Raw genomic sequence first — 72089 nt, forward strand, 5'->3', positions numbered from 1 at the left:
CTGGAAAATAGAGAGCCGCACAGAGGAAAAACTCCAGAGATTGGCAGAAGTACTTGGGTACTAATAGTACTGATCAGTACCCATGACCATGGAAAATCTTTGAATATAGAATTAGATTGAAGAGTACCTCACTTACAATGGGCCACTACTAGTGTCAGCTTCTACTAGCAAGAAGGAAAGAGCTTTAAGTCCACAGATCACAGGGCCAGTCCCAGAAAGGTCTTGCCTCAGTGATATTGTGTAGTTACACCCAGACAAAAATCACATCATCTTCCTGTCTGAAAGGCTCAACATACGAGCTCTAAAAGTGTTAACCTTTTTTTACATAACTGTGCCCCGGAACAAAGTTCCTGTTTTAGGTTTCATAGGAATTAAAAAAATAATCAGCATCCAACAAGGTAAAATTCACCACCTATGGAATTCAATAAAATATTTCTAAGCATGCAAAGAATAAAACTATGAGACTTAATGAGGAAAAAATCAGTCAGCACTGCCACAGATGTTATAATTAACCGAGAGGACATTAAAGCAATTATAACTCTATTCCATATGTTCTCTACTTGGAAGAAACATTGAATATGTTAAATAGAGATGTGGAAGATATTGGAGACAGACAAATTCTTAGAGATAAAACTGCACTGCCTGTTATGAAAAATACACTGGGTTGAATTAAAAGAATAATAACAGAATAGATATCACAGAAAGTAAGATTAAAAACTTGAGGAATTAGCAGCAGAAAGAGTCCTAAATGAAACAGAAAATGGCAACAAACACAGTATCCGTGACTTACAAGGTGATCTCATGCATCCTAATGTATCTAATTGAGTTTCTGATGAAAGGTGGGGAGCAGATTGAAGCCACTGTTAAATATTTAAAATCGATTAAAATTACAGACACACAGATCCAAGAATCACTGTGGTTCTTTTCTTCTTATGATTTTTTCTTCTTTTTTATTTTTATATATTTTATTTGGTAAACAGACTTTATGCATTTCATATACACAAATTTAGAAACAGTGATTCTTCCCCCTTATCCTCCCTCCTGCCCATAGTCCAACCCTTCTTCCTCTTCCATCTCCTATTCCCACTCACGATTTTTACAAAGGTCAATTTTCAGCTTACTTTATACTCATAAGAGTAACCCTATTGTAAGTAAAAATTAGGCAAATAGTGTGAGCAGAAAAAAAAAAACAAAACTGTGACTCAACAGCAGAGACAAGGGCTATTCTTAGTTAATTTTATGATTATAAAATAAATGGAAAGTGTGAAGAGACAACCAACAGAATGGGAAAATATATTTGCAAACTATGCAACTGATAAAGGGTTGATAACCAGAATCTACAAAGAAATCAAGAAACTCCAGAAAAACAAAACAAACAACCCACTTAAGAGATGGGCCAAGGACCTCAATAGATATTTTTCAAAAGAGGAAATCCAAATGGCCAACAGACACATGAAAAAATGTTCAAGATCACTAGCAATCAGGGAAATGCAAATCAAAACCACAATGAGGTTTCACCTCACCCTTTAGAATGGCTCACATTCAGAAATCTACCAACAATAGATGCTGGAGAGGATGTGGGGAAAAAGGGACACTAACCCACTGTTGGTGGGAATACAAACTGGTTAAGCCACTATGGAAGTCAGTCTGGAGATTCCTCAGAAACCTGAATATAGCCCTACCGTTTGACCCAGCCATCCCACTCCTTGGAATTTACCCAAAGGAAATGAAATTGGCAAACAAAAAAGCTGTCTGCACATTAATGTTTATTGTAGCTCAATTCACAATAGCTAAGAACTGGAACCAACCCAAATGCCCATCAACAGTAGACTGGATAAAGAAATTATGGGACATGTACTATATCGAATACTATACAGCAGTCAAAAACAACGAAACCTGGTCAATTGCAACAAGATGGAGGAATTTGGAAAACATCATGCTGAGTGAATTAAGCCAGTCCCAAAGGGACAAATATCATATGTTCTCCTTGATTGGCGACTACTAACTGATCACCAAAGGAGAAACTTGTTGAAGTGAAATGGACACTATGAGAAACAGTGACTTGATCAGCTCTTGTCCTGACGGTTGATGTACAATGTAATACTTTATCCATTTTAGTATTTTTTTGTTCTACTTAATACTATTGGTTGAACTCTGTAATTAACACACAATTATTCTTAGGTTTTTAAATTTTAACTGAAAAGTGATCCCTGTTAGGAATTTGGAAAACATTATGCTGAGTGAAATAAGCCAATCCCAAAGGGACAAATACCACTTGTTCTCCTTGATAGGTGACAACTAACTGAGAACCAAAAAGGAAACCTGTTAAAGTGAAATGAACACTATGAGAAATGGTGACTTGATCAGCCCTCACCCTGACTGTTGATGAGCAGCTTAATATGTTATCCCTCTTAGTATTTTTTTTGTTTGTTCTACTTAATACTTTTGGTTGAATACTGTAATCAATACACAATTCTTAAGTGCTGAAACTTAACTGAAAAGTGATCGCTGTTAAGAGTGGGAATAAGAGAGGGAAGAGATGTGCAATTCGGGACATGCTCAAGCTGACTTACCTCAAACGGTAGAGTTAGAAATATACCAGGGGATTCCAATTCAATCCCATCAAGGTGGCATGTACCAATGACATCACACTAGTCCCAGTGATCAATTTCTGTTCACAATTGATCATAATAATAGGACTAAGAACCAAAGGGATCACATAAGCAAGAATAGTGTCTGCAAATACTAACTGATAGAATCAAAAAGGGAGAGAATGATCCAACATGGGAAGTGAGATACACAGCAGACCCATAGAATGGCAGATGTCCTAAACAGCACTCTGGCCTCAGAATCAGCACTTAAGGCATGCAGATCTGGCTGAAATGCCCATGAGAGTATTTCAGGCATGGAAAGCCAAGACACTCTGGAAAAAAAAAAAAAAACCCTACATGAAGATCTCCACGAGTGAGATTCCAGTGGAAAGAATGGGTCATCAAAGAAGGAGGTACCTTTCTCTGACGGGAGGAGAGAACTTCAACTTTGACCATGGCCTTGTCTAAAAATGATCAGAGTCAGTGAACTCAGGGGGCTTCCATAGCCTTGGCAGCTCATGACAAGAGCCTAGGGTGATTACTGATGCCATAAACCAGAGTGTCAATTTGTGAAGTCAACAACAGGAGTCACTGTGCACTTACTCCTCATGTAGGATCTTTGTCCTTAGTGTGCTGTACATTGAGATTTAATGCTATAACTAGTACTCAAACAGTATTTTTCACTTTATGTTTCTGTGTGGGAGCAAACTGTTGAAATCTTTATTTAATGGATGCTAAACTGATCTTCTGTATATAAAGAGAATCGAAAATGAATCTTGATGTGAATGGAAGGGGAGAGGGAGTGGGAAAGGGGAGGGTTGCGGGTGGGAGGGACGATCTGTTGGGGGGGAAGTCATTGTAATCCATAAGCTGTACTTTGGAAATTTATATTCATTAAATAAAAGCTAAAAAAATTAAAAAGAAAGAATGAGAAAGGAAGGAGGAGAGAGAGCGGGAGCATGACTGGGAGGGAATGTAAGGTGGGTAGTATCACTATGCTCCTAAATCTGTATATGTGAAATACATGAAATTTGTCCACCTTAAAAAACTTAAAATTTTTTAAAAAGATTCAAGACTTTCCCCCTAAGATAAAAAAAAGGCAAAAATACCTACCTTAGCATATATTTTTAACCTTGTTCAAGAGGTTCTGTTCTTTGTAGTTAGGGAAAATAAGTGAAAGCTTATCTATATTTGAAATGGAGAAATAAAATAGTCTTTACTAGCAGACCCTTTAATTGTCTTGAAAATAGGATGCAATCTTTATAAAGCAACTGGAACAAATAAGCAAATTTAGAAAGTTTGCAGGACACGAGAACACTATACAAAAACAATTTAAAAAATCAGAAATTGAACTAAAAATAAGCACAACCATTTGCCCATTTGCAGTAACATTAGAAAAAATCATTTAGGTATAAATCTTATTAAAGAAGTACCAAAATTGTACTCTGATAACTATAAAACATTTCTGAGAAAAAATAATAAAAACTTAAATCAGTGGAGAGATATACTAAATTCATGGGTGGGAATTTTCAATGTTATTGAAATGTCAATTCCCCCTACATTGATCTATAGATTCAAAGCATTCCTAAAAAAATTCCAGAAAGCTTTATAAGAACGAAAGTAAATGGTATGGATTCTAAAATTTATATGCAAATGCAGAGGACCTGAAACAGATAAAACTTTGAAAGAACCAAGTTAAAAGACTAACAGTATCTGAACTTAAAAGTTTTATAAAACCACAGCAAAATGACAGACAACTAGGTAAGTGAAACAAATAGGGCATCTAGAAACAGACCTCATACACACAGACAAATGATTTTCAACAAAGATGTAAAAGTAACTCAGTGGAAAATTCTTGAACAATTTAATATTCATGATCAATAATAACAAGATTTTTAAAATCAATATCCCACATCTATAAAAGTCAACTAGTGACTTGGAGTTAGGTAAAGATTTCATAGACACAACCAAAAGCATGATACATAAATTAAAAATCTGATTAAACTGAATTTCATTAAAATTAAAATAATTATTATAAATGACAAACTGGATTTAATTAAAATTAGTGATTATTTAAAATGTTTTATTAGAATAATTATTATTTGAAAGATACTGTCAAGAAAATTAGAAATAAGTAAACAAAAACAAGCCATAGACTGGGAAAAATATTTGAAAAACATCTAACTGATGAAGTCTTTATATCTCGGATACAAAAACTGACTTCACGGCCGGCGCCGTGGCTCACTAGGCTAATCCTCCGCCTTGCGGCGCCGGCACACCGGATTCTAGTCCTGGTCGGGGCGCCGGATTCTGTCCTGGTTGCCCCTCTTCCAAGCCAGCTCTCTGCTGTGGCCAGGGAGTGCAGTGGAGGATGGCCCAAGTGCTTGGGCCCTGCACCCCATGGGAGACCAGGAGAAGTACCTGGCTCCTGTCTTCGGATCAGCGCAGTGCGCCGGTTGCAGCGCGCCGGCTGCAGCGGCCATTGGAGGGTGAACCAACTGCAAAACTGTCTCTCTCTCTCTCACTGTCCACTCTGCCTGTCAAAAAAAAACAAAACAAAACAAAACAAAACAAAAAACAAAAAACTGACTTCACAGGAAAACTAGTCAGTTAAAAGGATGAGCAAATCATTTGAACAAACAATTCACCAAAAAACATGCAGATGACAAATAAGGCTGTGAAGATTATCATTTGTCATTAGGTAATTGGAAATTAAAACACTGTAAGATACTATTATTCATCTAAAATTAAAAGCCTGATCACTCCAGTAAAAGTATGTACAGCAACTCAATGAAAATAAATGGTTAAACTACTACAGAATCCTGCTTGGCAGCTTCAAAAAAGTTAAATATTTACCCATTATATAATCCCGCTATGACATCCTAGAACTCGAGAAATGAAAAGATATTCATAAAAATTTTACATGCATTTCTATAAGGATTATAACATGTATAAAACTGGAAACAAAACCCAAAATATCCATCAAAAGAAGAATGGATAAGCAAATTACCATATTCACGCAGTGGATACTGCTTGGAAATGAAGTGGCACTGAATATATTGTTCTGTGATCTGGCTAAGTTTGCTTAGTAGTTCTGGTAGCTTTTTATAAACTGCATCCAATTTTCTCACAAATAATTATGGAGCCTGAAATTAAGGAGAGTTTTAATTCTGCACTTGCAATCTGGATGGTTTTATTACTTTTTCTGCCTGATATTCAAAATAATTATGCCAATTTCACTAGACAAATATAGCCATATGCTGTAGACTTTGTTTTTTGTAAAATTCTAGAAAGTGCAAATGCATCCAAAGTAAAAGAACACAAATGAGTCATTTTCTAGAGAATAAGGGATGGCAGAAGTAGGAGGCATTGGGAAGTAAGGATTAACAATGAATATGAGAGGATTGAGACAAAAACCCTTGTAGACTGTACTGAAAATGTAAATTAGCACAGCTATTATGGAAAACTAGATGAAGCTTTCTCAAAATACTAAACTTAGAGTTACACTGTGATCCAGCAATCTAACTTCCAGATATTAACCCAAAAGATACGAAACCATTATGTCAAAGAGTATCTGTGTTCTGATATTCATCACGGTATTATTTGCTACAGCCAAGTTATGGAATCAACCTAAGTGGTTGTGTAACATATGAGTGGCTAAAGAAAATGTGGCTTCTAAAAAAAGAATACTATCCAATCTCTCTCTCTCTCTCTCTCTCTCTCTCTCTCTCTCTCTCTCTCACACACACACACACACACACCCCATGACAAAATGCCATCATTTGCAGAAAATGACTGAAATTGGAGATTATAATATTAAGTGAAGTATGCCAGGCGCAGGGAGACAAATACTGCATGTCTTAGAAACATGCAGAATCTAAAAAATCGAACTCATACAAGCAAACAACAGAATAGTAGAGAATTACGAGATTCTGGGTAGGGATTAGGGGAATAGGAAGATGATGGTCAGAGGTTACAAAGCTTCAGTTAGACAGCAGAACTGTTGTCAAACAGGTATAGCATTGTAATTTTGCAAGATGAGAAAGTCCTAGAGACCTATTGCACAAGGTGCATGTAGCTGCTTCTGTATTACACATTTAAATCATTAATTTGGTAAATTTTATATCATGTCTTTTACCACAATAGAAGAAAAGTGACACGAGGAAACTTTTAGGGTCATGTGCATGATTTTTTTTTCATAGATATCATCATATATCAAGTCTTATGTTTTTTTAAATACGTGCATTTATTTGTATCTAACTATCTCAATAAAGGTATTTTAAAATAATCAGTGACAAAATAAAAATAAACAGTATACCCTCATTTTTGTTCAGGTTTGCTTTGCTATTTCCCATAGAACTACTTGATTTATGTTCTTGGTCACCTTAAGGGGTTCTTAGCATTTCAGGTTGTTAGTATTTCTAACATAGAGTTGAATATATCTATAATGTACCTATTAAATTCTATAAATTCTTGCAGTTTTAGCAACAGTATACTTTCTAAAAAATTCAGAACAAGGTGAATGGGTTCAGTTATATGAGATCTGATAGCATGTTAACACACACACACCCACACATACTAACACACACACACTAACACACACACACGATCTCACAATCTTCACTCCCTCATCCTCATTCCTTCGTAATTTCTAAGAACAGAATCACTAAGTGGTGCCTGGCAGTAGCTGCTTATGCAATGGGGTTGTGGTGCTAAGACAGAGGTTTCTGGAGGCACCTTAGATCCAACCAAGAGCTAATCATAATGATAATTGCAGAAATCCTGCACTGCTATTCAGTGTTGCAATTTTTACAATGAAAACTTAGGATAATTTCCCTGTGCTAGTCAAGGTCATTCAGAACATAACTTAGGACTTCACATATCAGGCTGGGTCATGTTCTGTTAAGGGAAACTTCCCAGGGAGAAAACATGGTGCCCAAACCTATTAAATAAAGACCCATATTGTCACTGAAGTCTTGGGGACAGGGATTTGGTATGACTGTGATCTCTGCTTCCCATGTGGCAGAGAAGGTATTCTTTCTATCAACCCACCATCATTTCAGTCTATCAGGGTTACTTTCTATCATGAACACAGAATCTCTGTTAGACTGTTTTTGACCAGTATTCCTAGAATTTTTCAGGACAATCAAGAATATTTCAAAATTTACTGATGTTAATCAACACTAATGTGAGCTATGCTTTCATCTTGAGGTGTCAACTGCCTACAGCATTACATATGGACCTTGGACATAGTTCAGTGTGTCTGTGTTCACCAGCTTGGGGAGATGAGACACACTGGAGATATTTGGATAAAAACAAACATTGAGTAAATTGGAATAATCTTTGCAAACTCCAGATGTTTCTAATAGCTGTATTTTTGCCTTTGTTTTTAGATTCAAACATCTGACTGATTACATTTCTCTTTGGCTTTGGTAGATACAACCATAGGCATGACCAATGTAAAATAATGACAAATATAATCATATTTTAACTTTGTAACATTGACAAAGTTAAGAATACATATGGTTTACTTTTATATTTAAATAAAATTATAACAAAAATGAGATGAAATTATAGGTGATTTGTGTGAGTATTTAATTTATTTAGTTAAGAATTCTAAAAATTTTGAAAAAACACATCCTCACTTAAATAAAATAAGTGGAACAGAAACAATTGAAAATACAATAGTAGCAAGGAATTAGAGAAAAATGAGAAGACAGAAAAAAATGGCAAAGAGCTTCAATGTACATTATTTTTCAGGAAATCGTTCCAATTGCATGTAATATGAGCACTAGTGTTTCTTTGAGGCTGACCCTGCATGAAATTTGACATTTAGTTAGTATGTAGTTTGTGCAAGAATTCTGGTGTATCATGTGCATAGACTATTCCCCCAAGGAGGCATTTGCAGCTTGTAGCTTTGGAAGGTTGAAAGTTTAACTACCTTTCTGATAATTTAATGCACAGGATAAACAAGGAGAAGGGCTCAGAAGTAGGGTCTCTTTTTAAGTATGCTGAAATTTCATTTTGAAGTCATTTCAAAATTACAAAAATGTTCAAAATAATACCAGAGTTCTCAAATGCCCATTATCTGATTTCCTATTTTTAACACCTTGTATAACCACAGTATATTGATCAAAATGAAAAATAATAAAAATTCTATCTAGTCTATAGACTGTATTCATGCTTTGTAAAACAATGTTTTTTCCCTAGGTCAGGAATCGTATAATAGCACTATATGTTCTTTCATATCTTCTTTAACCTGGAACAAACGTCCAATTTTCCTTGGTCTTTATGATAGCAGCACTTTTGAAGAGTGTTGGCCAGTAATTCGCACATAACGGTTCTCAATTTGGACCTGTCAGGCACTTCTCTATTTAAGGCCAAATTTCTTTCCATTAAAGTAATACCTATGTATACGTGTTTTTTACCAACAATATTTGAAAATGCTCATTTTGTTATATTTTCATCAGCTATTATTAACATTTGTGAAAAATCTTGTAAGATAAAAAAGAGCATATACTTCTGTTTTACTACATTGTACTACTGTTTTTATATCATTTAGTCTATTAAATTTACATGTTCATATTTCTTTTTGAAACATTTTTTCCCTAGGTACTGTGCCAACCTATGGCAGAGAATTAGTTCTATTTTCTTCTGGACACATGACCTCTTATTAATAGAATGCATCCTCCACTCTCCCTCTCAGTTGGTATGGCTGTGAGGCCAAATTTTCAACAATTGAACAGAGTGGCAGAAATGTATTCAATATTCTCTTGTATACAAGGTGATGCTGTCCTCTGGTTCCCCAGTACTTGAGAACCTGGAGAAGTGGTGACCTGGCTTACCTGTGGTTACGGACAATGCTCCCAGGAAACTGAGTGATGGACAGAAGAAGCTTCAGTGATCAAGGGCTCAGAGCTCACTGGTCAGTCTCTTTGTTCTCACATGAAAACGAAACAAAATTTTATCTTATTTAAACCATTTTATGTTGTCATTTTCATGACAACAGCTTAATCGCTATCCCCATTTTTATTATATGGCCTCATATTTTTCTCTGTGATCTTTGCCATCTGTTTTGTAAACTATTAGCTCTATTTTATGTTACAGAAATTTTGTACAATTTGTCACTTGCTCTTTAACATGGTTTCAGAGATTTGAATATATAAAACATAAAATTGTTGAGTGTAAAAATTAATATTTCCTTTATGCTTTATTTCATATCGTATTTATCCAGAGATAGTTCTATTCTGGCTTTTGAGCAAATATTTTTTTTCTATTAATGTGACCAGAAAGTTACACTCAGCTATCCAAACACACACAAGTTTATATATTAAAAAAGTTATGAGACAACACATCTGCTATTCGATAGTGTAAAATAGCACTTCAAACAGTGCACAGAAAATGGTATTAAAAATATATTTACTTTGATCCAAAAACTTTTCAAAATTCATACAGTTTTGTCAAAATATGCATTTTCCATGAATTTTTAAAGATTCTTTATATATATAATTTAAAAAATTGTTGCATCCTAGTTTCATATTTATAGTTATATTTTAATAACTGTTAATTCCAAAAAGAAATACTGAATAGAAAAAACAAAAATTTGAATTTATCATGATCTACATTGTAGAAAGAATCATTGACAATTTAGTGAATATTCTTTCAGATCTTTTTCTTGCTTTTTTCTGATCTTTTCTCCATATTTTAAACCTTAAAAATTTTTGTTTTCTACATATTATATAGGTTATAATGTGACATTTCAATACATGCATAAGTGTGTTCTGATCCAATTAAGGCATTAACTTAACATTTCCCTCTCTTTGTCATTATTTTATGGTTTACTTAATTTGTTTTTATGTGAAAGGCAGAGAGACTGAGGAAGAGAGAAAGGCACAGAGAAAGAGGAGGCTCCATCTGCTGGTTCTCTCCTGACAGCCAGGCTGGGCTGATGTTAAAGCCAGGAGCTGGGCATTCAATCTAGGTGCCCCACATGGATGTCAGGAACCCAATTACGTGAGCCATCACCTCCCCATCCCAGGGTCTGCAGGAGGCTGGAGTCAGGAACCAGAGGCAGGCGTCAAACTCAGGCACTCCAATAAGTGACATGGCTGTCTTAACTGGCATCTTAACCACAAGGCCAAGTTTTAGCCTTATCATTATTTTATTATTGGAGCCCTGGAACTCCTCTCTTGTGTGTTTATTTTCTTTGTTTTTGTTTTATTTTGCTTGTTTAAGATTGATTTATTTATTTGAAAGAGAGTTACAGTGAGAGGTGGTGAGAGTGATTGTGAGCGATGGTGGGGGGAGGTGCAGAGAATTCCATCCACTCATTCACTCCCCCAGATGGCCACAGCAAAGCCAGGAGCCTGGAACTCCATCTAGATCTCCCATGGGTAGCAGGGACCCCATTACTTGGGCCATCCTCTGCTGCTTTTCCAGGAGCATAAGCAGGGTACTGGATTGGAAGTGGAGCATCAGGGACTAGAACTAGCACCTATATGGGATACTAGAACATCACAGGCAATGGCTTAAACCATTGTGCCCCAATGCCAGCCCCTCCTTTCTTCTATTTGCCCAGAAAATATATAATGAGTTATTGTGAACTATAATGATCCCACTGTGCTGTGTAATGCTAGGAACTGATTCCTTCAATCTGGCTGATGTGGGACCTTCATGCAACCTCCCTTTAATCTCCCCCCATTCCTCCCAGTCTCTGGTATTGACTCTTCTCTGTTCAGATTGAGGTTCTTCAGGTTCCACACATGAGAAAAAACATGAGCTATTTGCCTTTCTGTGTCCAGTTTATTTTAATTAACATAACACCCTCCAGTTAGATCTATTTTCCTGCTAATGACAGGACTTTATCCTTTTTTATCACTAAACAGTATCCCATTGGACATATACTATGCTTTCTTTATCCACTCATATTGACTTTCAGACATTTTCCAAACAAATAAAAATTTTAAATCAACTATGGAAATCAACTAAAATGTTATAAAATGATTTATTTTTCTAGGAAAGAATAATAGGTATTATTTTGTAATTTTTCTTTATTGCATCAGAAATGTTTTAAACAGAAATTGCTCTACTTAAATAAAAATTTAAAATTAAATTGATTTTGAGAACTTTGTGACAACCCTGGGAATCACTGACCCCTTGAAAGAGTTTGAAAGCAGATTGAAAACTCCTTGTATTGCAAGATTCTAGGCAACAGCTAAATATTTTAGTGACTTTGCTGACACCACCATATGCTCAAGTTTTCTCAATTCAAACCACATGGGTGAATGGAGTTTGAAAAGAAACTAGGTCCGAAGGCACTCTCCTGTTTCTTGGCTTCATGTTTTAAAATTATCGTTTTCTAGTCATTAAAAATTTAAAGAGATACCTTGGTGAGGGCACTTTTGTGTCTTCTGACTCGTCTCTCTGGTCAGGACTATAATCTCTGAGCAGATGCCGCGGGCTGGGAGCGGGAGCCGGGCGCCAGCAGAGCGCAGCCGCGAGCGAGGCGCAGGGAGGCGAGCTGGAGCCGGAGCGCTGGCAGCCGCCAGTGTGGGCGGACAGCACCCGGGTGGCCGTGGGGAGACGGTCTAATGAAGAGCTTCGGAATTTGTCCCTTTCTGGCCATGTTGGATTCGACAGTCTCCCTGATCTGCTGGTCAACAAGTCTACATCACATCCTGTGCGTCGGGGAGACGGGCATTGGCAAATCCACGTTAATGGACACCTTGTTCAACACCAAATTTGAGTGTGACCCGCTACTCACAATGAACCGGTTTCCGGTTGAAAGCCAGAAGTTATGAGCTTCAGGAAAGCAATATTCGCTGAAGTTAACCATTGTGGACACCGTGGGATTTGGAGATCAAACAAATAAAGATGACAGCTATAAGCCGATCGTGGAGTATATCGATGCCCAGTTCGAGGCCTACCTGCAGGAGGAGTTGAAGATTAAGCGTTCTCTCTTCAGCCACCACGACACCCGGATCCACGCCTGCCTCTACTTCATCACCCCCACTGGACATTCGCTGAAGTCCCTGGACCTGGTGACCATGAAAAAGCTGGACAGTAAGGCTAACATCACTCCGATCATTGCAAAAGCTGACACCGTTGCCAAGAATGAACTGCACAAATTCAGGAGCAAAATCATGAGTGAACTAGTGAGCAACGGGGTCCAGATATGCCAATTCCCCACGGATGAAGAGACGGTGGTGGAGATCAACGTGACCATGAGCGTCCATCTGCCGTTTGCTGTGGTCAGCAGCACCGAGGAGGTGAAGATCGGCAACAAGATGGCCAAGGCCCGGCAGTACCCCTGGGGCATGGTGCAGGTGGAAAACCATTGCGACTTTGTGAACCTGCGGGAGATGCTGATCCGCGTGGACATGGGGGACCTGCACTAGCAGACCCACACCCGCCACTACGAGCTGTACCGGCGCTGTGAGCTCGAGGAGATGGGGTTCAAGGACACGGACCCCGACAGCAAGCCCTTCAGTCTCCAGGAGATGTACGAAGCAAAGAGGAATGAATCCCCGGGAGAACTGCAGAAGAAGGAAGAAGAAATGAGACAGATGTTCGTGATGAGAGTGAAGGAGAAAGAAGCGGAGCTTAAAGAGGCGGAGAAGGAGCTGACGAGAAGTTCGACCTCCTAAAGCAGACCCACCAAGAAGAGAAGAAGGTGGAAGACGAGAAGAAGGAGCTGGAGGAGGAGGTGAGCGCCTTCCAGAAGAAGGCGGCCGCTCAGCTCCTGCAGTCCCAGGCCCGGCAGTCGGGGGCCCAGCAGACCAAGAAAGACAAGGATAAGAAAAATGCAAGCCTCACATACAGCCTGGCGAGCCAAGACGTTCCGCCTTCACCTGCTTTGCAGTAGTATCGTATCTCTGCCGTCTGTGTCCTTCGGTTTTATTTTGTTTTTGATTTTGTTTTTTTACCCTTCCCCAAACACCAGTAACTCTCAACTCATTTTGCTGTTTTGTCGGGTGTTGGGAATGACAGAACAAGGGAATAACAGCGAGAGCCCTGTGCATCTGGACAGTACCTGATTGGCTTTTTGTGCACCTTCTGAATGGCAGCAGGAAGCATGCCTGTTACTTGTATGTCGCTTTGGATCAAGGAATGCGGGGTCAGATGCGCCTGCACGACTGACATGGAGACTTCTCACCACCTCAGCCTCTGAGCTAAAGCCCTGGGTAGCCATGAGAACTTGCATATCCTCCCTTCCCCACCTCCACGATCTCGCAGACCCTGTACTCACGGTCTCTCCTCTGCACCCCACCCCCCCTCCACCGAGGTAGAGGAGTAGGTAGGCAGAGCCGGGCGTCCGATTCCCCTAGGACTTGTCCCTTCACGTTCATCATCAGCGATAACGTTCTGCAGCCTGAACTTGGGGGCGTCTGTTCAGACCAAGCAGTGCAAGACTGCATCTGAACACCCTCCCTCCCAGACCCCAGCCCAGCTGGAGCGGACCGGAGCCAGCGCCAGGTGGTGATGTTCACCAGGTGTGCCGGTGGCCTCGCTTAGCACAGGAGCCTTCTGCTATGTGTCATGGATTTTTCCACCACCTTGAGGACTCTTTCCTGAATACACCTGCGCGCTCTCAGCGAGCTGCAGGGGAGGACTTGGTGCAGGGCTCCGGAAGAGGGGTCGTTCTGGCGCACCTTGTCCTTAATCGTGGCTAGAGAACGCCCGCAGGTCGTGCCGATGGTACACTTGACGTGCAGGGCGCAGCGCACGCGTGCGCTTGGCGGTTGAAGCAGGAGGTGGAGAGGAGCGCAGCCCAGCGCGCGAGCCCAGCAAGCGGCCCCCAGCCTCATGTCCAACTCGCTTAGGCTCCTTTCCACATTTGGTGGTAAAGGCAGACGGAACAAAGCAGCTGGGGTTTCCAATCCAGTTGTCCCGAAGGTGTTTTCCTCACCTGGGCCCTTCGCACACCTAGCTGCACCTGCTCCTTGTGGCCTCATTGAGGGTTAGGACGGAAGCCATATGCCGGGACAAGGACTGTACCCCTGGTCTGTATGGGAAAGCACATGGTTCATCTGGTTTCTGCTAGTCCTCCCTGATGGTTAGCATTTCATTGGCTTCATCCCCCTCCCCCAACCCCTACTCACAAGATGCCCCAGCTTTCTCACTCTGTGGTCTCCTGTTTCTCACATGGGAGGTGCCATTTCTCATGAACCCAATGCTTGAGTTCTCCGTTTTCCTGTTGGCCTTCCTTAGCCACTCAGTAAATAGAGTAGAGGATGCTGCACCTCCCCTGCCTTGCACATGTTTTAAAAATTTTGTCTCTGATGAATTCCAACAAAGAAAGGTTGCACTTTCTTTCATTCTGAGCTGCAGATAAGGGATTGAAGGAACGGTCTCCCATGAACGGATGTAGGCTTAATTAGGCAAAGTAAGGAAATCCGTTTCATTGCAGCCCAAGCTAAGCTGGGACTGAAACTGCGAACTCGAAGCAGCAGCTGTTTTTATGGGTTCAGCAGCCACTGGACCAGTGGTTTTGTTTGCGCATCTTCTGTTTTTGCTTTGTTTTATTAGCGGTGGACTGGAGCTAGCGTGGAGCAGCCAAGCACTAGCTGACTCTAACCGTGGCTGCATCTGCTCATGTGCTGCGCCCCAAATAAAAGCCTGAATGTCTGTGGTTTGCTTGTTCCAACCCCTGCTTGCTTGAGCATTTTTTGTGCCTTGTGACAGAACATCCACCTTTAAAAATTCTGCGTCTTGCATCACTAAAATGAACCTAACAATGAAAGGCACACAGTTGACTTTTTGATTCCAAGATTATTGATTGAATTTTTTTTGTATTAAATTTTTCACAGGAAAATGTCACATGGAGAGGCAGGGAATAGGAAGGCAAAGGAAACATAGAAGCTATTTTTTTTTAATGTGTTGCTTCTCAACTTTTTCTACCACTGCCCCCAGGCCTGTTTAGTTTGTTATTGCTGCTCTTTTTTCTTTCTGTATCGATGCCTTTTTTCACAGTAGTCCTTGGCTCTGCACAGAATAAATGATACCCTCAAATCTAATTGGATGTGGTTTCACCTTTGCATGTAAGTACAGTAGAAAGAAACTTTTGAGATCTTTTTAAAATTAGGGACAACAGATTGGGTGGGTGGATTTTTTTTCTTTCTTTTGGCGGGGGTGGGTAATGATGTCAACAGCTTTTGTTTAATTAAAAATCCAATATATTTAAAATGGCCAAATTTATATATATGTATGTATTTTTTTTTCCACAAGAACCGCCTAAATTCAACTTCTCCATGATTTCAATGTGGAAGTTAGAAATTGCTAAACCCAGCCTGTGTTCAGCACAGCATCATGGGCATCCTTGGGTATTACGGAGTCCTTGATTCTGTCAATGAAATAAAGCCACAGTGAGAAAATGCCACCTTCCATGCTGGACAATCAACAAGGGGGAAGCTTTAAGCCATGCTACCTTTCTGACCACCTACTTTATTTATTTTCCTGTTTTTTAATCTTCAGGGTGTCTCCCTGGTGCTAACTGCCCCAGTGCTTGTATTTTTTACATTTTTTTGGCCAGACTTTCCCACCCCTGGCTCTCCCCATCTTTTTGCTGCTTCTGGACGTTAGCTACACCTAACAGTTCTGCAGGCTGTAGCATATGGTGCGGAATTTCTTGGCAATTCAGACACTGTTTTCCCAGCTTAGGCTCTATTTTAATTGGTCAAGGTTTTGTCCAAAATGGGTGTCTCAGGCAGGAAAAGGAGCCACCGGGCACAGGCTCCTCATTTTCTTCCTCTGTTTCATAACTCACCAGCAGTCACACATGGTCTCCATATCCCATGCCCCTCAAGCACAAAGCCATGGTTCTCTCACTTGGCTGACCTCTCCCACAAGTGTTTCATAAACCAGCTGACTGTCAACATGGGGTTTTCGAGTGATGTCCCCATCTCCATGTGGTCCCTACCCAGAGTCTGTTCCCATCCCTTTGCTTTGCTGTTGCGAGTGTCTGGAATTCTATCAGCTTCCAGAAGTCCTGGTCCCGGTGACAGGACATGGATTTGAGGACTCTCTAGTGGGAATTATGACCTCCATGGTCTTGTTTGTTGGTCGGTATGAAGGGAATTTTCAAAACTAAATTGAAAATTAAGCTGTGAACAGCATTAGAACCTTGTCTCTTTCTTAATCTTAAATATATACTGATATGCCTTAAACTGTAGTTTGTAGATTCTTGTCATTGTTCTGTTTGAAAAATAACTGGTGTGTTTTCTAAAACTGTTGTGTAACCCACTTTCAGTGTTAATACAGAATTGTCATGTATGTAAGCCACATGGTAGACACTTGTCTTTTTTAAGAAAGTAAATACTTGTATCGATGTGAAACATGTCATTTATCACATATGAACGTGATCACTTAGCGACATGTTCAGTAATCTGGTGTCTGTTACAGTAGGAGAGTGTGGACTGGCAATCTATGAATATATCACTAGTGCCAAGACATAAAGCAGGGGAAAATATATTTTTACCCAAACGTCAAAAAAAAGGACTATAATCTCTTGCTTCCAGCCTCACTCACTTTAGCCAACTTAATTTTAAGCCACATGAAGAGCTAAATAAAAATGAAACTCAGAAGATCCATGTGGTAACCAGCTTAAGCAGGCACTCCGCAGAAGATTAGGAGTGTGCAGATACCAGAAGTGAAGAAAATGAAGCTGACCACACCAGATGTCAAGTTTGGGTTCTCGGGCATGGCCTAGGCCCTTCTCATCAGCATCACTTCGCTATCTTCAGTGCTAAGTCCCATTTAATCTCCAGCCCCAAGTTTAGTGAACCAGATTCTCCAGAAGTAAAGCCAAGGAGTTTATGCAGCCCTTGGTTCCTATGTGCACTAAGATTTAAACACCAGTAGTTGAGACTAGTTGTGAAGCTTGGTCTGTTTATATGATATCCACTTACTGCTAGTCTTTAGCCCCTTCTTTGGTCCATCATCTGAAGCAAGCCTCATGACTGCTCATCAGGAACTCAGCAGGATCGCTTTGGGTGGGTGTGCATCTTTGGAAGCAGGTTGACAACACACAGCCTAGACCTGGAACAGGTGTGCTGTGTATCAGGTTCCTGGACACAAACTGGGTCAGAGTTTCAGACATTAACTATAGCTATACTAAGTCATGGCTTACAGAGGAATCACTTCTAGGATGGAAACTCTGAGGAATGTATCTGTTGGAGGTGCAGTGTCTATTGTTTGTGGTTAAGGGGAAACTAGCTAAAGAGGTAGGGAGCTGACTATGCTAACCAACAAATAGGAATTGTGCCCTGACATACTCCAGGCCTGGGTCATCAATCAACAGAATCCTTGCACTCAAGGCCCTGGCATTCAGATGAAGAGACAATGGGTCATCTAGCCCCTAGTACTTTGGAGACACCCCTGGCAACTAGATCCTAGTACAGAGGAGAGGTAGGAGAAGCACAAGGTTGGACAGGTGTAGAACAAGCTTAAAGCAATCACCAGGCATTGGCATTTTCCATCGTGCTTCACCATTTTGTTTCAGTTTCCATCAACATGAACCACAGGGGGCACTGAACTTGTTTTGAGAATGAAGAACACAAGCCGGCGCCGCGGCTCACTAGGCTAATCCTCCGCCTAGCGCCGGCACACCGGGTTCTAGTCCCAGTTGGGGTGCCAGATTCTGTCCCGGTTGCCCCTCTTCCAGGCCAGCTCTCTGCTGTGGCCAGGGAGTGCAGTGGAGGATGGCCCAGGTGCTTGGGCCCTGCACCCCATGGGAGACCAGGAAAAGCACCTGGCTCCTGGCTCCTGCCATTGGATCAGCGTGGTGCACCGGCCACGGCGGCCATTGGAAGGTCAACCAATGGCAAAGGAAGACCTTTCTCTCTGTCTCTCTCTCTCTCACTGTCCACTCTGCCTGTCAAAAAAAAAATTAAAAAAAAAGAAAAAAAAAAGAGAATGAAGAACACAGCCAGACCTCAATCACTTGGATTTTATTAGTTGGAATTTGTGATAATTTGAAGAGTGGGTTACCAGAGCTTTATCTAAGTTCATCTATGGAATAAAACCCCCTAGACATTACCTAAACAAAATGATCTTATAAACCTGAGTAAACCTGCTTTCAGATGTGTTCATAGTTCTCTGTTGGATACCAGCAAGCGAAAAGCTAATTAAAAATCTTTTTGGAGCTGTTCCTAAAGGTGTTCTGAGTGACTCTAGTACACAGGAATAGCTATTTAACCTTATTTGCAACAGTTTGGATATCTGAAAGTAGAATTACAGTTCTTTCCCAAGTGACCTTCAATTCTTTTACTCCTTTAAGGTCCTAGGGTAAGGTCTTTCCTCCCCCTTTCTTCCTCTCTCTTCCCTCTTTTCTCTGACCCCTTCCTCTCTCCCTTTCCCCTTCTTGTATCTCTAGCTTCTCCATCTCCTCCTTTTATTTTTCCCCTGTTCTCTCTCTTTCTCTCTTTTGTTCTCACTCTTCATCCCGCTCTCTACTTCTCTTCCTCCCTCTTTCTCCCCGCCTTCATCACTTGTTTTAATCAGAACTTGAAGTAAGTTTAACACTGTTGCGTGTGTTACCAATAAGAAACTGGGAAAGCAAACAAAGTTCTTCTGTGGTGCTAAACCATTGTCTGTTGCTTTGAGGTGAGGCTGGCAGAGGTTGAAAATGCCTGTCTTCCAAGCAGCAGCTCAGAGGATCCACATGGGATGCTTGGCAGAAGAATCCAGGGACTCAGAGCCAAAAGGAAAGCTCTGTCTTGGCTTTTTCAACCTATTTGACATCAGCCAAACTGTAATGTGAATGACTTACCTTGCTTTCTGAGGAAACAACTAGCACACATTTTCTTACAAAAATAAAGAATTTTGGTGGCAATTTATTACTGTTAAATTGCTTTTTCAGGCCAGAAGGAGAAAAAGACTCTAACTGATACAAATTTGTCTTTAATGAAAGAATGAATCCTTACCATCATGAAGCCATTTTAGCTGTCTCATCCCTAATTGCCACTTGGTATCTCTCTCCCTTGCTGCTTTCTTAGTGTTCTCTTTGTTTTCAATTGATGATTCCAACCATCTGGACCCACTAGCATATGCAAGCCTGAGAGAGAAATAGAACATAAAAGAAAACAAACTTCATTCATTTCAATCAAGTCCACATCTGAAGGTTCCCATATTCCATAGCATTTCCTAAGTTATAGGAAATATGGTGTCAGAATCAGCGAAGCTGAAAGCCAGTCTGGGGTTGAATACAAAGAAAAATGCTAATCCCACATTAGTGTGAAAGCCTGGGCTTCTACGCAGTCTTGGAAGAGACTGCCTAGCCGCAGGGTGGAGGAAAGGACTAAACACCGGGTTATGGTAAGTCTGGGCTCTGCAATCAGGCTAATCTGCATTTGATCTCTGCCTCAGCTACCGCTAACTCTTCATTTGGGAAGAACTGTTTTGTACTTCAAATGTACTTTTTTATTTTATTGTGCTTCAAATCTCTATCTGGAAAGATTGGGAAACAATTATTAAACAAAGTGGTTATTAAGATGATATAGGAAAATATTCACTAAATGATATTTTAAATGCTGGTTGAAAACTTGTAGGATTAATGATGTCTCTTGGGGCTAACTTAGGGGTTCAAAAGAATTGTAGCAAGACTTACCTGGAGGCTTTATTTGCACTGTAAGCATTATGCTGCTTTTACCTAGATTATGTTATCAATTGGTGTAAAAGGCAATATGTAAAAGACACTCTGGGGTTCTGGCTCTGCATCTCTAGTGATAGCAGTTTAGACAAATTTCTTTCAGCCTCCCCTGCTGCATAGGATCATACATAGTCTTCACAAATCACCTGTCTCCAAATTATTCTTCCATCTATTTTTTTCATCTCTACTGTAACTTTTCTAACCTGGACTATCACAGACTCTTTCAAGACGTAGCCATGTCCCTCCAAAGAGTCTCTGTTCTCATGTTTCCTTCCATTTCTCTTAGGCCTGAGTTATCACCCAAAAGTCTTTTAAATACCAAGCAGGTGTTTCACTTGTAAAGACTGTGACAGTTTTCACTGCCCTAGAAATAAATTTCAGCATATGTTAATTGACTTGATTTAGCCATTCCACAATGTATACATGTATCAGAATTTGTTGCATACCTTAAATATATACAATTTTATTTGTCAGTATTTTAAAAGAAGGAAAGAAAGTCTAATAAGCACAAAGGTTTCCCAGGTTTCTGTGGCCACTGCACATCTCTCCACCTGCCTGAGTGCTGGCCTGCTTGGTCTCTTCTATCTGGCCAGCCCAGGTTAAGCAGGACTGTCATATGCTCTCCCATTTCTGTTTGAAGTGTATGGCTCTGCTCTCTTCACCTATACTATTTCCTTCTCATCCTCTCTGTAGCTGTTGGAATATCATAATCACATAAGCCTTCCTTAAAGATGCACATACCAATGAAATATTATATTGGTAATTCATTCATTCAATCATTTAAGAAATATGTGGCTAGACACTGGAGAAATAGTGATAAGAATTGCCAGATAGAAATCTCTCCTCCTAATGTTCAGTCTACTGGGGAAGAAAGAATTTAATAAAGCATTCACACACATAAATATAAAATTCCCAATTTTATAAATGCTATAAATTTAGGATGTGCAGTACTAATAGAAGTAACTGACAGGGGATCTGATCTGGCCAGTGAATGGAGGGAGGTTTCTCCAAAGAAGTGAAGCTCCAGTTGAGATCCAAGGAGATGAGAAGCTCGGGTGGAGACAGTGTTGATCAGACCTGTGACAGGAGGGCTATGTCTGGTTTGAGGAAGGGAAGAGGCCAGTGTGAAAGGAGGAGGAGGAAGATGGAGATGAAAGCAGACACGGAGCTTTTCTGATAGAGGCTGGGATGTGGTCCTTGTTTCTCAGGTTAGACCAGGAGTCCCTTCCAAGTAATCATCTGCGGAGCCCTCTTTAAAGGCTTCTGAAGTCGTCCTTCTCTGCTGGAGAAACTGGAGCCTCGTCTGTACACTGAACCAGGAGGCTGGCTAGTGTGGCAGTGCACCCTCATCTTGACTTTTCCTTGATGTAGCAGAAATTACCAAGCTGTTAGTACATGATACATTCCCAGGATACATAATTCCTAATAAATATCTCACATCTTTGTTCAGAAAGATTTAGGGAAAACCCAAGAAACAAAATTTGAACTTCAAAACCAACTCTCACAAATTTGGTGTGTGAGTGTGTGTGTGTGTGAGTGTGTGTGTGTGAGTGTGTGTGTGTGTGTGTGTGTTCTACCTTGACTGGTTTACCAATCTCATTCTGTGGCAGATCTTAGAAGTACAATCTGGTACAATACAATACCCTTGCTTTACCTTAGAATCCCTTAAAGAAACTTGTAAAACTTGTGAAGCTGGACCCCTCCCAAGACCAATTAAAGCAGAATTTCTGGTGCTAGAAGCCAAGTAAGAGAATTCTAAAATATCTGCTCAGGTGACTGTAATGTGTAGACAGGGTCGGGAACCTTTGACTCTTCTGTAGCTGCAAGGACATTGCTCCAGCTCGTCTTTTCTCTGTGTGTGGTTGACCTTTGCTGCAGGGCCTTGTTCACACCCCATGTGATCTTCCAGACTACTTGGGTTCATGCTACTCTTCCTCTTGTTGAAAGAAGTGGAGCATTTGTGAGCTTCATGCATTATTCTCTTTTTTAATGGAGTGGAGGTGGCATTTTAATAACCATATACAACCTGTTCTGATCAAGTCAGGATAGTTCATATTTCCCTCTAATTGTCATTACTTTATGATTAGAGTCTTCTGCAGAAGAGAATAGAAAACCCCAAACCAATTCCAGGCAAAACAACCAATCAATGCTGACAAAAATGCAAAAGCAAATACATGAAAGATGGACAAGATTTTGACAGAATTGGAGCAGTTGAAGAACAGAAGAAAAATCTTGACCTCTTAGACAAAAATTGACTAAACAGTTCAAAGTCTTAAACATAAAATGTAATGCTATACAAGTTTTATAGGAAAACATAAAAACCTGGGACTTTGAACTTGGCCAAGTTTTATTAAACATGGTAACAAAGTAAGATCCCTAAAAGATTAGCACACCAGACTTCATGGAAATTACATATGTGCTCTCCAAATCAGAATCCTGTTAACAAAATAAAAAGACAATCTGGAGCCTGGAAGAAAATGTGTTTCTCTTCACCTATCTTCCAGAGACTTATTATCTATAATGCATATCGAACTCCCAAAACAATCTAAAAAAAAAACCCTGTTGTAAACTATTATAAAACAGGTAATAGACATGAAGAAACAATGCAACAAAGAATATATCAATGTAAACACACAGATGAAAACAGTTTACGTAGGGCCAGCACTGTGGCTTAACGCTCTGGCCTGAAGCGCAGGCATCCCGGCTGCTCCACTTTCTATCCAGCTCTCTGCTATGGCCTGGGAAAGCAGTAGAAGATGGCCCAAGTGCTTGGACCCCTGCACCTGTGTGGGAGACCTAGAAGAAGCTCCTGGCTCCTGCCTTCGGATGGGCGCAGTTCTGGCCATTGCGGCTGCATTATTCTCTTAACCACATCCTGGTAGGTATTTTTCTAGACTCTTGTGTCTATTATCCTTGTGTCCTAAATGGAATACAAGGCCTTGAGATCAGGAGTAGAATCTGTTCTTTCTCCATCACCCCTTCTGTGCTCCCCCTCTTACTTCTAAATCATTAGTTCTAAAACCTGTGTTTCATTATTAAATCATAGCTGCTCTGCTCTTGGTGTAGGGTTGAAGTGTGTGTATTTATGGAATGGCTGTGAGTGCAATAGGAAATGAATGTGAATATTCTTCGGAAAGCATCATGAGATAATTGTTGCTACTATAACCAGGAAGAAAACAAATCCATAATTTTGATTTCTAAAAAATATGCTATAGGAAATTCTAGAAGAAAGAAAAAAATCTCAGTCTCTTTCTATTTAAATTTAAATTAGTCTCAGTGGAAAATGGGCACTGATATTTATGATTGTGAGGGTATTTATTATTTATGTGTCTCATTTAATCCCTGCTGGAGTTTTCCAAGGTTTACCTATCTTTGACAGCTGAAAAAATAAAATTCTTTAAATACCCATTTATCAATGGCATAATTTGAACTCAGGTTGGTAAGACCCATCCCATTTTATCATACTCATATGTTCCTTTAACACTAAGACTTAGAGCATATAATAGTTAAAATTGTGTGGGTAGGGCTTCTTTTAAAGATTTATTTATTTATTTGAAAGGCAGAGTTACAGAGAGGGAGGCAGAGGTAAAAGCAGAGAGAGGGAGGGACAGAGAGAGAGAGAGATTGGTCTTCATTCTGCTGGTTCACTCCCCAGATGGCTGCTTCACTCCCCAGATGGCTGCAATGGCCAGAGCTGAGCCAATGTGAAATCAGGAGCTTGGAGCTTCTTCTGGGTCTCCCACGTGGGTGGCAAGGGCCCAAGTGCTTGTGCCATCTTCCGCTGCTTTCCCATGCACATTAACAGGGAGCTGAATTGCAAGAGGAGCAGCCCAGACTCCAACTGGCACCTTGATGGGATGCTGGCATTGCAGGTGCAGCTTTGCCCATTACACCACAGTGCCAGCACCTTGGGTAGGTCATTTTAATACAGGTTGTATAAAGTTGATGTGGGAATAGTATGAAAGGAATGTCCTGAGAAGTAAACACGACTGGGACTAAAAGATGGAGTAGTTCTTGGTGGAGAATTCTCTTTCCTGGATGAAGGTTCAGAAGATGTGAACCTTACACCTTTCCTTTAGGGATTGGTTTTAGGGGCTTGTATTGTCAACCTTTCCCCTCCTCTTTCCATAGGGCTACTTCTTGCATTAAGTACCAAGTGCAAGATCCTCAGAGTGAACAAACACGGAACAGAAAGAGATGGATAACTTGTGCCTGTTGCTCTGATGATCTGTGTGCTTTAGTCTACAGAGTCTGGCCAGCATTTGAACAAGAATCACAGTACTGACCCAGGTAGAGAGATTGAGTGAAACCAGGGCAACCGCCTTATCCAAAAAGCTTTTCCAAGAGTTACAGAATCCAAAACTAGAGCCATACCTGTAGCTTTGAAAGGTGTTGGAACTTAAAGAGTGACTAATATAAGTAAAATGGTTGTGAAAGTGTTGGTAACAACAAAGCATGATGGGGGCCAGAACAAGGACAGGAAGGACAGAAAACCAAAAGTCATCTTCAGTAAATGGTGGTGGCCAGGACACAAGGCCCACTCTTTCATCCCCCTCCCAACTAGTCCTCCACATTCAGTACCTCCAGTGAGGCTTGCTGAGAGCCCCGACAATGCAACTCATTCCAGGCATACCTCAGATAAGCCACTCTTGAAGAACCAGTGCTCCCTCAGAGGCCAGAATTAAATGCTCCTTCCTAGCTCCATGCTCCTCAAAGATCCTTCCCAGCAGAGTAATGAGTGGGGGGGCCTCTGGCAAGCACCTGAGGGCCCACTCCTGTCTCTCAGGCTTGGGTTTCAGGAAACAGCTCAGGAGGATGCTCTCCAGGCCTGGTAACTCCAGGGACTTGCCTTGGGGATCCATGTGAGAGTGGAGGCTAAGAGGGATTAGCACTGCCCTGAAACCCTGTAGCCCAAGGGGAATGTGGGAGGGAAGACGAAGACGCAGATCAACTCAGCTGCTTCACCTTCCCAGATAATCCATCACTGCCCCTGCAGCGGCAGGAAAACAGCCGCATAAACTGCCTGCCTGGAGGAAGGATAACATGCCACTGGCTTTTATTCCAGTTGAATTATGACACTTACCTTCTCATATGGCCTTTCATCAAGGAGCTAAGTGTTTTCCTTTCTGTGGGCCGTACTGGCCATGTTTCCCTCATTCATTATCAGCATAGAGGCCTGCCACACTCAACCCATGTGCAGCCACCCCTGCCCCCAGACTCCCCATCCTCCAGGGGCTCCTTAGCAGCAACAGTTTTCTAATTCAGAACAGACCCTCCTCTGAGCAATCGATCTTCCAAGGACATCACAACTGGCTCTAACAGGAGTTACCAAAGGCAGGGATTTCAGAAACAAGATGTGAACCCCCCAAAGATGGGGAGCAATAAATACCTCCAAGATCTCTGATTTACCTTCGGTACCTAACTTTGTGTCTTGGGAATTTTCCGTTACTCTTGGGTGGAGGGGGCAGTATGGACTGGGAGTATGGGATCATTTAGAAATGGACAGGCTTGCTACCTTTAGAAAAGAATTGTGGATTTGTTTCACATCTAAAGGGCCTGTGTTCTAGTCCTGCCTTGACCTCACATTAATACTTTATTTTATTTTAGTGATTTAGAGTTAACACTTTTATTGATTCTCATTTCTATTTGAACGGCAGAGAGGGAGCGATCTCTCAAAGGCTGGTTCACTCATCCTCTTTCTCTTCCCTCTTTACCTTCTTCTTCTCATCCACCATTCCCTTGCGAATGAACCTCTAGCCACATTCACCTCCTATGTCAGAGTTCACCTAGCTCCTCAGCACACAATCCTCTGAGCTGTCAGCTGAGACCTCAAGATGGTGTTCCCCATCACAGCTTGCTGTTAGGTATGGACGTTAACTGAATCCTGCCAGTGGAAAAGGAGTGAAGGAAAGAAGCACCATGTCTAAGTCTGGCCCATATGGGCACCCCATGCACAGCCCTTTTTTTAATCTGTTAGCTGGTGTTCATGTTGTTGAAAACCGTAGACATCTAATCTATTGGCAAATTGCCAGAGTACAATTCCCTATAATTAACTATAGTCTTCATATTGTACGTTAGGTCTAGAGTCATTCATCATACATAACTTCAACTTAAAAAATGTTTTGTGAGCCAGAGAGAGAGAGAAAGGGAGAGGAATTCCATTCCCATGTCCATGGCTATAATGGGGCTGGAGAAAGGAGCTGTGAATGCAATCTGAATTCCTAATTGGATGACAAGAACCAAATGACTGAAACCATCATGGCTGCCTCCAAGGTCTGCATTCATAGGAAGCTGGAGTCAGGAGCTGAAGCTGGAGATCTACCCTGGTCACTCCATTGCGGGACATGACAGACTTAATCGCTAGGCTACACGCCTACTCCTCACAAATATAACTTTGTACCTCACTATTATCTGCCCCCACCAAACACACACATAAAAAGGTAATATGTAAGATGATGGGTATATTAATTTATAATAATTTATTATAATTTATATTATATAGTGATACAGTGAATCACTATATATGTAAGATTATACAAATAATTATGTATGTATATATGTCAAGAAAAGTCTATCAACAAATCATGTTCTGCACTTTAAATATGAATCATTTTAAAAAGGAAAGAAACTTCTGCCATCAGTTAGATCTTAAGTCAATGGAAAATAAACAACTACTCTGCTAAATCACTGAGATTTTGGAGTTTAACAATTACCAAAGCTAGTGTGACCTTAACCACTATGCCTCTTTCTGTTTCTCAGCCCTTCAGGTTTTCAGTCACTGCAATTGTGAGTTCCTCTGCCTGGTGTGTTTATCCCCACTCTTTATATTGATGGGTCATGACTCCTTCACATCTCAGCTCCAATATTAGCTCCCTGGGCCAATTTTCTGCAATCCCCAGACAAAGATGGCTGGACTCTCTCTCTTATTACCAGAACTTTTCTCTCATGTAATATTCCCCTTTTTATTTTGTGTCGTATTCACCAGAATGTAAGAAACAGGTTCCCACCATCTGCCTTGTTCAGCGAAGAACTCTCAGGGACTAGAATAGTGCCTAGAAATAAATAAATTGAATGAATATGTGAAAAAATAAAACATTTAATAGTCACCAAGCAGTATCATGGGACTGAATGGATGGTCAATCTACTTGGTGATAAGTTCCTAAGAATGTATGCATTATAAAGGATAGCTTATAAGAAATATGGTATAAAATGATAAGACATACATTAAAACGAAGGGATGAAAGGATACAGAAAGGGACCTGCACCATGGTTCACTTGGTTAATCCTCCACCTGCAGTGCCTGCATCCCATATGGGCACCAGGTTCTAGTCCCAGTTGCTCCTCTTCTAATCCAGCTCTCTGCTGTGGCCCAGGAGGGCAGTGGAGGATGGCCCAAGTGCTTGGGTCCCTGCATCTGCATGGGAGACCAGGAAGAAGCACCTGGCTCCTGGCTGCGGATCGGCGCAGTGCCAGCTGTGGCAGCCATTTGGGGAGTGAACCAACGGAAGGAAGACCTTTCTCTCTGTCTCTCTCTCACTGTCATTAACTCTACCTGTCAAAAGAAAGAAAGAAAGAGAGAGAGGGAGGGAGGGAGGAAGGAAGGGAGGAAGGAAGGGAGGAAGGAAGGAAACAGAAAACCTAGAAAGAATCTGAAAGATAGCTTATAATTATCTCCATTTTATAGATGATATAGAGGCTCAGAGAATCCTTAATTTTCCCAAAATTATACATCTAGCATAAATTAAGTCTATAAGCCTGTCTTTTGACTTTAAATCCTATGTTTGTGGCACCAAGATATAACTTCATTTTTAAATAAAATTCTGCCAGTAACACGACTCATCTTTTTAAAAAACTTCTATGAAATTAAAGATTTTATTTTTTAACTTGAGTGATAGAGGGAGCGGGAGAGAGAGAGAGAGAGAGAGAGAGAGAGAGAGTATCCCCACTCACTGTTTCACTCCCCTGGTACTCATGACAACTGGGGCTGGGTTAGGCCAAAGATGAGAGCCACGAAATTAACACAGCTATACCATGTAGGCAGCAAGGACCAACTACTTAAGTTATCACCTGCTGCCTCTCAGATGCTGGAATCAGATGGCAAGCCAGGACTTGAACCCAGGCACTCCAATATGGACATGAGCATTCCAGCAACATCTTAACCACTGTGCCAAATCCCTGCCCCTCTAAATGCATTTAAATGTCATTCCATCCTTTAATATTTTCTTTCATAAACATATACTACATAACAGTGAGTGTACTATTACCTTGTGCAGCAGTTGTATCTTTAATTCTACCCTCACTAGCTCTTCACTTGCTTTTAATTCATTTATGATTATTTTATTCATTCCTTTTTTCATTCAACAAATATTGTCTAGAGCCAACGTGCTAGGTACCATGGCTAAGAGAGCAACTAAAAAGTGATCCTTCCTCTTGAGCAAATTGCAAGCTAGTAATAATGAAAGATAAGCCAGGTATTTGGATCCTATAGAGAGAAGTAGAGCCCAGAACTCAAAAGAAATCCTGTGTGCTTGCTGGTGCCTTAGCTCAATAGGCTAATCCTCTGCCTGTGGTGCTGGCACCCCAGGGTTCTAGTCCTGGTCGGGGCACTGGATTCTGTCTCGGTTGCCCCTCTTCCAGGCCAGCTCTCTGCTGTGGCCCGGGAGTGCAGTGGACTATGGCCCAGGTGCTTGGGCCCTGCACCCCATGGGAGACCAGGAGAAGCACCTGGCTCCTGCCTTTGGATCAGTGTGGTGCGCTGGCCACAGTGTGCGCCGGCCGCAGCAGCCATTGGAGGACGAACCAACAGCAAAGGAAGACCCCTTTCTCTCTGTCTCTCTCTCTCACTGTCCACTCTGTCAAAAAAAAAAAAAAACCTGAAATCCTGTGTGCTGGTTTGGGCTTCCCATTTCTGAACTGGTTTATGGTATAGAGAACCTAAGTTCAGATTATTTAAGCTACCTTAGATTGTATTAACCAAATACTATTCCAACTTGATATATGGAACTATTGTAGGATGTTTAAAAATTAAGAAATTATACCCATTTAGCAATAGATTTGTGTGTGTGTGCATGAAATATATAAATATGGAACCAGTGAGACAAAATAGCTACACATGTTTCCATTCAACTGAACACTATTCAGCCATAAAAAATAACAAAATCCTGTATTTTCCAACAAAATGATGCAATTGGATACCATTATGCTTAGTGAAATAGGCCAGTGTAAGAAAGACAAATATCATATATTGTCTCTGTTTTGTGACAACTAATATATAGAATAGAAAAAAGTAGTGTACAGGCAAAAAAAAAAAAAAAAAAAAAAACCTAAATGAAAGATCTCTGTGAGTGAGATCCCAGTGGAAAAAACAGGTCTTCAAAGAAGGAGGTACCTTTCTCTGAAGGAAGGAAAGAACCTCCATTTGACTATGACCTTGTCTAAACAAGATAAGAGTCGGAGAACTCAAGGGGCTTCCATAGCCTTAGAAACTCATGACTGGAGCATGGGGAGATTACTGAGGCCACAAACAAGAGTGTCAATTTGTAAAGTCAACAACAGGAGTCACTGTGCACTTACTCCTCATGTAGGATCTCTGTCCTTAGCGTGCTGTACATTGAGACTTAATGCTATAACGAGTACTCAAACAGTATATTTCACTTTGTGTTTCTATGTGGGTGCAAACTGTTGAAATCTTTACTTAATGTATACTAAACTGATCTTCTGTAAAAAAAAAAAAAAGAAGAAGAAGAAATTATCAATTCCCAACTTGACTCTAACTGGGATTAAACATGACAATAGGTCTGATCTGATTTCATCATCATTTAAAAAATCATCTATTATTTTTCACTTTATGTTTCTGTGTGGGAGCAAACTGTTGAATCTTTACTTAATGTATGCTAAACTGATCTTCTGTAGATAAAGAGAATCGAAAATGAATCTTGATGTGAATGGAAGGGGAGAGAGAGTGGGAGAGGGGAGGGTTGCGGGTGAGAGGGACGTTATGGGGGGGGAAGCCATTGTAATCCATAAGCTGTACTTTGGAAATTTATATTCATTAAATAAAAGTTAAAAAAAAAGTAGTGTATATGAGTAAAGTAGACATTATGAGATTTGATAATTGTTTAAAGCACTTCTCTATACTCTTGAGGAACAGTGTTTTTTCTATTACTACTTATTGGATTCTTTATTCAATGAAGGATTAAGTTTGTGATTATAAAGTAAGTTGAAAATATGTCAGGCCAGCTCCGCGGCTCACTAGGCTAATCCTCCAACTGTGGCGCCAGCACACCAGGTTCTAGTCCCGGCCTGGGCGCCAGATTCTGTCCCAGTTGCTCCTCTTCCAGGCCATTTCCGCGGCTCACTAGGCTAATCCTCTGACTGTGGCGCCAGCACACTAGGTTCTAGTCCCAGTCTGGGTGCCGGATTCTGTCCCGGTTGCTCCTCTTCCAGTCCAGCTCTTTGCTGTGGCCTGGGAGTGCAGTGGAGGATGGCCCAAGTGCTTGGGCCCTGCACCTTCATGGGAGACCAGGAGAGGCACCTGGCTCCTGGCTTCAGATCAGTGTGGTGCGCTGGCTGTGGCACGCTGGCCACAGCGGCCATTTTGGGGTAAACCAATGGAAAAGGAAGATATCTCTCTCTCTCTCTCTCTCTCACTGTCCACTCTGCCTGTCAAAAAAAGAAAATATGTCATTGCAAAATTAAAAGAAAAATAAGAAAGGAAAGAGGGAGTGAAAGGGTAGGATGGGAAGTATTGTTATGTTCTTAAGACTGTACATATGAAATACATAAAATTTGTTCCCTTTATATAAATAGAAAAGAAAAATAAATGAGTTGCATAAGCTGAAGAGCTATTGATCATACCAAGACTATCATGCATGCTTTACTTATGTTTACTCTTTATGTTGTGTCCAGACGATGTGGTCAGTAGCATGGGAGAGCTTAACTTCCTGCTCTGTCATCTATGTGGAACACTTCTGGAGGTGCTCCAGTCTCCAGTGGTGGAATCAATATGATTGGACCCAACTTGTGATATCTTCACATTAATTAGATGCACTTTCTCTTTCTTCTTCTTTTTGACAGGTATAGTTATAGACAGTGAGAGAGAGAGAAACAGAAAGGTCTTCCTTCCGTTGGTTCACTCCCCAAATGGCCGCCACGGACAATGCTGTGCTGATCTGCAGCCAGGAGCCAGGTGCTTCCTCCTGGTCTCCCATGTGGGTGCAGGGACCCAAGCACTTGGACCATCCCCCACTGCCCTCCCGGGCCACAGCAGAGCTGGACTAGAAGAGGAGCAACTGGGACTAGAACCTGGTGCCCATATGGGATGCCGGTGCCACAGGTGGAGGATTAACCAAGTGATCCACAGCGTCAGCCCCTAGATGCACTTTCTAATTCATCCCATTAAACAGCTCTGGGGGTGAAGTAAGTTTCTTGCTAGTTTACTTGTATCTTAATTGAAAACTGGCATCAGCTGGGGAAAAGACAGAATCTTGGATATCACTTGCTACAGAGCGGCCTCCCTACTTTAAAACGTAAAGACCTACAGAATCTGGTGTTTGTTAGAGAGAGAGAGAGGGAGAGAGAGATGGAGAGAGAGATGGGGAGAGAGATGGGGAGAGAGAGAGGGAGAGAGAGGGAGAGAGAGGGAGGGAGGGAGTCATTTTCAACTAGGATGTAGTTGGTGGAACAGAAACAGGTGGTGCAGGAAACCAGTGCATGTCATGGTGCACCAGTCTTTTGTGAATTTTGGATTTGTTCCCTTGAACTGTATTCATCAACAAGTTCTTCACCCCCTTCCCCATTTCCTAAGCCCTTGTTCCTCTTAAGGTATTTGGGGAACGGAAGAAACTTGAGCACATGTGTTTCAGCTTAATTTATAATCAACTTTCCAATATGTTATCTTGTAAGAACCCTGCAGTCTTATTTTCAGCCTTGTTTTCTTAGAAACAGAGGGTCCCATTTTGTCTGAAATGAACCAAAATCCCGGAACATTCCAGTTATCTCTAAATGTGTGGCCCAGTTGAACAGAATTATTTTGAAATGGAGCACAGTTCACAGAAAGAGAGTGCATTCAGGCTGCTATAGGTAGCAGGTATTTTTTATTTGTTTCAAGGAGAAAAATAGCATATTGATTCCTCAAGTTCAATGTAGGGAAAACTTCAATAGAGAATAGAGAATGGAATTTAGTCATGAATAAGAAAAGATAGTCATGTGAGCGAGCATGAATTAAAGATGTTGAAATTAAAGCTGTCCTGAAAGTTTGTGTGAACCACAGAGCTTCTCAGACCTTCCTTTTGGAGTAAATACTTCCTTTGCTTGCTAAATCCCAGCAATATGCTTCTTGAGCTGAAATGCTCTTCTGCACTTATGGCTCATAGCTCGGGTACAACCTGAGCAGGCTGCTGTAGGGTGGCACTCTTCTTGTGCACGGACATGAGGCTTTCTGATGGAGAGAAAGAGAATGTGGTTGGGGAAGGGCAGGGGGAATGAGGCAGTGCTTTCTCCTTTGATCAGAGTGGTTATTCTAGGATGAGAAAGGAAAGTGAACACATCATCCCTAGAAAGTGAATGCACCACTTTCTCCTGGGCCCATCTGATACCTGAAGATGAGGAACGATTTGCAGTGAGATGATACAGTTTAATAGTTTGTTGTGTGGACGTTGTAAAATAGTGTCCTGCTAAGATTGACCACAGAGACATTTCTGTGACTCCTGGGGCAGATTGTATTTTTCAGTTCTGGCCCTATTCATCCATCTATCCATCCATCCAGTCATAATGTGGTTTCAATAAGTTCTTAGAGAAATATAACTAAAAGTAAATGTGAATTTTCTATGAACTTTTTGAAGTCCCCTTTTGTATGTGCATGAAAATGAAGTTAAAATGGTATGGAAAAATTTTTGAAATTCATGTATATGAAGTATCTTTGAAAGTTCACAAAGATGCATTTTATTATTTCCATTTTGCATCAAAATAAACATATTTTCTTTCTATTTTTCATAAATTATGCAAAAATATTTATTTATTTTAAAGAGTTACAGTCAGAGCAAGAGATAGAGAGAGATACTCTATCTGCTGGTTCACTCCCCAAATGGCTGTAATGACCAGGGCAAGGCCAGGCCAAAGCCAGGAGTAAGAAACTTCATCCAGGTCTCCCACATGGGTGCAGAGGCACAAGCAGTTGGGCCATCCTCTGCTGCTCTCTCAGGCACACTAGTAGGGAGCTGGATCAGAACTGGAGCAACCAGGACATGAACTGTCACTGTTATGGGATGCTGGCATTGCAGGCAGTGTTTTTTCCCACTACACTACAATGCAGGCCCCCACAACATATTTGAAATACACTCACTTATATTCCATTTCATATAGTCTTCCTGTTCTGAGACATTAACACTCTTCAAAGTAATATATAAAGCTCTGTGCTCCCTCCCCCTTAAACCTGGGTTGGTGAACCATGATCAATGGTATATGGCAGAAGTGAGGTCGCATGGCTTCCGATACCAAGGCACAACAAGCATTATTGCTTCTGCCTGTTTTTTTTTTCTTTGTAGGTTCAACTTTCAAACAAGCCAAGTAGTTATGAGGAATCCCAAAGGAGCTCACACAAAGTAACCCCATGAAGAGGTCAATGAGGAGGGAACTGATATTCCCAGCCAACAGCTGGAATCACCAAGCAATGTGTGAGTGAGTGGGCCTTGGGGTCTTTCTGTCTTCCAGCTCAAGAACCAACCCAACTAGCACCACATGGGACAAACAGGATCCATTTCTACTAAGCCCTGTACAAACTGTGGATTTTTGCAGCAAAATGAATGATGCAGTTATTTTGAGCCAACAATTTTTAGGTGTGGTTGCTTATACAACTTTAGATAACAGGGCTAGGGATTGCTAAATATGATTCTACAGAGAACTTTATCAATACCCCCAACTTCTTACCATAAGCCCTAAATTCAAGTTCAAGGAAACCTAGCATAATAGCATAATACATTTTTAGTGACCTCAAATTGTGTGTGTGCTGCTTGAATGTGATGGTTTCATTTGTTCTTATGTCCATAAAATCCACCAGGTACAGTAAGAGAAAACAAAGAACCCTTTGGTAATAGTATTTACAATTACAGTAGCTATTCACAAGCTATTAGAGTAACTGCTCTTATTTTTCAATAATAAGTCAAATTTACCTTTACAGCAAAACAACCTGGCTAATTTTTGCCTAAAGGCAAATCTATAAAATTAAGGAAATGCCCACTAACTTTAAATTTACCAGGTGATTTTAACACAGTGAAAAAATCTTTATCCCTAAATTAATAAAATCCACAAGCTACCAAAAGAAATCCAATTAATAAAACTAACTCTAAATAAAACCTAAAAAATAAAACTTAGAAACAATTAATGTGTGAGGTTTGAGAAAAATGCACAAAATGAGGTGAGGGAAGCCATGGCCAAGTGATTTGGACATGGCATTGTACAGTGTAGGAAGATCTGTGGTGATGGTGAGCTATGACGATGGTGATGGTTATGCCTGGATAATGAATCGTGTGCTGTCCTGTCTGTTAAGCCTTACTGTGCACTTAGTACTATGGCTTTTCTAGGTGTTTTCCTTTATGAGACCCTGTCAGGGGACAATCCTTTACTACACTTCTGAGCCTGCTGCTATGTTTCCAATGGACACAGGCTCTTGATGCTCCATAGATTGTGTAGGATTTAAACCTATACTTCAATTTGTGATCTGCTTTTTAATCTCTCCCTGATTTAATCAGGATCAGTGATTACATTCTTTATAAGCTCTAAGACTTCAGAATCAAGAATCATTTTTTCTTTGGCTCTGATCTGAGGCTTCTCTACAACTCCATCTTTACTTCATTCATTTGGTGACACTGTTTCCTTTGGCCCCGCCAGATACAGTCTAGAGTTGTCACTACTCTCCTATTCCTAACCTAGCTCCACGCAGCTAGTATTCCTGACTCTGACAATAGGACATAATCAGGGACCCATTTAAGAAAAATCATCTGGGGCAGCATTGTGGCATAGGAGGTTAAACCACCACCTGCGATGCTAGCATTCCATATGGGTGCCTGTTCATATCCCAACTAGTCCATTTCTGGTCCAGCTCCAGGCTAAAGCCTGAGGAAAGCAATAGAAAATTATCCAAGTGCTTGAGCTCCTGCTACCCACATTGGAGACTCAGCTGAAGCTCCTGGTTCCTGGCTTCATCTTGGCTCAGCACTGGCCATCTGGAGAGTAAACTGGCAGATAGATCTCTTTCTTTGTCTCTTCCACTCTCTCTCTCTCTCTCACTGTTACTCTGCCTTTCAAATAAATAAATGAATGATAAATAAAGAAAAAAATCATCTCGGAGACACTTACTGCACAGATATATGACAATAACCCTACAAATTAGAGAGACTTTTACAGGGTCACATGCCCTGTATTGAAATCATCAAATCTATAACTTGATCTCTTGAATCTACCCGTATTCTACTTTTGACTTTACATATCACTATTTTTTTTGTTTGGAAGTTGCTGTGTGACTGACTCTTCAAAGCATTCAGTGACAATAATAAATTTTTTCAGATGCAATAAAGTTGTTACCATATTTCTAGACTTCCACTTTTTAAATGCTACTTATTATAGACGTTCACATGTTTAGACTTGGTAAGTTGCCTGCATGGCTATAATTCATTCAAGAGTTTGATATTAACAATGCACTCTCGAAAAATTCAGATATTGATTTTTGTTTCTCAGTGTTCCATAGCTAAAAATTGTTAAAGAACAAAACTCCATTGTGTATGGAAGTGACACAGAAATTGTGAACTGATAGAATGCTTGCACAGACAATAACTTTGAGGTTATATCCATCACAAACTAAGGGCTGTTTGTAATTGTTCTGAGCACTGATCCTCAGTCCAGAGAGACTCAATGGGAGAGATGTTTGGTTACCTAGCACTGCAGGGCTCTGTCTTAAGTCACACTGACATAGTGTGTTCTCCAGGAACTCTGGGATTCAACAGATGTATTTAGATGCAAGGTGGAGATTTTATATTTAAATCCTGCAAGTTGAACATGATAAAGACTAAAGCCTTATAACAAATTAAGACACATAAAATACCTTAATACAGGGAAGTAGCTATTCCAACAGAAGCAAGTATCAGGTGATCATCAAGTGGCGTAACAGCCAGGTGAGATGTAAGAAACTTATAATTGGCTACTTTACTGAGCAAGAAATAGAAACCAGACAAACTGAACAGAAAGAATACTACTTATCAAGTCTGCTTATGGAGCAACCTTCTGCCCTGAACATTGGAGAGACAGCCAGCCAGATACAGAGAATCAGGACGTCTGTAGGAAGCAGTGCTGGCATACGATAACCAAAACTCTTACTCACAAACTGCTGGAGGCTCCAGGTGAACAAATCTGAGAGTGTAACACTCCAGGGGAACTCAGGTTAAAGGGTGCCACCCTTTTCTGAGATACACCTATTAGAGTTCTATCAGGGTCTGACAGTGACTGTGGGAGAGACATCCCTTTGCATATCCTCAGGAGGAAAAGGAAAGTTAGCATTCTGAAACAGGACAGAGCAGTCTTCTTAACAAGTCCTGCCCTCAGCAGAAGCTATTTTACTGAGCCTAACCTGCTAGTGTTTTCTCAGAGCCCAGCCCCTCTCATCCTGGTTAGCCATTCTATCCCATTGAGGAGTCAGGGTAGGAGTGAATGTAAGCACCGCTGAAGTTTATAGTCAGGGACACAGGTCCAATTAAAGACTTTCCAGCCTAATCACAGGACTACAGAAAGCTTCCTTGTGTCACACACCTTCCCACAACACTAAAGGCCTACTTAGCTCAGCTGCTTTCACTTGGTACATCTCGTCTGTCTCTCAACAGAAATATTATAAAGCACACTGAATGACAAAACAGCAACTGTGAGAGACCAGACAGGTATCAAAATCAGTTTGTACACATAATGAATGCTGTAATTTACAGACTCAGAATTAAAACAGCATCCATGATTACCATGCTAAGGGCTTTGATCATAAAAACAGGCACTAGGGAAGAAGAGGTGAATAATGTAAACAATGTGGCTCACTTGGTTAGTCCTCCACCTGCGGTGCCAGCATCCCATATGGGAGCCAGGTTCTAGTCCTGATTGCTCCTCTTTCAGTCCAGCTCTCTGCTGTGGTCCAGGAAGGCACTGGAGGATGGCCCAAGTGCTTGGGCCCTGCACCCGCATGGAAGACCAGGAGGAAGCACCTGGTTCCTGGCTTCGGATTGGCGTAGCTCCGACTGTGGCAGCCATTTAGGAGGTGAACCAACTGAAGAAAGACCTTTCTCTCTGTCTCTCTCTCTGTCCATATCTTTACCTGTCAAAAAATTGCTAGGATTTAAAACTTTATAATAAAAATGAAGGCTATTTTTGATGGTATTACTATAAGTAAATTGGACATGGCTGAAGAAAGAATGGAGAAAGAATCTCTGAGCTGCAGGCTATGACAATAGAAACCTCCCAAGCTGACAAACAGTGGGAAAGCCACTCCCGAGCATTGGGGTGCAAATACAAAAGGAGCAGCAAATGCATAGTGATGTGTCAGGAAGACTATGAAAGTTCAGAAGCCATGCTTGAAGCAATAGTAACCGATCATTTTCCTAGATTAATGTCAAACACCAAACCACAGATCCAAGAAGCTCATAGACCGCTAAGTGGAGTATGTGCCCAAAACTTCTCTATACCTAAACATATCTTACTCCAACTGCAAAACCAAAGATGTAGAAACAATATTAATACATGTTAGAGAAAAAATCTTACTTATAAAGATAAAAATTACATTTTCCTTCCCAGAAACCATGCAAGAATATAGTGGAGTAAACTATTTAAAGATTTGAAAGAAAAAAATCCACCTACTTAGAATTTTATACCCTGTGAAATCATCTTTCAAAAATTAATGAAGAATTTCATGAACAAACAAAAGTTTTGGAAATTTTTGGACAACAGACCTATCTTTCAAGAAATGTAAAAGGAAATTCTAAAGAGGGAAAATGATATAGTTCATAAACTTAAAGCCATATAAACAGGGAAAGAGGAATCAGGCAGTTCACAACTGAAAGCAAAATGAAAAGCCCTGTATTTTGTAACTTTTCATTTCATCTAACAGTTAAGAGTTTGTTTAAAATAATAACCGTACCAATGTATTTAATTGTGTGTGTCTGAAAGTCAACAACACCACAAGGGATAGGAGGGAGGAATTAGGAATAGTTTACTGTTACAAGGTGCTTATACTGCAATAAAATTGCATATTATCATTTGACTAGATTTGAAGTAGTTTTAAGCATATATTTCAAGCTCTAGGACAATCATTAGAAAATTTTAAGTGAATACATAAAGTTTTTTAGAACAATATCAGGATGTTACCTCTCATCACTCCTTTTCAAAATCATATTCAATGACTTAGCTAACACAGTGAGACAAGAAGAAACAAAATAAAAGATATACCAATTGGAAAGAAGAAATAAAACTGTCATTAACAGATAAAATGATTGCCTATGTAGAAAATATGAAAGTATGGAACTCTTCATAAATAATTACAGCAAAAATACAAGATTAATATATAAATATAAATTGATTTCCTATATATCAGCAATGAACAGCTGACTTTTGAAATTAAGAACACATTACTACTAACATTAGTTTACTCCAAAATGAAATATTCATGCTTTCATATGTATACAAAATCAATATGAGAACATATTGAACATGGGTGGGGTCATCTGATCAGGCAAGGCAGCCACAGGTGAGACTTGAAATTCAATAAAGTTGAAGCTTTTCACATAGCAATAATGTAAATTTTGAGGGACAGGCAAGGAACATCTATTATAGGATAAACAGGATACATGTGGGTACATGACAGACAGACACATATTCTACTTTTCTTGGGCCCAAAGACCATCTGCCCCTATTGTGGTAATTCAGAGGACAATCAGTGCCAGGCAGGCTGGGAGTGCATGCACTGTGAAAATGTTAACACACTCTGGCAAAATACAGTGAGCCACAGATAACGAGACAAGATGCGGTGAGATGATTCTTCCCTCCTATTGATGACCTTCCCTCCTATGATTGACAATGATGTCTTCTTCTACATGTCTGAATGATACTTCCATCCAACATTCATCCACACTCATGACCAAAGTCCTTACAAAAACTGAATCCAGATGAAGAGTAAGGAAATTACAGGCACCCAGAGATGACCTTAAGAGTGAATGATGTGGGGCCAGGCGGTGGCACAGTGGGTAAAGCCACTACTGCAGTGCCAGCACCCCATTTGGGCACCAGTTCAAGAACTGGCTGCTCCACTTCTCATCCAGCTCTCTGCTATGGCCTGGGAAAGCATAGAAGATGGCCCAAGTCCTTGGGAGTCCGCACCTGCTTGGGAGACCTGGAAGAAGCTCCTGCCTCCTGGCTTCAGATCAGCTCAGCCATGTGGGAAAAATAGATCAATAAGTACATTTTCCCCTTTTCCACAAACCAATGGGATTATCACCTTTTGTTAAATTAACATCACTGTTTCACTACCCAAATGGCTGTGCTAGGAGCTTCTTTTTAAATTTTTTATGTATAAAAAGGGAACAAATTTCATATATATAAAGTTTTAAGAGCATAATGATATTTCTCACCCTACCCTTCCTTCCTTTCTCATTCCCATTCTCTCACTTTTATTATTTTTCTTTTAGTTTTTTTTTATTTCAAATTTCTTTATAATCACAAGATTAACCCTCCACCAAATGAAAATTCAGGAACTAGTAAGTAGAAACTCCTCTGCACATTCATCATGGCAGAGATACCAAGTTTTGTTGCACTGTTAAATGTACTGCTATCATATGTATTTATCTATGTTCATACACTTTCTTCTACCTTCATCATTATTTATGGTATTATTGCAATTTTATTTTTAAAAATATAATTAATATACATTAAGTGCAGATTCGTGGTATGCATTTCAATAAGTGTAGACAAATACATCCAGTGTCTACAGACATGTAATTCACACCTTAAATCATGATGGAGAAGACTTTAATCACCACAAAAAGTTTCAACGTGCCCTTCTATAGTCATGCCTCACCCCAAGATAACCACCAATCTAATCTCTTTAATCATAGCTTAGTTCCTGCCTATTCTAGAACTGTAGCTAAATTTATGAATTCAAGCAGTATCAATTCTTACACATTTGCCTTCTCATGCTTCACCTCATGTTCTTGTTGCATCTTGAATCAGTAGTTTGTTTCTTATTGCTGCATAATATTACTTGTTTTTCTACTCATGAATTGATGGACCTTTGAGTTGTTTCCCATTTGGGGTTATTCATATAAAGCTACCATGAATATCTTGCACATATCTTCCTATGGACACAGCATCTAATTTCTCTTGGTAAAACCATCTAATAGTAGTTGTTTGATCATAGGGTAGTAGGTGTGTAGAGAGAGTGCCAGGTTTTCCAAACTGAATATGTGATTTCATGTACTCACAAAGACTGTGAGAGTTCCAGTTGTTCCACATCTTCACCAGTGCTTGATATTTTCCATCCCTGAAATCTTCTTTGCTGGTGATTTTAATTGTCCTTTCCTTGGTGACCAATAACGTTGAGCGTCTTTGCATGTACTTATGGACATTTGTACATCTTTGTTGAGTAAGCATTGGTTCAGTCTTTAGTTTTTAGCCATTTTTGTTAAAGTGTCTTTTTACAAATATTTTTTGGTTTCTGTATAGTATAGATAACAGTCTTTTGTTAGTTATGCTGATTGCCAACATTTTCTCCCAATATGCGACTTGCTCTTTTGTTAATGTTAATTTTACAGTAAAGTATTTATTTTTAAATTTTGATAAACCCATTTTATTAAACATTTATGATTTTATTTTTTTTGTTTTATAGATGATATTCATTTGTTAAATCCATTTTGGGTATGAGTGACATAAAAACTGTGAATATTTAATGAGCAAGTTGAATTTGAAGATCAGTATGCACATGTGGAATTATCATCACAATCTATACCATAAACCTATCACCTCCAAAATTTTCCCCCACTTTCTATTTTATGCCTTTATTTTTGAGTATGTGATGAGAACATTTAATGTTAGATTTACCCTCTTAGTAATTGTTTTAAGGCTTATGGCACACTGTTATATATAGGCACAACACTATACAACAGGTCTATATGATGCATCTTGTCCAAGAAAAAAAAAAGCTTTTGTTCTATTTAAGTTATACAAACATCATGAATTACATACATACAGATTTAGGAACTTTGTGACGCTTTAACTCCTGACTAATAACTTTCCATTTCTCTACCCCAGCCTTTGGACACACCACTATCCTGTTCTGTTTCTATGAATTTGGCTACCTTAGGCTTACCACATAAATGGCATCATGTGCTATGTGTCTTTGTGTGTATAGTTTATTTCACTTAGCATAATATCCTCCAGGTTTATTCAATTTGTAGCACATGGCAGATTTCCTCCCATGGCTGAATAAAACTCAATTGTGCACATGTGCACACATACACACACACACGCACACACAGACACACACACACACATACTATATATTTTCTTTATCCGCTCATTTGCTGGTTAACATTTAGGCTCCTTGAGGTGATTATTTTGAATTCTTTGCCAAGCAGTTCATAGATTCCCCATTACTTACGGTTGGTCTTCGGAGTTTTATTTAGTTTCTTCTGTCTTGTATGTATCAGATTTTTCATAGTCCTTGTGGTGCTACATGGGTATCTGCTCATTTAAAGAAATCATCACAGGGTGGCCAGTGTTGTGGCACAGTGGATTAAGCTGTTTGGAGTCCTGGCTGCTCCACTTCCATTCTAGCTCCCTGTTAAGAGGCCCGGGAAAGCAGAAGACAATCCCAGTGCTTGGACCCCTGCCACTCACCTGGGGGACCTGGGAGGAGTTCCAAGCCCCCTGGCTTTGGCTTGGTCCAGTCCTGGCTGTTGTAGGACTTTGGAGAATGAACCAACACATAAAATCTCTCTCTCTCTCTCTTTCTCTCTCTCTCTCTCTGCCTTTCAAATAGGTAAACAACAAAGAATTGTAACTTACACAAAGTATTCGTGAGTGTAGCAAATGTTTCTTGAGAGCTTGGAAAAAGGCAGGTGTCTCTGGAAAGATCCTATTACACAAAATAAAGAAAATAATTCAAAATACATCTGAACCATTCCATTCTATATTGTACTTCTTGTGTTTTTTTTTTTTTTTTTTGCCCTCCACCCCTCACCCATACACAAGTGTACTTTTCTTGGTATTTCTTCCATTAAGCACCTGTTTTCTCCTTCCTCCTTTGCTTATTTTCACTTTCCACCTCCCTCTCATCCAATGCAGAATAATTGTATAATTTTCAATGAAATTTTGGCTCTAAAGATGCGTAGTCCCTCAACAGCTTGCCTTCAATTCCAGAGAGGAAGATATATTTCCAAGTAGAAATAGCCCCCCTCTATACATAAGTCTGATGCTAGGTGATACTTTTATTACATAAATAATCGCATGGGAGACATGATGTGGCATGTTTGTGTTTGAGAAAATGTCTGTTAGCACCCCCTCTTTGGGTTGGCAGTCCCCTGCACCATGCCAGTAAAATGTCTATAGAAGGAAAGTGTGCCTGTCTCACTTTCCAGACTGACCATATCCCTTGATCGTACCTGGAAAAATGCTGTGGAATTCTTGACTTTGTGCTGAACCCAGGCAGAAATTTTGCTGAACACATTTTCCTACTGGCTCTAAAGATTGTTTTGATAGTTACTAGAGAAGATGAGCTGGGATTCACATTCTCAAATCTCTTCTTCCCACATGTGTCCCACTCTTTATCTGTGCTTTATGCTTGAGGTGGGGAACAGTAGGGAGCAGTAGTTTGTGGAGTAGCCCAGGCTGTACTATGCAGGATTTCTTTGTGGTCAGATCTGAGCTTGAACAGTCTTGTGCTTGCAGCCAGATCTTGGGCACAATGTTTATTTCCTCCAAGCTTCAGTTTTATCTTTTGTCAAAAAGGTGTGAGCAACTTCCACCTTAAACAATGGTAACATGGAAAACATATCAAAAGTATCTTTTACAATATGTGACACATATAAAACTCCCAATTTTTGATTTCTCTTTTCTTTCTTGAATCTTGCTACTATGCTCTTTAATAATTCCATTCTCTTAGCATTTGTTGCACATCTATTATGTAGTGGACATTGCTTTAGGTTCTGCTCTCAGATGATCTAGTGAAACCAAAGAGCTGCTCCCAAGTGCAGAGAAGTCCCCTTGGACAAGCCATGGAGGCAGCTTGGAGGGAGCACATTCATTCCCAATTCTCTTTGTCCTTCTGCCTTTTTTCTCTTCCTGTCTAATCAAGTCTCTTCCTCTAGCCCTTCCCTTCCTTGTGAACCCAAATGACAGATGGGCAGGGCTGTGGGGAGTTGTAAAATCTTTTACTTCCTTTTTCTCTCTGCCTAAAGCCCAGCATTAGGGAACTTTACACAGGGAGCCATAAAAAAGCCCCTTGTAGCACATTTCAGGGTTGTTTTTTTTTTTCCAGTGACATCACACTCCATCTGGATCTGTAGACAGCTGTCCCATCCAGAACACACAGCAATGCTCTTCCCAACAGCGCCTTGCAGGACTGCCCTGTAGGAGCAGGGGCACTGTCAATGTCCTGTGAAGCTGTCTTTTAACAGCCTCCTCAGTTGTAGTCTAAGTAAGTTTTTCCTGCAGTTCATGTAAGGTAGATAAGGTGGGTTCTAGTGGATTCTCGGCACAGAGGCCTCAAAGAAGAAGGTTAGAAGTGATTTTTCAAGGCTTTTGCAGAATTGTCACACTGGGAAGGAAACTGAATTTAACCCTGACAGCATATATTCAGGTAATATATTTGTACACATATTCAACACTGGAGTGTTTCTGAAGTTGCTTCTGGAATTGTCTCAGAAATTTTGTAAGAGCTAGAAAACAAATCTACCCAACAATCTAAAGCTAGAGTTTTAACCTCACATTTTCCCAAATAAAGGAAAGAATTCAGAAGTTCTTGCGGGGAGAGAAGTGGCTAGTGTCTGCAGTGCCTAAATAAAGTCTAATCCTATACACTACTGGGAAGATCTCTTCATTGAACTGACTCTGTTCTGTGAACCTGAAAATGTAAACCCCTCTTCTCATAAGGCTTCTACCCAAATTGATGGAATCAGTCCCTAAGATAGTTTGACTCATCCATTTCTTCATCTTCTGGGTCAACCTACATATCGGGGGCACGCTCTCAGCTCCCACTTGAGTGATGGCAATATCTTCCTAGTTGGCCACCAAGTCTCCACTCTTGATGCCTTCAGCCTATTGTCTGCACAGCCTTCACAAGGATTTTATGTTTAAGACTAAATTGGGGCCGGCTCCGCGGCTCACTAGGCTAATCCTCTGCCTTGCGGCACAGGAACACCGGGTTCTAGTCCCGTTCGGGGTGCCGGATTCTGTCCCAGTTGTGCCTCTTCCAGTTCAGCTCTCTGCTCTGGCCTGGGAGTGCAGTAGAGGATGGCCCAAGTGCTTGGGCCCTGCACCCTCATGGGAGACCAAGAGAAGCACCTGGCTCCTGGATTCGGATCAGTGCAGTGCACCAGCCGCGGCGGCCATTGGAGGGTGAACCAATGGCAAAGGAAGACCTTTCTCTCTGTCTCTCTCTCTCACTGTCCACTCTGCCTGTCAAAAAAAAAGAGTAAATTGGATTGCAGTAATTCTTCTGTGTGCACAGGGTTAACCCAGGAACCCTGCAGTTACTAGGATCCCCTGACAGTCAAGCCCCTCATATGAAATAGTGCTGTAGTATTTGCATAAAACCTATGTGTTTTCTCCTATATGCTTTAAGTCTGCTCTTGATTATTTGTAATACCTAATGCTCAGCAAATTCAATGTAAATGTTTGTTATAGAGTACTGTTTAGAAAATAATACTGAGAAAAAAGGGTATGAACATATTCAGTGCAGATGCAATTTTCTTTAAAAAGTCATATTTGATCTATGGCTGGCTGAATCTGCAGATACTGAACTTACGGATGCATACAGAGAGCAGATTGTATGTTAGTGTCATGCTTAAAGACCTACAATGGCTTCCACTGAACTTGACATAAAATGCAGAAATAATCTGCAAAATCTTAATGATCCCCTCTTTTATCCCCACCTGATGCAGCTTCAGCTCTTCCCACCTGCACCTAACTCCTTATTGACACTCCCCTACTGCTATTTTTGTTACTTTAATCCCATGCCTTATGCTATCACTTCTACCTGGAGGGATTTTCCTTCCTGCTCTTACCTGCATCTCTCAGTTTAAATAGCATTCCACCTAAGCTCTCTGCTGACTACCTTTCTAGATTAAGCGGGTTCAACCTTTCCCCATAACTCTCACAGTAACTAGTATTTTGAATTATAGCATAGAGCACTTATAACTATGTAGTTAGAGTTGTTTTCATTTTTTGACTAGCTACATTTTTCATTAAGCTCCATAAAGACAAAAATCATGTCTATATTATTGGCTGCTATATCCTCAGTACCTTCTTTGGTGGAACTGTCCTGTTAATTTTGGAAGAATGATGCAATGAGGTAGAAAAAGAGCTAAAGAAAGCATTGGGTCTGAACCTTGAAGCATGCTCTGGATGGCTCTTACCCATAGCACACACTTTTGTCTCTAGAGGGACAGTGTGATGCCATGAGAAATATGTGATGGTATATCATTGTGCTTTTAGTTTTCTTTTCCCCGATGATTAGTGAGTTTGAAAAGTTTTTAAAAAGTTTTTATTTAATGAATACAATTTTCAGAGGTACAATTTTAGGAATATAGTGTTTTTTCCCTCATACCCACCTTCCCTCCCACACTCCTGTCCAACCTCCTACTCCCTCTTCCATCCCATTCTTATTTAAGATTCATTTTTAATCAATTTTATATACAGAAGACCAGCTCTGTACTAAGTAAGGATTTCAACAGTTTGCACATACACACACACACAATGTAAAAAGTACTGTAGTACTGTTTGGGAACAAGTTTTTCAGTTAATTCTCACAGTATAACTCATTAAGGATGGTGGTTCTACATGGGGAGTAAGTACACAGTGACTCCTGTTGCTAATTTAACAATAAACACTCTTATTTATTACCTCAGTGATCACCCAAGGCTTTTGTCATGAACTGCCAAGGCTATGAAAGACTTTTATGACCACAAACTCCTTCAGTATTTAGACAAGGCCATAAGCAAAGTGGAAATTCTCTCCTTCCGTAAGAGAAAAGTACATCTTTTTTCGATGGCCCCTTCTTTACACTGGGGTCTCATGAGTTGAGAACTTGTTAGCATGCTCATTTGTGTTTGCAACTTTTTCTTTGTAAGATGTCTGTTCAGGTGTTTTGCACATTTTTTAGTTGTCTGCTTGTTTTGAAAATATTTTTAGTTTATTTATTTGAGAGATAGAATTACAGATAGAGAGAGGGAGAGACAAAGAAAAAGATCTTCCATATACTGGTTCACTCTCCAAATGGCCACAACAGCCAGAGATGGGCCTATCCAAAGCCAGGCTGTTAAGTTAGGAGCCAGGAGATTCTTCAGGGTCTCCCACATGGGTGCAGGGACCTAAGCACTTAGGCCATCTTCTACTGCTTTCCTAGGCCATTAGCAGGAGCTAGATAGGAAGAGGAGCAGCTGGGACCCAAACCTGTGCCCATATGGAATGCTGGCACTGTAGGTGGAGGCTTAGCCCTCTATGTCATGGTGTCAGCCACAGTTGTCTCCTTCTTATTAAAATATTTTCTCCTATACTGTTTGTAGGCTATCTTTGACCCTATTAATAATGTATGGATGAGTAGAAGTTCTTATTCTTATTATTTTTCTTTTTTGGCTAGTACATTTTGTAACATATTTAAGAATTCTTTGCCTACTCCCAACTATGAAGAAGTTTAATTATGAAGTTGTCTAAGAGCCTTATTGCTTTGTGTTTCACATTTTTATCTGCTGTCTCTTTGTAATTGATTTGTGAGAACCGTGTGTGATAGGGGTTGAGATTTCTTCCCACCTGTCTCCTATGCACATACAGTTGAGCAGACCATTGGCTAAGGAGACAAACACTCCCGTAGCATTTCAGTGCTGCTCGGTCAGCAGGTCCATGTGTACTCACATTCCATTTCATCCTGCCTTCTTCTCATTTTCATCTCCTTCCCTCCACAACTTTCAGTTCCACTCTGAATCAAAGTCTATTGTATCCCTGCTGTGTATGGAAGGCATTGGGCACTTTCTGACATATGACAGATAATAAAAACATATTTACGCATGAATGTGTCATGCAAAGAAGAGTGCACAGCATATGCACTTAGTGTGCTGGAGAAGGATCTATTATGGAGATCTCACAGAACAGGAGCAGGAACAGTGTGCAGGGATATAGCAGGAACAGAGACACACTGTGGGGCTGGACTTGTATGAATTTCCTGTGGCTGCTGCGACAGATTAGCACAAATGTGGTGGCTTGAAATAACCATCCTGGGGCCATAAGTCTAAAGTCAGCCCCATCCAAAGGCTCTAGGGGAAAATATGTTCCCTGCTCTTCCAGCCTCTGGTGACTGCCAGCATTCTCTGACTTGTGGCTGCATCACTCCAATCTCTGTCTCCCTAGTCACATTGTCTTTTCTCCATGTTTTATCTTTTCTTCTGTCTCTCTAATCTCCATCAATCTAGAGAAAGCAAATTAATTTTGGAGAGGAAGTTGGATTTTATAAGGTGGTGTGCTAGTCTGTTTTGATCAGCTAATGAGAGTTGATTGTTGTGATTATTTTGTTAGTTGTTAGGTATTTGGTAGCTTGGAATTAGTAATCATGAGAGTATTTATCCTATGGAAACATGAAAATGCTACAAATCAGGTCTCTCTCTCTCTCTCTCTCTCTCTCTCTCTCTCCTGCCTTTCTTTCATCTCTCTCTTTCTCTAGTTACTAGATTTGTGTGTCACCAGTTATTAAACTAGTGTGGACTGATTGTACAGTTGACTGGTTTCACTCTCCACTATTGGAGTATTGCTTGTAAGTGCCATGCTCAGCCTGGGGCTACTCCCTAGCTTGACAGTGTGCAGGTGACTGGAACCATGGGAACTACGGGAAAGAGGAGCTCCTGGTGTTTTGGGTCCCCAGGATCATGTGAAGCTGATGTTCCTTGAAAGTAACAGAAATTGGGCAGCATTAGCACCTTAGGGCTATGGGTGGGAATTGTAGAGTCCTGTCAGTGGTCAGAACCAGGAAGAATAGTCAGAGAGAGAAAGAGGAAAGGAAGCAGAGAAAGTATGAGGGTAGAAAAGTGGGGAGGGAGAGCTGAGAGGGAGAGGGAGAGGGAGAGGGAGAGGGAGAGGGAGAGGGAGAGGGAGAGGGAGAGAGAGAGAGAGAGAAGAAAACAGCAATAGCAACAACAATAGTAGAATGGAGTTAGCCTGGAGCAAAATACAAGTTGGGCTTAAAGTAAAAAGTAGGCTTAAACTTTAATCCCCCCTTTTTTTGAAAATAGAGTAGTGTATTTTGATCAATCTGTAATAGGAGTTCCTGTGGTACAGTTCTAGGCAGAAATCATGTGTATAGCTCCAATCCTAGATGGAAAGCTTTGGTTTTTATTATTTATATGAGAAACTGTAATTAAAATAGTAGAAATTAAAAATTGTTCTCACTTGTCTGTGAGATTTAAAACTAAAGTCCTTAGGATTTCATATCTGAGACTTCTATGTGGATATGCTGATGGCATATTTCTTTTAGATAAATGTGTATCATAATATCCCATGAGTTACTGTGAAAACTAAATGGAACAAACTTCTTCACAAAGTCTCCTAATGAAGATAATCTTGTGAAATGTTACATTTTGGGAAAAAATTGGGGAAGTCACCTGGAATACTTACTAACCACACAGTAAGAATGCCCATGACTGGAGTCAGTAGTTGTTTGATAACAGTCCTAGGTGATTCTTATCATGCTTATGGAGCAAATTTAGGAGAACAGTGAGTTGTTGTAAAGTACCTTAGAATGCAGTGAACATACCCTGATGGAAGAGAGGTAAGCTGAGTGAGGAGATCATGTACTGACCGTTAGATCGAGGTGGGGGGTAACTTTTTGCTGCTCAGGGCCATTTGGATATTTATAATATCAATTTGCAGATCATAGAAAATTATCAACTTGAAAACTAGCCTGCTGTAGATTTTTTTTTTTAGTTTCTAATCCCACCTGCCAGTTTCTGGACAGGGCCAGACCGTGTGATTTCCTGGGATGTTTATGGCCTGTGGGCCAGACACTCCCTACCCCTGCTTTAAATGCATGATTTTAGCAAACCATCCCAAGTCCCTTGGCTCCATCTTCTTCTTAAGGTGTTAAGAGGAACAGCACTAGTATCAGTTACCGTGAAGATGTCGGGGGAAGATTGGAGTCTGTCACTGGAAATTGTTCTGAGCTCTCTAGAAGGTAAGCACTGTATAAACACCAGCTGTTAGGTTTTATTGGTTCTTTGGAAAAGTTGAGAAATACCTGTTTCAGAGAGCAACTTTCTCAGGATTGTTTGCAGAGGTGGTAGGGAACATGCACAGTAGGGAAGAGAAGAGACCACATTAGGGCTCAACTTACCTTGGCGTCTGCTCTTCTTCACAGAGACCTCTCCATGACTGCCTTCCTTAGAGCACAGTGTCTGGGTTTGAAGAGCAAGCACCCCAAGATGCAGGAGCTCGAAGCATTATTTCCACACCATCATATCCTGTGAGTAGTTACAGAGCCAAGATCCCATGTGAGGAGAGTAAATACCCCCACCTTTTCTTGGGATCAGAGCAAAAGAAATTTAATGTCATTTTTTAAAAAATGTTAATTAAATAATTTATTTAAAAGGCAGAGTTAGAGAGATGGAGAGGCAGAGTGAGATCTTCCATTAGCTGGTTCACTCCCCAGATGGCTGCAGCAGCTGGAGCTGGGCCAGCCCTAAGCCAGGAGCAGGCAGTTCTTTCTAGGTATTCCATGTGAGTGCAGGGGCCCAAGCACTTGAGCCATCTGCCACTGCCTTCTGAATTGGAAGTGGAGCAGCCAGGACTTAAACTGATACCCATATGGGATGCTGGAATTACAGGTGGCAGCTTTATCTACTACACTGCTCTGCTGGCCCCAAGTTCATTTTTGGAAAAAACCACATACAAGACATTGTTTTAGGTCTGTTACACCAACAGGGAATTTATAATACTGTGATTTATTTTATTGCAGAGGTTTTCTTTTTCTTTCTTTCTTTCTTTCTTTCTTTCTTTCTTTCTTTCTTTCTTTCTTTTTTTGGACAGGTAGTTAGTGAGAGAGAGAGAGAGAGGGAGAGAAAGGTCTTCCTTTTTCCGTTGGTTCACCCCCCAAGTGTCCGCTATGGCTGGCGCACTGCACTGATCCAAAGCCAGGAACCAGGTGCTTCCTCCTGGTCTCCCATGCAGGTGCAGGGCCCAAGGACCTGGGCCATCCTTCACTGCACTTCCGGGCCACAGCAGAGAGCTGGACTGGAAGAGGAGCAACTGGGACAGAATCCGGCGCCCCAACCAGGACTAGAACCCGGGAGGATTAGCCTAGTGAGCCGCAGCGCTGGCCTATTGCAGAGGTTTTCAAAAATCACGTGAACCAAGCCGCTTAACGTTTAACTCACAATTTAATAATCACTAATAATACTAATATTAAAAGTCTGATTATATATGAGGTACTTATTGAATTTTTTTTTTATATTCTCTCTCTGGCTCTCTATTTCTCTCTCAACTTAAAAGCCATTTATACAGCATGTACTGTATACCAGACACTGTTCTACCTACTAGTGTTTATCTTCCATTTCAGGAAATTAAAATTGGCTCACAACCTCATACAGATATTTTAAGAATGGGGTGGTACAATAGCCAATAATTGCAAAGCAAGAAACCATTTTGCAAATTTTAGATTATTACATGTTAAATCATTTAATGGTTTTGGTTCCTTTTTTAAAGTATCTTATAAAATCTAGGGAGAAAAGAACACGTTTTGGTGTGTTTCCTAAGTCTCTGACAGTTTTCAGCTGGGTTAAACACTCACGGAAGATGATTGAACACCTATCAGGTATGTTTCATTCTAACAACAACAAAAAATCAATTTTCTGTATTAGGTTATGATTTTACCATTTTGTTTGTCTATGTTTCTGAATGAGTGATGAATTACATGCTCAGTGCCTCATTAATCTATTTTATCTGTAGTGAGACTCATGGTCCCTGGTACAGAGTAACTTCCAGGATTTTAAAAATGCTATGCTGGATGAATGAACTTCTTAGGACTCTCAATGCAAAATCCTGAAAGAAGCAGTGGGTACTGAGTTGCACAAAAGATCTGTCTCCACCTATCTAAAAAAACAAGCTTTTTCTGTCAAAGTCACCAATAATTGCCATTATCAGCATTTATTATTCCAGCTGCTCCTACTCTTACAATATTTCCACTCTTGCTTCCACTACCCCATTCCCATGCTATAGTCTTTGCACAATAGTCAGGAGTTTTCTTCTAAAACACAAATCAGTTAATGTCCATCTTCTCCTCAAAACCTTCCAAAGTTCCTCTATTGCATGCAGGATTCAATCCATAGGTTTGTTTTTTTTTTTTTTTTTTTTTTTTTGACAGGCAGAGGGGACAGTGAGAGAGAGACAGAGAAAGGTCTTCCTTTGCCGTTGGTTCACCCTCCAATGGCCGCCGTGGCCAGTGCACTGCGGCCGGCGCACCACACTGATCCGATGGCAGGAGCCAGGTACTTACCCTGGTTTCCCATGGGGTGCAGGGCCCAAGGATTTGGGCCATCCTCCACTGCCTTCCCGGGCCACAGCAGAGAGCTGGCCTGGAAGAGGGGCAACCGTGACAGAATCTGGCACCCCGACCGGGACTAGAACCCGGTGTGCCGGCACCGCAAGGCGGAGGATTAGCCTAGTGAGCCGCGGCGCCGGCCCAATCCATAGTTCTTACAATGACCTTTCAGTCTCTACATTTTGTATCTCTCAACATATTTCCAAATTCATCTGCCAATTTCCCCTTTCTCACTCTACTCCAGATACACTGGTCTCCTTGCTGTTCTGCATGCAGAGATCCAATTTTTCCAATGCCATTTGTTGACAAGACTGTCTTTTCCAGGGAAAGATTTTTAGCTCATTTTTCAAAGATTAGGTGATTGAAGGTGTGTGGATAAATTGCTGGGGGTCTATTCTGTTCCATTGGTCAGCATGCCTATTTTTATGCTAGTACCAGGATGCTTTGTTTAAACAGCACTGTACTATGTCTTGAAATACACTATTGTGACACCTCTGGCTTTGTTTTCCTAGTTATTTGGCATCTCTCATGTTTCTACATAAATTTCAGGATCTCTGTTCTGGATCTGAGAAGAATGTCCTGGATATTTTGATTGGAATTGCACTGAATCTTTAAATTGCTTTGGGTAGTATCAACATTTTGATGACATTAATTATTTCAATCCAGAAGCATCAAAGATTTTTCCATTGTTTTATGTCTTCTTCTATTTCTTTCCTTAATCTTTTGTAATTTTTAATCATAGATATTTTTCACATCTTTGCTTAAATTTATCCCAAAGTATTTAAAATTTTAGTAGCTATTGTGAATGGGACTGATCTTACAAGTTCTTTCTCAACCATAGCATTGTTAGTGTACAAAAATGCTGCTGATTTTTGTGTGTTGGCTTTATATCCTGCAACTTTACCAAATTCTCTTATGAGTTCCAATAGTTTCTTAGTGGAGTCTTTTGGGTTCCCTATATTTAGAATCATGTTATCTACAAGTAGGGATAATTTGACTTCCTTCTTCCCAATTTGTATCCATTTAATTTCTTTTTCTTGACTAATGACTCTGGCTGAAACTTCCAGGGCTGTACTTATAATAATGGTGAGAGTGGGCATCCTTGTATGGTTCTGGATCTTAAATTGAAATGCTTCCAGTTTTCTCCATTCAGTATGATGCTGGCTGTTGGTTTGTCATGTATTACCTTGATTGTATTGAGATATGTTCCTTCTATATCCAATTTGTTTAAGGTTTTTATCATGAAAGCATGTGGTATTTTATAAAATGCTTTCTCTTCATCTATTGAGATAATCATGTAGTTTTTATTGTTCAGTTGGTTAATATTATATATCATTTTTTATTGATTTATAAACGTTGAGCTATCCTTGCCTCCCTAGGTTAAATCCCATTTGGTCTAGATGGGTGATCTTTTGGATGTGTTGTTGTATTCAACTAATTAGTATTTTGTTGAGGACTTTTGCATCTATGTTCATCAGGGATATTGGTCTACAGTTTTCCTTTTTGTTGTATCTTTTTCTGGCTTTGGAATTAAGATAATGCTGGCCTCATAGAAAGAGTTTAGGGGAATTTCATCCCTCTCAATTGTTTTGAGTAGTTTAGAAAAAATAGAGATTAGTTTGTTAAAAGTTTGATAGAATTCAGCAGTGGAGCCATCCAGCCCTGGGCTTTATTTTTTAGGAGGACCTTTGTTATTGATTCAATCTCTGTCTTGGTTATTGATCTATATAGATTTCCCATGTCTTCATGTATCAATTTTGGTAAGTTGTATGTGTCCAGAAATCGGTCCATTTCTTCTGTATTTACCAATTTGTTTCCATACAGCTGTTTAACTATTTCTGATGAACCCTCTCGTTTTTCATCACTTTTTCATCATCACTGATAATATTAATTTTGAGCTCCCCTTCCTTTTTTTGGTTAGTTGGGCCAATGGTTTATCAATTTTATTTTTTTTCAAAAAAGCAGCTATTCATTTCTCTGATATTTTGTATTTTTGTTTCAATTTTGCTTTTTTCTTCTCTAGTTGTTATTATTTATTTCATCCTACTAATTTTGCATTGTGTTTGTTCTTTCAAAATTTATTTAAAGTGTGGGCATTGTGGTGCAGTAGGTTAAGCCACTGCTTATGAAGTCCACAATGCACTATAGAGTGCTGGTTCAAGTCTCAGCTACTCTGCTTCTGAACCAGCCTCTTGCTAATGCATCCTGAGAGGCAGCAGATGATGTCTCCAGGACTTGGACACTTGGGACCTACTTGGCAGACCCAGCTGGAGTTCTGAGATCCTGGCTTCAGTTTGACCCATCCCTGACTATTGTGGGCATTTGGGCAGTAAACCAACAGATGGAAGATTCTCTCTCTCTCTTTCTCTCTCTCTCTCTTTTTCTCTGACTTTAAAGTCAAAGAAAATAAACATTTTTAAATGTAGCCTTGCTTTAAATAGAATTAAAATAATTTATTTTAGTATCTATTTTCTTTTTTATGGTCCTCATTCTTCCAGGACAGGAAGAATTAGCAGTATACAAGAACAAGTTTCTGATAATTTAGCTGGTCTTCCCCCATTATGATATAAAAATCAGATTTGGGGGTTCATAGAAGATTTAAGAAGTAATAAAAAGTGTGCATTTTATGTCACTTCTCAATCTTTCACATGGAATTTCAATCCTTAATTATACTCAACCACTTCTATTGACTACAAAACAGTCTATTATGCCATTAACAAAAGGCTATTTAGATGTGTATAGCATCTCTTTTAATGCAATCTTACACCTATGGTAATAGAAGCTTTGTATATTGTTAGCAATAAATCTTGCAACCTTGATTTCCTAATTTCATGGGTGTGAAGAAAAATGTGTTTTTATGTAGTTCTTAATGTGGGGACCACTTCAAAATGGCCCATTAGGACTGGGAATCTCAGCTGGCTAGGGTCTGACTATTCTGAATAAAAAAACCCATAGAAACAGCATGACCACATCTGTATATTGCAGCAAAATCATCCATTGAATATTTGATACAAACCTCAGATCTTCTTGCTAATAGTTTTAAGAGTCAGCTGGTGGTACATAGCAATACATGTGACCCTCCAGACCTCCACAATGACCAGGTTGCCTAAAACGGTAGTCTTTCACTAGCAGGTCGCCCGCCTGTCTCTGCCTGTGCCCCGGGTGTATGTGGGGGGACACTATGAGGCCGCCCGCCTGTCTCTGCCTGCGCCCCGGGTGTGTGTGTGGGGGGACACTAGGAGGCAGCCCGCTTGTTGCTTAGTCAGTCCAGACAGCTTACTCCTGCATTTCACTCAACCCGTTCCGGTCTCAGCTTGGCCAAAAACCAGCCCTTGTACCCTGCGCTCCATAGCAGTCTCTGCTCCACTCAGCGCTGGGGTTGGCTCCTCCGTTCTTCCTGACCCTGTACCTGGAGCCCGAGCCGCCAAGCTGCTTATTCCAGCCCTGCCCCAGCACCAGGGCTGCCCCGCGCACCCCATCCTCCCTCAGCCCCTTGGAATTTCCGAAAGGTCACCCCTTCCTCTTGGACAATTCACCCCTTCCCCACCCCATCCCTCACAGGGCCACCTACCTTTCTTCACCTTCCTCTGAGTTTGCTCCGTTTACACCCTGATCGGAGCCTCCCACGGCCTTCCTCGGGGCCCGGTACCCACGGCATCAGGCCAGGGGACTGGATACTCCTAAGAAATTCTCGCCCACAGGCCCTGGAACCCTCACCTGCACGGATCCTCACCTGGCGGCATCCCCACTGCCCCTGGGTTCAGCTCTCCTGGCCAGAGACGTCTCCGCCAGTGGCGCCATCTGCTGGCCAGCCGCGATCCTCACACGATGTGGAGCCTGGCTCACTGCTGCCTCCTCCTCTTCCTCGCAGGCTTGCTTCCTCTCTCTGCCCTGACAGCCTGCCCCCGTGCTCCTGCACCTCCTGCCACACCTACTTTCCTGTTGCCTGCTAGGACACCAGAAAGCCCCCAAAGCGCTGCTCCTTCGCGGGCCAGCGGGCCATCGAGGTCGAGATCCTCGACGCACACAGGTCCCCGCAGGGGTGCGTGGCGCTCGGCGTGGCGCGGTGGCTTGCCTGACGCCCACCACTCACTGTGGCTACTCTGACGGCGGAGGGCACCAGGACGCCAGCAGACAGCGAGAGCTTTGCAAGGTGAAGCAGATCTTGAAGAGTGCGGGCCGAGAAGTGACATGGCAGCACCCGCGGGCCGACTCCCGCAGGCCTGCCACCCGCCAGGCCACAGCCAGAACCATCCCCTGACCGCGGGTCTAGACGGCCGACAAAGGTGCATGAGGCATCTCTCCCTCCCTCCCAGGGGAACATGTACAAGGGGAGTTGGAATATGGCCCAACAGCTTAGGGAATGAGTGGCTCAGAGGCGGAGGCAGAGGCAGGATGGGCTCGCGGCTCCTTCTGAGCATGGGACCGGTGATACCCACCCGTGTAACTCTTCTTGTTCCCTGCCAGACCCGCTGCCCGCAGGACCTCTCTGGGACCATCAGAGGATCCCCGGCCGCTGCTGATGACTGCCCTGGCCCACCCCTCCTGTCTACGCCCTGCCCCACTAGCCCACCCCTCCTGTCAGGAGCCCCACCCCCACCACACCAGTCCACCCCTCCCGTTGAGCCCCCCAGCAGGAAGTTGCTTTTCAGGTCTAGAAAAAAATGATGCTGAAATTCATATGGAAACACAGGAGACCCCTAAATATCTAAAGAAGTCAAAAACAAAGTGTGATGCATCCAATACCAGATTTCAAGACATATTACAGTGCAGTTATAATCAAAAACAGCCTGGTACTGGCAAGAAGGAGGTGAGTATAGAATGGAACAGAATAGAAACTCCAGAAATCAATCCACACAACTACAACCAACTTATCTTTGAAAAAGGAGCTAAAACGAATCCCTGCAGCAAAGACAGTCTCTTCAACATATGGTGCTAGGAAAATCGGGTCTCTGCATGCAGAAGCATGAAATATGACTTCTAACTTAAAATACAAAAAATTACACAAAATGGATCCAGGATCTGAATCCATGACCTGATGTCAGATTACTAGAGGAGAACATTGAGGAAAATTCTGCAAGATATTGGCATAGGCCAAGACTTCTTGCAAAATACATCCATGTTTATTGCAGCTCATTTCACAAAAGTTGAGATATGGAATCAACTCAGATGTCCATCAACCAAAGTTTGAATAAAGAAATTATGATATATGTACACTATGGAATACTTCATAGCATGAAAAAAATGAAACCCTGTTTTTGCAATAAAATGGATGCAACTGGAAACCATTATCCTTAATGAAATAAATCAGTCTCAAAATACAAATGCTACGTGTTCTCCCTTATCTGTGGTAACTAATAGAGTACCTAAAAGACAATCTATAGAAGTGAAATTATTACTTGAGGTGTGATGATTTTAACAGACCTTGTCTCAACTGTTGAGGAACATTTTTTATACTGTTTTTGAACTCTTTACTTACTTTAAGGTTAATGTTATGTGTATAACGTTAATTGAAAACATGTTTGTAAAAAATAAGAAACGGAATAGGAAAGAGGGAAAAGAAGGGTGGGAGTGAGAGCATGAGGGAAGGTAGGATGGGGAGAGCCACTGCATTCATAAATTTGTATATAAAATGCATGAAATGTGTAGACCTTAAATAAAATGTTTTCTTAGGTTGACAAAATCTTAACTAATTTTACTGACAGCACTCTCCTGATCAGCCACTACAGATCTCACTGCACTTATTCCTCTTTACACCTGCCTCATATGCCCCAAATCATAAAACACTGCATATAATTTTATTAAAAGCAGCCTACTACTTAACACATTCATGTATTGTTCATGTGTTCCTTGCATGCAGTCTTTTTCCTTGCCTTCCCTGTACATCACTACACCTATTGAACTTTTCTTGATCCCTTTTCCCATCACAAAGAAATGATCAATGTTACCTGTATTTTTGCTATACTTTATAATGCCTCAATCAAAAAAAGTATTTTTGTGTGTATTTATTCATATAAACCTATTGGAGCAAAAGCATTTAGAAAGGAGCCATTGTCTGATGCATCATCGCAAATTGGTGCTTTTTGTGTAGTAGATGTGTATTTAATTGTTAAGACAACTATTGTTTAGTATTGAGCCAAAACTTGGTCTCTGTAGGATTAAAATATTTCTAAGTCATGTCTCCAGAACTGAGAGGGGCAGGTATTACAAGAGGCTATTCTAATGAGGATGAAAATGATTAATGGTCTGCTATTTATGGAGAGGCATGGAAACAAGGTTTGTCTAAAAACTTAGCTCCATTCATTAGAGCATGTGTTTAATTAGTAGAGAATAATGTGGTCACTCTGATGATTATTTGAGTGGACTCCAGGTTCTTTTTTGGCCCAGGAAAAGGAACTATGAGCATATATTAAATTGCCTAAATAGAGTACATGGGTCAGAGTGCAACTTCTTGGACAACACAAAGGTAGAAGACATGAATTTCTTTCAGTTGATAAGCAAAATGTTATACAATACTTATGTTAGCAGAGGATCTGGTACCTGGTCTTATGCTATTATCTGTAAGAACAACAAAGCAAATTTGCAAGAGGTCTTGGTATCCATGGGTAACTTCAATAAACATCACTGTAGGAACCCAGAGAAGAAATAGGAGAAACATGGAAAAGAAAATCATATTGTAGTAAACTGAGCTATATGTAAAAGCTACATTAAAAAGCTGTATTAATGAATGCACATCTAGCATTTACAATTTACTTATTTATTTTGATTTTTGCTTATGTGTTATATTTATACATCTTTTCTGCCAACTGGCTCAATACTAGGCAACCTAGAGTTTCAGCAATAGCTTATATCTACCTGTAGTTCTTTTTCATTGAAATCAAGTTTATCTATCTATTTTTCTTTCTTTCTTTCTTTCTTTCTTTCTTTCTTTCTATCTATTTATCTGAAGGACAGAATTAGAGAGAGAGACAGAAATCTTTCATCTGCTGTTTCGTTCTCAAAATGCCTACAATAGCCAGGGCTGGGCTAGACCAAAGCAAGGAACCTGGAACTCCATCTGGGTCTACCACGTGTATGTCAGGGACTCAAGTACTTGAGGCATCGTTGGCGGCCTCTCAGTTATATTAGCAGAAAACTAAATTTGAAGTAGAGATGGAAGTAGAGACAGGACTCAATTCCAGGCACTCTGATGTGGGATGTGGGAACACACAGGCAGTTTAACCTGTGCACCACAATGCCTGCCCCTACAAAAATTTTTAATTATTGGTCATAAACTGACTTACATTATCCTTCTCTGGTTCCAGCTATAATTACTTTAATCATGTTTACTTAACTAAACTACATTTGCAGATTTTTTTAAAAAAACTTTTATGCATCAACACATATAGAATTAGAAAGAGCAGAATAATGATGTATCCTTCATCTGTCTTGTTTGAGGATGAACTAATGGCCAAACTTGCTTCCCAAATTCTCTTACTCAGTCCCATCCCACTTCCATATTACTTTTTTTTTAAAAAAAGATTTATTTGTTTATTTGAAAGGCAAAGTTACAGAGAGAGAGAGAGGATACATACATACATATATATATAGAGAGAGAAAGATATATACCTATATCTATAGGTAGGTAGGTAAGTAGGTAGGTAGGTAGATAGATAGATAGATAGATAGATAGATAGATAATCCATCCACAGATTCACTCCCCAAATGGCCAAAATGACTGGTGATCGTCCAAGCCAAAGCCAATAGCCAGGAACCTCCTCTAGGTTTTCCCTGTAGGTTCAGCTGCCCAAGGACTTGGCCATCTTCTGCTGCTTTCCCAGGTGTATTAGCAGGGATCTTGATCAGAATTAGAGCAGCCAGGACTAGAATCAGCACCCATATTGGATGCAGGCACTGCAGAGATGGCTTAACTCACGGGGTCACAGCACCACCCCTCCCTCCCACCATATTACTTTGAAAGTCAAGTTTATGTAAGTACTGTCTTCATTCAATAAAATCCTTAATTTTAAGTATATAGTTGTATGAATTTTGACAAGGTATACAGTTACATAAGCACTGCTACCATCAAGATATCGATTCAAAACTTTTCCCATCACATTCATATTTTCTTTCATATTCAATTTCCTGCCTTCACCCCTATTCTTTGTTAATACTATTCTCTGCCCTTACAGTTTTGCCTTTGTAAGAATGTAATATAAATGTAAATATAAAATATATAGTCTGGAAATTAATTTGGCTTTTTTCACTCAGCCCAATGCTTTTGAGATCCATCTATGTTGCATTAAATATATGTAATTTATTACTTTTATTGCCAAAGAGTATTTCATGTATGACAGAACCCTCACAGTTTATCCATTCATTACCTGATGGATATTTATATTTTCCAGATTTTGCTAAGTGTCAATTGAGCTACTCTGACCATTCACATACAGATTTTTGTGGTGATGTAAATGTACCATTTTTATTGAGTAAGTACTTGAGAGATTGATGGGTTATGTTTTATATAGAGATATAGACACAGATATAGATATAGATGATACAGATATCTTTAAAAGAAATCGCCAGTGTTTTCCAAAGTGACTGAACCATTTTGTGTTTCCACCAGAAGCATGTTAAATGTTCAGACATGCTGTATTCACAGCAGCAATCAAAAAGGAAGGCAGTGGGATCTCATTGTTGTTTTAATATGAATTTTCCTAATAAATAATGATGTTGATAATCATTTATTGTGCTTGTTTGCCAACTGTATCTCTTTTTTATTGAAGTGTTCAAATATTTTGGTTATTTTTAATTATCTGTTTTATTAATATTGAGCTTTGAAAGTTTTTATATAACATTACCAGATATGTATTTTGCACATATTTCTCCCGTTCTGTGAATTATCTTCCTCTTCTGAATGTCATTCAAAGAGAAGATTTTTTTAAAAACAACTGGTTAAGTATATTTTGTCCACTTTTAATTTTCATTCATGATTTTTGTGTCTATAAAACCTAATTCTCTTCTATGTGTTTTACAGTTATTTCATAGTTGTAAGTTTCATATTGAGTTCTACTTAATTTTGTCTATAGTGTGAGATATGATCCCAGACTCTTCTTTTTTTGCATATAGGTAAACAACTATTCCATACTACAAGTACAAAAAAGCTATAAATTTTTCATTAAATTTCCTTGGTACTTTTTTAAAAAAACTCAATTGATCATAGACGTATGGGTATTACTTCTAGAATCTCTATTTTCCACTTATCTATACATGTTTAACATTTCACCCATGTCTCCTGTTTGACTAATCAAGATTTATAATGTTATTGACAACTTATTGTATGAGTCCTCAAACTTTGGTCACCCTTTTCAAACTTTTTTTTTATTTATTATAAGTCCTTACTGTTCCTATATAAATTTTGGATTCAGCTTGTCATCTTCTACATTAAAACCTTCTACTGTTGGTATGAGAATTACATTGAAATTATCAACTCAATTTAAGGAAAGTTGGAAAGCTACTATCTTGACAATATTGTGTCTTCCAAATCATGAATATGAAATATTTCTCTGTCCAATCTTTAATTTATTTCAACAGTTATTTGTAAGTTTTTTGTACACCTTGCACATTTGTTAAAATTATTCCTAAGTATTTTATTTTTTGTTGCTGTTATTTAGAAATTCCCTTGAGCAGCAGCCTTTAACCCCTACCTTATCTATTTGTCCACTATTTTCTTACTTTGGTGTGTTCAATAAATCTAGCTCTGTTCGCTAAAGAAAAACATTGTCTTAAATTCATTTTTGGTTATTCTTTGGTGATATGAAAAACGATCTATTTTTGTATATATGTCTTGTATCTTACAACTTGATGAATGTCACTTCTTAATTCTATTAGATTTTTTGTGAATATTCCACAAGCTTTGCTACTGTAGACTGTCATGTAACCTAGAAAAAAGAAAATTTTACTTCTTATATTCCATATGATATCCTTTACTTCTTGTCTTATTATATTGACCAGAAACACCAGCATGATACTGATCAGAAATGATGATGGCGATCTTTCTCTTGTAGATTGAGTTTGGAGTATTTCCTCCTCCTCTGCTGCACAAAATATTTGTGAATGATTGGAATATTTTCTTTAAATATTGGAAATAAATTGCAATAAAGCTAAGTAAGCCTAAGTCCCACATTGTGGTAAGAATTTAAACTACTAATTCTTTTTTTTTTTTTTTTTTTTTTTTTTACTTATTTGATAAGTAGAGTTACACAGTGAGAGAGAGAGAGACAGAGAGAAAGGTCTTCCTTCCATTGGTTCATTCCCCAAGTGGCCACTATGGCAGGCACTGCACAGATCTGAAGCCAGGAGCCAGGTGCTTCCTCCTGGTCTCCCACACAGGTGCAGGTGCCCAATCACCTGGGCCATCCTCCACTGCCCTCCCGGGCCACAGCAGAGAGCTGGCCTAGGAGAGAAGCAGCCAGGACTAGAACCAGGTGCCCATATGGGATGCCGTCACCACAGGTGGAAGATTAGCCAAATGAGCCATGGTGTCAGCCACTTTTTTTTCCTTTCAGTAGATCTATTCAGATTTTCTCTTTATTTTTCATGTCATTTTTATAATTTGCATGTGTCTTGGAATTTGTCCGTTTCTTTTTTTTTTTTTTCTTCCTACTTGTTTAATCCCAACTTTCTGTCTGTCTGCCACCCTTTGGGTAATTTCCTGGGAACCTTTTATTGAACACTTCCCCCGTGTCAGCCACTGTAAAAGCCACTTAACTGACATCACCTAATTCACACAAAAGTCCTCCTACCGCATACCGAGTGCTGTCTCTATAGACAGAGGAGACATTGGGGTAAAATCAGAGTGATGTGTGCAATGTCCACACTAGGGCAGCCTGCTAGTCCGTGAGCAGGACCACTCTCAAGTTCTGCCTGTGGCTCCCCCCACAGCTCCTGCTCCAGGTCCTTCACTGGATGGCATCCACCCATCTGAAAGACCTGGTGGCCAAGGACTAAAGTGCTCATCCCGCCCTCAGCGCTGTCAGTGTGTCCCATAGGGCAGAAGACTCCCCATTTCAAGGCCACTCCTAAGCGGGCAGGCGCGTCCTAGGCCCCCTCCTCCAATGCACCCTCTGGGGCTCCCTGTGGTGGGGGAAATGTCCCCAGAGTGCTGGCCGCCTGCATCAAAGCCATCAGGGACCCCTGTTGAAAATGCAGACCCCCAGGCCACTAGAGTCCGCTTCACCAGGTCTGAAGAGGGGTCGGGTTCTGCCCACCCCCGACCTCACTTTGAGAAGAAACTGCTGAGGGGCTGGCACTCCTCCCCCGAAGAGGCATCAAAGGGAGGAGTTAAAGAACCATGAAAGCCCTGCCGGGTATCCCAAGGCCCGTGGACCCCAATCGGCCCGAAGCCGGAGCCTGCGGTCCGGCCCCTTAGGGCTCCCCGCCGCCTCCCGGGCCCGCAGCCCACCCGGTGCCCAGATTCTCAGCACGGGCTGGGGGGGGCGGCGGCCTCCCCAACTGACCTGCAGCCGGCCTGGCCCTCAGCACAGCGGCCGGACGCCGCGGGGCCTGACGCGGAAGTTGGAATTTGTCAGTTTCATTTAAAGTCATGAAGTTGCTTATATTGTCTTACACTCCTTTTAATATTGATGGGTATAATAGCAATGCCCTTTCTTTCATTCCTGAATTTGGAAAATTTGGCCACACTGGGTCCGGAGTGCACCACTTCTCCCCTCCCCTGGGCCCGCCCCTGCCCAGCCCTGCCTGTGCTCCCCGCGGTGGCCAGCAGAGTAAAGATCGCATATTTATAAAGGAACACCCAAGTGAATACCGTGGATTTCTCTTCTAAAACCATGGAGGGTTAGAAGAAGAGGCAAAACATGTTCTAGTGTGGAAAGGAAAGAACCATCAACAGTGAACTGAAAACATCCTTCAGGAATCATGGGAAAATAAAGATAAAGAAAACAGGGGGCCGGCCGGTGCTGCGGCTCACTAGGCTAATCCTCCGCCTTGTGGTGCCGGCACACCGGGTTCTGGTCCCGGTCGGGGCACCGGGTTCTCTCCCGGTTGCCCCTCTTCCAGGCCAGCTCTCTGCTGTGGCCCGCGAGTGCAGTGGAGGATGGCCCAAGTGCTTGGGCCCTGCACCCCATGGGAGACAAGGAGAAGCACCTGGCTCCTGCCATCGGATCAGTGCGGTGTGGTGGCTGCAGCGCGCTGGCCGCGGCGGCCATTGGAGGGTGAACCAACGGCAAAGGAAGACCTTTCTGTCTGTCTCTCTCACTGTCCACTCTGCCTGTCCAAAAAAAAAAAAAAAGAAAAGAAAAGAAAACAGGGGGCCGCACCGTGGCTCACTTGGCTAATCATCTGCCTGCAGCGCCGGCATCCCGGGTTCTAGTCCCAGTTGGGGTGTCAGATTCTGTCCCAGTCGCTCCTCTTCCTGTCCAGGTCTCTGCTGTGGCCCGGGCAGGAAGTAGAGGATGCCCCAGTTCCTTGGGCCCTGCAGCTGCATGGGAGACCAGGAGGAAGCACCTGGCTCCTGGCTTTGGATCGGCTGCAACGCACCGGCCATAGCGGCCACTTGGGGTGTGAACCAATGGAAAAAGGAAGACCTTTCTCTCTGTCTCTGTCTCTCTGTCTCTGTCTCTGTCTCTTTCTCTCACTGTCTAACTCTGCCTGTCCAAAAAAAAAGAAAATAAATAAATATAAAGAAAACCAACCCTTAAAGAACAGAAGGAAATCCTTAGAATGATAAAAGAAGGCTTAGAACTTCAGAAAACAACACCAAAATGGGCAAAAACAGGAGTAAATATAATTGTCTATCACTCTCATTTTACAACACATTCTCTGATGTGGTTCTCTGTGTATGTACAAGAAACACTAAGGATAATTGAATTTTAAAATTGGTGGGGTTAATAACTTCATTTCTTACACTTGAAGTAGCAAAACAGTGGTGCAAGGAGACTGTGATAAAATATATCTATATTTATATGTATATAGCATAACATCTAAAGCAATCACTAAGAAAACTATACAAAGCAGTATGTTAAAAAGTACTGTAGGGGGCAGGTGTTGTGGCACAGTGGGCTAAGCCACAGCTTAGATCACCCACATTCCTTTAATTGTTGAAGTGCCAGTTGACTACTCTGTTTCTGATCCAGCTTCCTGCTAATACGCTTAGGAAGGTGGTGGGTAATGGCTGTTGTACCTGGATCCCTGCCACCCACTTGAGATATCTGGGTGAAATTCCAGGCTCCTGCCTTTCCTGGCTTTGTCATGGCACAGACCTGGCAATTATGGGCATTTGGAGAGTAGAACCAGTGGAAGAAAATCTCTGCCTCTGTCTCTGTCACTCTGCCTCTAAAATAAATAAACCTTTTAAAAATACTATAAACAAATCAATATGGAATTGTGAAAATTGTTCAAGTAACCACCAGGAAGTTAAGATGCAGAGCACCGAGAAACAGAAGAAACATACACACATAGAAAAATAACAAAATGGTTGACCTAAGCCCTAATATATCAACAATTTTATTAAATGCAGATGATATAAGTTGCCAACTGAATCACAGATTGGCAAGTTGGATTAAAAATGATCCAACATTATGTTGTCTCTGAGAAACTTACTTCAACGTGATGCAGGTAGATTGAAAATAAAAGGTTAAGGAAAGATAGGCCGTGCAACTATTCTTCAAAAAAGCAGGAGTGGCTGTGTTTATAGCAGATAAAAAATGCTTTAGAGCCAAGAAAATCGTCAGAGTCAGAAGGAGATACTACATAATGACAAAAAGGATCAAGCTACCAGAAAGACATAATGATGCTGAAAATAAATATGCCATACACAGACCCTAAAAAATAAAATAAAATAATAAAAAAATGAAACAAAAAACTGATAGAGTTGTAAGGGGACAAAGTGAACTTCAGAATTATAGTTGAGGCTTTCAAAAACCCACTGTTAGTGACTGACAGGACTATTGGTTCCCAAATCAGCAAGGATACAGGGTGAACTGTGAACAAGATTTAACTGAAATATATAGAGAACACTCAACCTGACAGTAGTAGAATATACTTTTGATTTTCAAGTATCCATGGAACATTCCCCATAATCTGGATTATAAAACAAACCTCAAAAATGTAAAAGGATTGAGTGATGGAGTATATTTTATGAGCATAATATGATCAAATAGGGGATCAGTGACCAACAGACAACAGAAGTATCTGGATATTTGGAAACCCGATAATAAAGTTCAGAATAATCCAGAGAGAAGATCTCAGAGGAAATATGGAAACAGAACCAAATGAGAATGAACACACAACATACTCGATTATGTGGGATGCAGTTAAAGTAATATGAAGATGCCAGTTCCCAAATTAACCTATAGATTCAATGCCATGCCATTCAAAATTCCTGTAGGGTTTTTTTTGGGGGGGAGGGGGTGGGTAGAAATGAATAAGTGTTTCCAAGAGTTTTATGGGTAAGCAAAAGATCTAGAATAACAAGCATGATTTCTTAAAAGAGCCAAATAGAGTCCAGAACTGGAGCCACATGTGAATGGTCAATTGGTTTTGACAAAGGTGCCAAGATGGGAAAAGGCCAAGTTCCCACAAATGGTGCTGCGTCACCTGATGTCCAAGGGCAAACACGGCCGGCCATGAGCCCTTACCTCACGGCCTCACACAGGCTAGCTCACCATGGATCCTGGCCCTTAGGTAAAATCCCAAAATTGAACATTTCTAAAAGGAGACATACTCATCGAATGTAATCTTTGTATACTTGGGACAGGCAAAGGTTTCTTGGATAAAACATAGAAGACACGAACCAGCTGTTTCACCCCGAGAAAGGGCACCCTCCACTCAGAGAGCACTGTTCTCCTGGGCCCTCACCCCTGATCACTTCCTCTTGTGCTGTCACCACACGAGCAGTGAGACTAAGATCAAACACCAGGGTGTGGCCCAGGGGAACCGGCTGTTGGATGTCAGCCAGCACCTGCCATGCAGAGTAGGGCCAAGCCGAGCTGAGATCCACAGCACAGAGGCCTGGTCATGGCTTTCATTTCTCCTTGTTCTTATTCTTTTCCTGTCTCTCTAGGTTTAGTTTGTTAAGTTAGGTCTTTGCGGGAGTAAACATTAGAGGGAAACTACTTTTTCTAAAATTTATTTATTTATTTAAAGTCAGAGTTACAGAGAGAGAGGGAGAGACAGAGGTGGAGAGATCTTCCATCTGCTGGTTCACTTCCCAGATGGGCATAAAGGCCAGTGCTGGGCCAGGCCAAAGCCAGGAAAGGCAGGAGCCTGGAATTTCACCAAGGCATCCCAAGTGGGTGGCAGGGATCCAGGTACAACAGCCATTACTCACCATCTTCCTAGGCGTATTAGCAGGAAGCTGGATCAGAAACAGAGTAGTCAACGGCATTTCAACAATTAAAGGGATGTGGGTGATCTAAGCTGTGGCTTAGCCCACTGTGCCACAACACCTGCCCCCTACAGTACTTTTTAACATACTGCTTTGTATAGTTTCTTTAGTGATTGCTTTAGATGTTATGATATATATATATATTTTTTTTTCACAGTCTCCTTGCACAACTGTTTTGCCACTTCAAGTGCAAGAAATGAAGCTCTTAACCTCTCCAATTTTAAAATTCAATTATCCTTAGTGTTTCTTGTACATACACAGAGAACCACATCAGAGAATGTGTTGTAAATTGAAAGTTAATTATGGCCGGCGCTGCGGCTCACTAGGCTAATCCTCCGCCTAGCGGCGCCGGCACACCAGGTTCTAGTCCCGGTTGGGGCGCCGGATTCTGTCCCGGTTGGGGCGCCGGATTCTGTCCCGGTTGCCCCTCTTCCAGGCCAGCTCTCTGCTGTGGCCAGGGAGTGCAGTGGAGGATGGCCCAGGTGCTTGGGCCCTGCACCCCATGGGAGACCAGGAAAAGCACCTGGCTCCTGGATCCTGCCATCAGATCAGTGTGGTGCGCCGGCCGCAGCGCGCCGGCCGCGGCGGCCATTGGAGGGTGAACCAATGGCAAAAGGAAGACCTTTCTCTCTGTCTCTCTCTCACTGTCCACTCTGCCTGTCAAAAAGAAAGAAAGTGAATTATATTTACTCCTGTTTCTGCCCATTTTGGTGGTGTTTTCTGAAGTTCCAAGCCTTCTTTTATCATTCTAAGCATTTCCTTCTGTTCTTTAAGGGTTGCTTTTCTATTTCTTTCTTTTCTTTTTTTTTTTTTTGACAGGCAGAGTTAGTGAGAGAGAGAGAGAGAGAGAGAGAGAGAGAGAAAGGTCTTCCTTTTTCCATTGGTTCACACCCCAAGTGGCCTTACCCGCTGGCATGTTGCAGCCAATCCAAAGCCAGCGCCAGGTGCTTCCTCTTGGTCTCCTGCGTGGCTGCAGGGCCCAAGGAACTGGGCCATCCTCCACTGCCTGCACAGTCCACAGCAGAGACCTGGATAGGAAGAGGAGCGACTGGGACAGAATCTGACACCCCAACCGGGGCTAGAACCTGGGGTTTCCAGCGCCACAGGCGGATGATTACCTTAGTGAGCCACAGTGCAGGCCCCCTGTTTTCTTTATCTTTATTTTCCCATGATTCCTGAAGGATGTTTTCAGTTCACTGTTGATGGTTCTTTCCTTTCCACGCTAGAACATGTTTTGCAACTTCTTCTAAGCCTCCATGGTTTTAGAAGAGAAATCCACAGTATTCACTTGGGTGTTCCTTTATAAATATGCGATCTTTACTCTGGTTGTTTTCCAAAATTTTTTCTTTGGCTTCAGTTTTCAGATTAATTATGCTGTTTCTTGACATGGATGTTTTTGGTTTATCCTTTTGAACTGTATCCAGCCTCTTGAAGTTTTGACCAAATTTGGGAATTTTTCAGGTTTTATTTCTCTTTAGATTTTTATTTTATTTGAGAGCAGAGAAGAGAGAGGGGAGGGAGAGAGAGAAACCTCCCATCTGTCGGTCTACTCCCTGAAAGCCCGCAACAGCTGAAACTGGGAGCCTGGAAATCACTCTAGATCTCCCACTTGAGTAGCAGGGATCCACCTACTTGAGCTTCCCAGGCTCTGCATAGGCTGGAAGCTGGTATCAGGAGCTGAGCCCGCGCCTTTTCCCGCCCCATCCCTCCACCCAGCCCCGCTTCCTCTCCGCACCCTCTGTTTCCCGAGCCTATCAGAGCGCAGAGGAGGTGAGGATGATCTACATATTCATGAGACCGCCAGCTCACCTACAGCCAGAACTTGCCTTCCTCTTCAGAGCCTAGGCGATTGTGACGTCAGGAGTGACGTCTTAAGTTATCATTAAAGGTGCAGTACCCTCCTTGACCCCGAGATGGCTTTGCCGCCCTGAGTGAAATCCTGGCAGACTCGATGGGCGCACACTGCCCGCCAAAGTATTCAGTTCCGGGGGTCGCGGACAGCTCCAGGGAGCCTGGGAACCTGTTCAGGCCCTCAGCCCGCCCCCAGGGACAAGCGCTTATCTCTGCCCGTCACAGTATCGGGGCTGCTGTCCGGGGCGCCTCTGGTTCCAGATCAGCTCCAGGTCCAGTCCACCGCCAGGTTCCGTCGCTCTGTGGCCGCACTCTGTCCAGAGCGCGCCCCTTCTCCCCTCCCCTGGGCGCGCACCTGCCCGGCCCCGCCTGTGCTCCCCGCGGTGGCCGGCAGAGGGCGCGCGAGCGTCGGAGTCGGGCCTTGTCCGCCAGAGAACATGGACAAATTTAACATTAACCAAAATCGTGTCCCCGCAGGGGACGCGAAGGCGAGGGAGCCATACCGGCTTCCGTACGTGGTGGCCGGGCCTGGAGGGGGCCCTCCAGGCAGGGTTCACGGCCATGTAAACAGGGCTGTGTGGAATTCCCCTAGTGTCCGCGTCCTCAAGCAAGGACTCAGGGTGCACTCTGGTCCTGCTGGGACGCGGAGCTCAGTGCGGGAACGGGGCCGCCACGGCCGCGCGAGTCTGAGTGGGAGAACGAGTTCATGATCATGGCCCAGCCCGCCGTGAGGAGGTTCCATTAGGGCCATTGTACAGGCAAGCTGAGGCTGGAGGAGGGGGAGGGTGGGCCCGGTTGGGGGCGGCTCAGGGCATGGCTATGCTGACTTGACAGGGACGTGCGTCCTGCTGTGGCTGCGTGGAGCATTCTGGAAGCATCCCTGCCGGCCTACCTGGGGGATCTGCACGCCCTGGCTGTGTGGGCTCCGGGGCTGGGTTAGTGGCTCACACCCTGAGGAGGGGGCTTGGGCCATCCCCACGGCCCCACCACCATTTCCTTAAAGGGCCCGGGCGGCCGTTCCCCGGCTGAGGCTGAGCAGAGCCGGCTGCGGGCCTGTGGTCACCAGGGGCCGCCGTCCAGCGCATCCTGAGGCCGGCGGCCAGGACCTGGCCACACCGGCTCCAGCTCCAGGACGCCAGAGTTCCAAGGGAGCCAACCCCACACATCGCCACCTGCGCTGCCCTCCCCCGAGAGGCCCTCGCCCTGCCGCGGGGTGGGGAGGAGCCCCTGGTCCCCGCTGCGCACCTGCCCCTTCTCTGCCCCCACTGCACACCTGCCCCTGCCCCGTCCTGTCCGGCCGTGGTCACCCCTGACCTCCCTGCGGGCTCCCGGTCCGGGTGGGGCCCTGGTTGGGAGGGGGCTGGGGTCCTGGCGGAGCTCCTCCCCCCCAAGTGCACGCCGCAGCCCCCTCCCCCCCCCCCCGAAGTTTCTCTCCAGCCTCCACCGTCCACGTGTCTGCGGATTCTGGGGTCTGTGGCTGGGAATTGTTGGCCGTGATCTGACTTTTTAAAAAAGAGATTGATTAGGCCGGCGCCGCGGCTCACTAGGCTAATCCTCCGCCTTGCAGCGCTGGCACACCGGGTTCTAGTCCCGGTCGGGGCGCTGGATTCTGTCCCGGTTGCCCCTCTTCCAGGCCAGCTCTCTGCTGTGGCCAGGGAGTGCAGTGGAGGATGGCCCAGGTGCTTGGGCCCTGCACCCCATGGGAGACCAGGAAAAGCACCTGGCTCCTGGCTCCTGCCATCGGATCAGAGCGGTGCGCCAGCCGCAGCGCGCCGGCCACGGCGGCCATTGGAGGGTGAACCAACGGCAAAAGGAAGACCTTTCTCTCTCTCTCTCTCTCTCACTGTCCACTCTGCCTGTCAAAAAATAAAATAAATAAATAAATAAATAAAATAAAAATATTAAAAAAAAGAGATTGATTTGAAAGTGGGAGTTGAGAGACAGAGAAAGGTCTTCCATCTGCTGGTTCACTCCCCAGCTGTCAGCAGCTGCGCCAATCAGGAGCCAGGGTCCAGGAGCTTCTTCCAGGTCTCCCACGCGGGTGCAGGGGCCCAAGGACCTGGGCCATCTTCCACTGCTTTCCCAGGCCATAGCAAGGAGCTGGACCTGAAGAAAAGCGGCTGGGACTGGAACCCGCGCCCATGTTGGATGCACCCGGTGCTGTTGTTTCTTTAATGGGACCTCCGCCCGCCCTGCGCTCTGCTCTGTGCCCGGGTTCGGTCTGGGCATCCTTAGAAACCCGGGCCCTGAGCGCGGCCCTAGGGGCTCCGCCCCAGTTCCTGGATTCCACCCCTTGAAGGCTTCAGGCAGCTGAGTGTGGTCCGCCTGCCCACCTCCCTACCGAACACTGCTCGCGGTCTCCCTGGGGAGCATGCGGTAGCCCGGACGCTGGGGAACGCGCGGCGCAGCGTGGGCAACGCCCCGGGCCTGGGTCCTCACCCTGCCCGGCCTGGCCGCTGGGTCTCGGCCTCCGCGGGTGGAAATGCGCCCGGGGAGGGGGGCTTCGGGTGAGAGGGGGCGGCCGCGGCCTCCGCCCTTCTCCCCTCCTCTCCCACCCACCGTGTCCGCTTCCCGCCTTGGCCCTGCCTCCCCGGGACCCGCACAGCCCTGGGACCCACACAGCCCTGGGTCCTGCACAGCCCTGGAGTCGCCCTCCGCAGCGAACAGGAGGCTCAGAGGCAAATGAAGGCGCGGGGCGGGGCCTCCGCAAGGAGTCCCACAGGCGCCGCGTCCGCGCTGTCCCGGGCACCAGCGGCTCGCCAGGCTTTTCCTCGCCAGGGCCGGGTGCGGTCCAGGTGCTGGGGC

The 72089-nt window shown here is 42.0% G+C and overlaps 1 long non-coding RNA gene and 1 pseudogene across 1 annotated transcript; one reads left to right on the forward strand and one right to left on the reverse strand.

The window, feature by feature from the left end:
- Positions 1–12117: 12117 nt before the first annotated feature.
- On the forward strand, positions 12118–13728 carry LOC100354242 (septin-11 pseudogene; annotated as a pseudogene).
- A 1727-nt stretch (positions 13729–15455) lies between these two features.
- Positions 15456–44909, reverse strand: LOC103345829 (uncharacterized). Its single transcript, XR_007916408.2, has 5 exons — positions 42915–44909; positions 42319–42388; positions 19514–19644; positions 17498–17627; positions 15456–15933 (listed from the first exon to the last, which is right to left on the reverse strand). It is a non-coding gene; the product is annotated as an uncharacterized lncRNA (long non-coding RNA).
- Between the last annotated feature and the right edge of the window lie 27180 nt (positions 44910–72089).

Source organism: Oryctolagus cuniculus, chromosome 7, assembly GCF_964237555.1.
Source record: "Oryctolagus cuniculus chromosome 7, mOryCun1.1, whole genome shotgun sequence".
NCBI classification, from domain to species: Eukaryota; Metazoa; Chordata; class Mammalia; order Lagomorpha; family Leporidae; genus Oryctolagus; species Oryctolagus cuniculus.